The sequence below is a fragment of the Enoplosus armatus genome, chromosome 1, assembly GCF_043641665.1.
Source record: "Enoplosus armatus isolate fEnoArm2 chromosome 1, fEnoArm2.hap1, whole genome shotgun sequence".
Lineage (NCBI taxonomy): Eukaryota > Metazoa > Chordata > Actinopteri > Centrarchiformes > Enoplosidae > Enoplosus > Enoplosus armatus.
In genome coordinates, this window is record NC_092180.1 from 21,009,034 (window position 1) to 21,081,122 (window position 72,089).

Here is a 72,089-nt window from a genome sequence, read left to right on the forward strand (position 1 = left end):
AGCTGCAACTGTACAGACTTGCACCTGAGCAGCCACAGCTGAAGGTGAGCCCACTCGCACTGTGGTCACAACCTGCGGCGGTCTACTGCAGAATACACAATACTATATCATAATGCAGCTCAGATTACCCTGAAGCACTGTGCTGATCAGCTGTCTCCTCTTCAATCATCGTATCATCTTTCTCACGTCACTGGAGACGTGTCATGTGCAAGCCTGCTTCAAATCCTCCACCATCATCCCAGTCTCCCAAAAAACAAGGACCTCAGAATTTAACTATACAGACCCGTCGCCCTGAACTCTGTGGTAATAAAGTCACCTGAGCGCATTGTGTTGTCACACCTCAAATCCAGTACTGCCCCTCTTCTGGACCCCCTACAGTTTGCCTACAGAGCCAGCAGGTGTGTAGACAATGCAGTAAACATGCTCATCCGCCAGCACCTGGACTCCTTGAGAACCTATGCCAGGATCCTGTATGTGGACTTCAGCTCTGCTTTTAACACCATCATCCCGGCTCTCCTGCAGGACAAGCTCTCGCAGCTGAGTGTGCCTGGCTCCACCTACAGGTGGATCACAGACTTCCTGTCTGACAGGAGGCAGCATGTGAAGCTGGGGAAACACATCTCAGACTCGCACCGGTTCCCCACAAGGCTGCGTCCTTTCCCCTCTGCTGTGCTCCCTGTACACAGTCATCAGTCCTGCAGTACTTGTTTTGTGTTTGTTTATATTTTATTGTTATGCAACAATAGGGTTAGCAAATTTATTGTATGTGTAAACATGCATGCAATAAACCTTATTTCCGTCTTCTCTAATCTTCAAGTCAGTGGAGGTACTTTTAATATTTGCAGAGAGAAGGAGTGACGTTTCGGATATTTCATTTCTGAATAGCGGCAGAAATCACTTGTGTTTTGTTCCATTCATTATGTGACTGTGTGGAGATGTAGTGGTAGAACCGGAAACATGGTGGAAAAATAATAACACAAAGACACAGAAGCAGCGTTCAAGGTTGCTTTAGAAGATATATAGATATATATTTTTTTCAGATTTGAATATTAATGTCAAAAATACATACTATGATATACAGTTTGCACTACATCATCTTAGCATGACAGACGTCACAAGTAGTAACTGAAATATTAATTTAAATATTAAATAAACTGATGGTTAAGTAAACTGAAAGTGAATGTGTAAACACTAAACTAAGGTTACTCTTCCTATTGCAACACTTCCAATAAAGTGGTTCTGTAACAGTACAAAAGTATTAGAATATTACTATTTTCTGTTTCATTTCCAGTTATAATGAGAAAAACAAAAATCCACAGTGCACTTCTGATGTTCTGCTGTGATGCTTTCAGTTGAATCTAGCTTGATTGCTTGTTCGACTTCTTTAGTGGTCCATGGAAGTGTTTTTTTGGGGGGGGGGTGAGGGGATGGCGTTGCACCACAGTCTGCCACCCGCTTCCTCTTCCAAACCCACTCCCTCTGCTCCGAGCTCAGGAATCACAGGGTCAAAGCTGAGCTCACTTTCAGTTCAATCAATCTAATCTCCAAGGATTTAAATATTTTACTATTAAAAAGGGCCTTGTATTGCATTTACAAAAAAACTAATTGAGATTGAACACTTATTCATTATGCCAAGTAGAGGTCCAATTAACATTTTGATTTGAGTAAACAGAGTAAAGTAGTCTAGACTCTTGCGAAATAATTTAGGTGTCTAATGGCTTCTGTAGACAATCACTGGTCTCTACTCTCCTGCCAGACGCTGGAGGGGATACACACATGAGCAGGGAAAAGAATTACCTATCATATCTGGTAAGGCCTTCTTAACCAGGAGCCCAGGATCTGAGAAATACTATAACTGTAACCTTTGACCCAACCGCTCTGATCCAAGGTCGTGCACTTAACAGAGAACAAGTTTTCAATTCTGATGAGTCTCCTGGGCTCTTAGCACCCCCTTTTGTCAGTTCTTGGTGACAGAGGGGATGAAACTTGGGTACAGGCCAGGTGAGTCTTTCAGAGCTTTTGCAACTAGCCATGGGCTGAGTAAGAGTCTATCGCTGGCATCGAGGTGTGACTGAACTTCGGTGTTGGCCTGCCGGGTGGAGGAGGGAGGGAGTCAGGCCTCAGCAGCGGGGTGAGAAAGGTGGGTCAATGGGGGACTCTGTGAAGGACTGGAGCTCATAGGCAGCACCGCTGTCCACCTCCATGGACTTCCTGGAAAACAGCAGACGGATGTCTCTATGGAGGTAGATCTTCCCAGACTTAGAACTCTGGAACCTGGTTGGGATTGGAGAGCGAGATGAAAGACATGGAGGATGAACAAGAGAGGAGAAACGTCACCAATGCTGGATGTATTCCACTTTTCCTGTCCAGTAGAGACGAAATGACATACAACTCACCTCAGATGAACGAGGTAGCGCAAGGTGCGTCCATGGCCAAGGGCCTTCCTGCTGGTCTGATTGTTTGTGTCACGGCGGACGGGAACAGAGAAGGTCCTCTGGCGTAGGAAGGTCTGGTGTCCAGCTGGCATGGCTCGTAGGTCGTACATCACAACAAACATCTTCACCACTGTCTTGTTGGGGTTGAATAAGGTCTGCGTGGTACAACCAGAGAGCATGTTAACTGTTTGTGACCTGAATTCATCGATCTATACAGACACAACAGAACCTTACATGCTGTGAAAGATACATAAAATGAACATCACCCTGTACATATCATCCTAATAATGTCATTTAAGTATATAGAGGAAAATGCCTTTCAAATTCAGAAGTATAAGCTCCATAAATGTATAAAAACACGCCCTTGAATCTGTATGTTACACGATTAATTTTCCTCTATAACCACTAGGGGTCTCCCTTTCCTTTTGTTACTTGACAGAATTTGTTCTTTGTTCTCAGCCATGAGTACACCTTGATGCAGATATCTAAATAATTTTTCTACATTGGAGAGAAAGTTTCCTCACCACTTGAATGGTTCCTGATGGAGGTACACGGTAGCCCCTTTTCCCCAGGGACTCTAGGTTTATCACACCCTGTGAGAAAACACACACGACAACCACTGTGTCACAAAAAGGCATACAAAGGAAATACACACAGGAGCTCACACACATGTAAGGCTAGTCGCAGGTACAGCTGTCAGCTCAAATGCCCTGTCATACAGGCAGGGAAATTTTTTTAATTATTGATAAAAGTAATCTCACCATATATGGTGAGGGAGCGTTGTCATCGGAGACACTGTAGAATGACACTTCCACAGGTAAGGTCAGGTGACTGGGGCAGAAGGACCCGCTGGCCCCAACCTCTGCTGTGAAACCCTCCACTAACCCTAAAGGCTCCAGGCGGTAGTTCAGCACACACTCCTAGGGAAACACAGTTCCACTTGTTTATTTTCTTCTTTTATTTTACTCACACGTCACATGTAAACACATTGATTTTGACTTTGACCTTGGACTTTTTCAACTAGGACAGAAACAACATTTTTCATCTAGTGAGCAACGTTATTAAGTAATCTTTTGAAAAAGGAAAACACAAACTTAGCCACCAAAATGTACAAGCTGCTATTTGATGGCTAGTCCAGATTTTGCACTTTAAAGAAGTCTGGCAGCTGAATCGATTCCTTTTGTGAGCATTCTGCTTTATTTGAATTGTCTGGGGATGAATGTGGCATGAAAGTACAGTGAAGAGCACACTATTCTCAAAAGAAAATGAAAAAGACTAGATTCTGAGTGTGTTTGTGTTATACCTCAAAGTTTCCCAGCAGACTGAGACTGGCAGGTGGAGCGCTGGCACTGAACAGCTGCTGTGACTCATCTGCGTACCCCTCTCTCTTTGGACACACCCTGAAGGGTTAAAACACACACACTCGATCAACTTGTTTTCAATGTGTGATGTGAGAAACAGAATCTCAAGATCTTTACGTGACAAGCATTCCTGGGATGTCAGAATAGACCTGTGTCCAGGGTGAGATAAACGATATCAGCCATCTCGAAATGTTTGCTACTCTGACATCTTAATTTACTGAGATGATGTCATTTGTGTCCACTGGTCACACATACAAATCTTTAATCACATATATATTTTTTTAAATCAAGAAAATCTTCTAGAATAAAAAAGAAAATCATGTATGGAAGCTTGACAACGGCTTTTACCAGCCACGAGTGAATTGACTAGAACTTGTCCGGTGGCTAAAATGAACTTTCCACCCTGAGGGCCAAAGTCTTTATCAAAAGCAGCACTGAGCTACCACCCACATCTACTGTGTGTAGGCATGAAACTCTGTGTATATAAAGCCAGCTCAGCTCTGTCTGCCATTTTGAGCAGGATGCGTGAGATTGTAGATGTAGTCACAGTACAGCAGAGCTTCAGCAGGTGGCAGCGTGAGAGGAATAGTCAGCAGAACAGGGCTGACCTAACCTTACCACTCAGAACAACACTCTTATTGTCTGATCTCACAACACACACACACAGACAATACTTCTAAAACCTGTTGCTGATCCGAGGCTATGTTAGTGTGTGAGGGTTTAAATATGGTAGCTGTAGCAAGTCTCTCTAATACAGATCCCTTAATAGCTCAGTTAATATTAGTGGCAAATAAAAACATTAACAATAATAACAATTCAACTTTAAACACATATAAAAGCTATAAAAAAAAATATAAAAAACAGAGTTTGGCTTGCTGGCACTTCATTGTAACAGCTGAAATGTTGCAAAGTGAGAAAAACAAGCAAGTTTGATGATGCAAAGTATGAGTAACTTGATCCAGATGGTACTATAATAAACACATCATGTGGGTGGCAACTGCACAACAAAAAAAGTCTTTGTCCTTTAACTGTTATTAAGGCTGCATTAAACCTGTGAGGGTGTCCTGACCTTATCCTCGTGGACAAATTGAGCTGGAGTCTGGTAGCTACAGTAACAAAAAGATCCCAGGTGAGAAAATGCGTACCTTTTCCCAGAGGCCCAAGGCAAACCCTTACAGCCAGCCAGAGAGGTGTCCAGGTCAAAGTAGCCTGTTTGATTTTTCCTCTGAGGAACCTGAAGCGGACACACAGGACATGATTAACACAGAGCAACTGTCATAGCGTCCCAGGTTAGAGGATGCGAGATCTGTTTCTTCATTGAAAATCTAGGACTCTCTAAATTTTGTGCAATGTGCATCATGATGTGTATGTGAAAATGTAAGATTTTCTGTGTGTTCACTTCAGTAGACAGGAAACTGTGATGATCAAGGAGTGTGGTGATCTGACAATCTCAGAGAAACAATTTACTGTGGCTGATGAGGCACACACGAGTCACGTGCCTCACCCGCCTGTGTGTGTGTGTTTATGTGTACATTAACCTTGGCTAACAACTCAGTGGCTCAGCAGCAGTAAAAACACCTGCCATATATTTCAAAAGTCTCTTTATGACAAACATTCACAGGCCCAATGATGAAAGTAATGTGAGTAATGTCTCAGATGGCTCGAAATAAAGGGTAGTGTGTGAGGTGTTATGACAAACACAACTGCATGGACAGCGATGACTGAGTCAGTAAGTGTTTGAGTGTGCCTGTGAGCCTGCATGTGAAAGTGTTATCTTAACAAATGCACAGACCAGAAGCTGACAATGACTGTGTATATGAGTGTGAGTGTGTGTGTGTGTTTCTTACAGGGCTGGAGAGCAGAGGCAGGCCAGTACAGGGGTGGAAGGCCTTGGTCGCTGTGGCGTCTAATGAGTGGCGATTCTGTTTCTTCCAGCTGTTGCACGGACGCAGAGGAGAGGGGCTGTGAGCTCTCTGGAGCACAGAGATGGAGAGAGAGATTGAGGCAGCTTGCAAGCAAACTGAAATCATCGGTATCAAATCATGTTCTCATAAAATCATATGATTACCACTCACTCCAGTCCCACCTGCTCTCAACATAACACTCATTTAAACTGAGTTTGATTTAACTAAACAGCATTTATAAATGAGGAGGTTCCATCCAGTTTGAGATGTTAAATTTGAAAAATGTGATGCCTGTTGTTACCTATTCACTTACTAATTTCTAAAATGAAGTGTCAGTACTTTAGTAGATAACTTACTGACAACATTTTCATGGAATGAGTAATTTGTTTGATTAAATATTTAATAAATAATAAACAATAATAGCTAAATGTATATACATTTTTTAGAATGTAACTTAAAAGAATAGCTCAACAGTGGCGAGGTTACTTTTGGACAGAACCAGGCTAGCTGCTTCCAGTCTTTGTGCTAAACTAAGCTAACTAGCTGCTGGCTGTAGTTTCATGTTTTTTTTGTACAGACATGAAAGTGGTATCGATCTTCTCATCTAAGTCAGCAAGAAAGGGAATTTGCTTATTTCCCAAAATGTTGAACAGTTCAGGGCATGACTACTGGAATAACTGCAGATTGCTAAATGGGCTCAAAATCACTTGCATATGGACAAATGATGCCCGTTAAAATGAGGAGTCCCTTACCAGGACTGTGGAAGGGGGAGTCATGTCTGGACTGGGGGTGCTGGAGCATCCAGACTCCGAGGGCGCCTGGTTCTCATCCTGCGGGGCAGAGGCCTGGGCTGCACAGATCTGCATCTGCAGCTGGGACTGAGGCTGAGGCTTGCTGTGGTTGTGGCTTATGTTACAGTTCATGGCTGGGCTGGCATCATTGCAAGTCCAACTAAAGATATGGGTATTCCTTGGGCTGTTCTCAAGGACAGAGGAGGCAGAGGGGGTTTCGTGGCTGCTGGGTGTCCTGACTCTGAGCTTTTCCTGCGAGGGAGTTCGTAAACGCTGACCAGCCTGGGCGTGGGACTGGCCTTTGAATGAGGGTTCTTCAAGTGTAAAGTGAGCACCGTTTTGGGCCCGGGGAGAATGGCATTCGGTCCTCGGATTGACTCTGGACTTGTCTGTGCAAATGGGCGCGCGTGAGGGAGCGGTGTGTGCGCTGCCTCTGTGAGGTTCGTGGCTGGGTATGTGGCCGTTGGCGTAGCCGTTGGTGGCAGTGTGTGAGGCTTGTGGGACATGTGTGGTGTGCAAGTATGTGCGGACCGTGTGTGTGACTGTTGTTGTGTGTGTGTGGTGCAGAGGGCTGCCGCTCCTGCTGTGCCTGGGGGACAGAGAGGGAACAGACAGTCTCTCCTGGATGAGTCTAGTAATGTCTTGTACTGCCTGGGCGATCAGGGAGTTTTCTCTCCCCTTCTCCTTGTCTTTCTCTCTCTCCCTCTCTCCGTTCCTCTCCTCCTCCCCGTCTCTTGTCTCAGTCATTTTCAGCTTCCTGCAGGCTGCAGGTTTAGGGGAGGAGCTCTCCCGCTTACTAAAAGAAGTGTCAGTCATGGGTGTGTTGAAGGGGCCGGGCCACACACGTCCCACAGACTCATAGGGTGGTGCCTCGGGCTCTTTGGTCTTACTGGCAGTTATGTCGTCATGGTTACTGCCCCACATGGCTTTGGGAGGGTTGTCCGAAGCAAAAAGGCCAGGAGGGAGCGGCGGTGCTGTGGGGTCGCAGAAGTTGAGCCTCTGTGCGATGCGGGCGATAACTTCCTGTCTCTCCTGCAGCAGGGAGCCAATCAGGGGGTTTGTCTCGGTTGCAGCAGGCCTTGGGGAGGGGCAGCGGGGTGGTTCAGCCAAGGAGAAATTCTTAAAAGCTCTCAGTGGCTCAGGGATGGGCCCCTTTGACCTCTCAGTGCTGTTTGTGCAAGACCCATAGTCCTCTACTTGTGTGGGGTCAGACGAACCATTGAAAGCCGAGTACAGCCACTTCCCCGCTTTACTTGTGGGAAGTGGAGAGGGGGAGTGGGAGCGGGAGGGTGTGGGGGAGTGAGAGGACCTGTGGAAGAGTGGGGAGCCCTGACGTTGGGGGATGCTGACCTGCGGAAGCTCTCCATTCTGACATGTGTGGTCCTCACCAGGCTCCTGGCTCTTCTTGCTGTAAGGAGGCGGCACAGGAGTGTGGGGGAGGCTATTGATGGGGATGTTGTTGATGGGGAGATTAGGAATGGGTAATCCATTGAGGAGAAGGCCCGACATGGAGTTAGAGCTCTTGCTGTACATATTAGAGTTGTGAAGGAGGCTGTCTTTGCTGGGGTCCTGGCTCTTTTTGAGGGTGGGCAGGCCACCATGGCTGTTGAGGTTTGGGTTGAGGCTGGGGGTCTTACTGTAAAGCGGAGGCAGGCCGGTATGGATGCTGCAGGCCAGGGTGGGGTAGGTGGGTTGGCGGGGGAGTGACTGGACGCGAACCTGCAGTGCAACACTCTGGGACACATTGGGGACGGGGAAAATGTGCTCTGAAGGCGGCTGGGAGAACTGCCACACCAAGTCCTCATCAGCAGCACTGATCCTGTTTGACAGAGAGAGAGGGGGAGAGATTTAATGAACACGCCATTGTTAACTCGTACATCTTAAAATATCCAGGAATTGTCAGAGCCTGCAGGGATTCAGTTTAACGTCCTCTAATTCAATTTTCAAAAACAGCACAGTACACAATATTTACACTTACAAATTTACTATACAAATTTGAAAAGAACATAACTTTGGATCAAGTTTGCTGTCGCTTTAATAATCTGGTCCAACAGCCTCAGTGAAAAGCCTCCAGCCCACCAGTGTCAAAGTCTTCAGTGAGTGTTATGTCTGACCTGTACAGGATGTTTCTGGGGACGATGCCATGGGAGGCGCTGAGCCAGGCACTGAGCTGGGAGAAGAAGACGTAGGAGCGAACAGCCAACAGCAATGTCTTCTCCTCAATGAAGCGATCGCCGCTTCTATCAAAAACAGTCAAAAAAGAGGTGGAAATGTGCCAGTATGTCAGGTTAATGAGAAACCAGTTCAAGGATATGTGTGTGTTTCAAACACAGTGTTCACTGTTCCTGCATGTCAGTAGGAAAGTGGGGCAATTTCTGAGGCTAATTAACCCTCTGAGTGCCAAGCCAACTATCTATTATATTTTGGCTTTACTATTATTTTATTTCATACAGCATTTAGCATTTTTATAGTGTTTTTAGCCTTCAATTGGATGGAAGATGAAACTTATGCATCTCTATTATGTCAATTTACAATTCTACAACATTGTAGAAACACTTAAACCTGCACTGTTTTTTTTCTTAGAATGTATCAAACACACAAAAAGGGGTATTTCACAGCTCTTGGGAAGGTTTATGCACTTTCTTGGGGGCTAAATTTTCTCTAGATACAGCCATTTAGCCACAGAAAAATGGAGAAAATCATCTGCCACCAGGACACAGGGTCTCTATAGGCGGCAGCATCATGTCACTCAGAAAAGTGATTAATCTAAAACTGTGTGACACACCCATCCTTGTCTTTGCATTTCAATTCAGTTATTTCAAAGGACTGTAGTATAATTTCTTTTCCCCATCCCCCTTTTAACCCCTTTTAACACATTACAATAATTTGGCATATTTGTAAAAATAAAACAAGCAGCTGTTGAGAGGTTGAGAGCGGTCATACTAGCACGACCGTTATGGCCCATGTTCAGTGCAATAGGCCTGCTGGCGAAACCTGTAAAAGCTAGTACATGTACCTGCACACACCACGTATATTAAGGTATACCTCTATTTTTATTTATTTTGTAGTACTTTTTCATTTATTTTAACTCATGTCAAAGTTAGCGGTGTATGTGAAAGAAATAGTTGTAAAGATAACCAAGTACAGCAAGTGATGATGGGAGGAGGCAGTATCCTTGGAAATACAACATACTGTAATTCTCCTGTAATCAATAGACTTAAACAAAATGTTGGTGAGCATACTCCCTTTGTGTGAATAAAGTACAACATCTCCTATGAAAACTGACACACGTGCACTTTTTTAACATTGTCCATGTTTAAAGAGTAAGATCATGAGTGTGTGCCTTACTGTCTTGGAACTGGCTGCAGGGTCCATCTCTCCAGCAGCAGAGCATCTTGTTTGATGACCGGGTCGCTGATGGGGTCACTCGGGGGGCACTCGTCACCATAGCAACAGTCTGGCAGGAGCATGACCTCAATCATGATGGGGATGCTGTTCCTCCAAAGCAGGATCACCTCCGAACGGGTTCGCCTTGCCTGCCGACACTGGACAAACACGCAGACAAAGGTGGAGGGTTAGTGTTCATTAGTGAATGCCAACACCAGGACCTTGAAAGTTAGGGGCAAGGCAGATGGGACCCAGAAAGAGCCTCACTTAGAGCTGAATTTCTCAGTGATTTTATTTAGGTCACATCTCAGATCAGAAACCTTTCCACCTTGGACACTTACTGTATATATTTTATTCTGTATAGCTGTTGAAGTCATTAGGTACACCAAATTAAAACTAATGCAGTCTAATACGATACAACCCTGCAAAAAATCTAATCAAATAAAATTATATAATGTCCAGTTTTTGTTACAACTGTTTTAAGAGGTGCTGATTCAACTTTATGGTCATTTCAGAGGCTGTAGTTTGTGCTGCTGTTGAAATGTATTGCATTTTACTGTTTCTAATACATCTATATCAATGAGGGTTTGGTGCTGAGTTCCAGCTGTGTTGGTAAAATTACAGAAAATGTCTCATAAACAATATGTCAAATGTGCATCCCATTTGGTAAGTGGGCTTCACTTAACGCTTGTGACTTGAATGGAGCAGCAACAACCTCTAGTAAAATGAGAAGAGACTGCCTTCTGTTTGCACTTCAGGAAAAAGACGTGTACATAAATGTGTGTGCACGTGTGCTACCTGGGGCAGTTTGTCGCTGCATTCATGCTTGTGAAGAGGCGGCATGGCCGACTGGGCCGGTGGACAGTGCAGCCCCTCGGTTCTGCCTTTCACAGAATATTCTGGTGTCCTTCCCTCTGTGATGAGCAAGGTCAGGAACACCAGGAACTCCTCCGCATCGTATTCGAAGAACTCCTCCGTTGCATCTAGACAAGGTAGAGAAGATCAGAGGGTCAGCAGCATGTCTTTTCACATCTAAACAGAAAGCGAGGAAGCAATCGGACGAAAGTAGCAGGTAAAGTAGTAATTTGCCTCTCCCGTCACAGATGCTGAGGGAAAATAGAAAGCTGCCATATTTTCTCCTCCTCTCAATAAAAAAGGCAATCAGAAAGCCACCTTTATTGACATGATGAGCACATGAATGCCTGAAAGTCTTTGTTTTGGTGTGGATATGGCTATTTAAGCTTGGCTGAAAAGACTTGTTTAGAGAAGGGGTGTGGGGGAAGGCAGCAGATGACACGACTTTTCCAGTTTGGCTGCTTCAAAGGAATATATTTAGACCTTCCATGTCAGCTGAGCTGAGGGGTGAAGCCAAACACTGTCTGCTCCCTCTCTAAGTACAGTACCCACACACATACAAGTATATTCAATAATGACAGTGACGTCATTCACACTCATCAAGCATTAACAAACAAAAACTCAAAGACAGTAAAGAACAGAAATAATAGTTATGCTACACCATCCGGTGCCCCACCAATTTTGCCAAGGTGGGGTTGGGCGGGACTGTCTGACCAGGACCTGGCAGGACAGAGAGCTGAATCACCCTTTCACCATTCAGGACTAGGCAAATTACTCTCTGAATCAACTGCAAGACTCTGTTCAAATGAACTATGTAGAAGCAGAAAGACTATTGAGGAATACTCAGCTGGCTGTCACATTCAAATCATGGCTCATGCTGAACCACATTTATAGCAGTTTTTACAAGGGCAAGATGGGGGCTGTTGTGTAATAAGTCACCACTCAAATGCTACTAAATTGTAGCTGTGGCTCATCGGTTTGTCTCCTGCCACAACAAAATTAACAAAATCCTGCTCTGTTTGTGTTGTAATTGAAGCTTAGATCTAAAGTAGGAGTATTTTTAGCAGAAGGTTGAAGAGCCCATCTTAGCTCTCTATCTCTTATACTCCTCCAGAGAAAACTCCCAGAATCCCGCAGGAGGTCAGCTGATAACACAGCAGCTCTGAGAATCCCAGCTTTCTTTCTTCACAGCACACAAGCAAAAAAAACCCCAAAAAACAGAAGCTGCCTGCCCTACAATCTCGAGCCCTCCTCCTGCCTGTATTTCAATTGGAGCCAAACAAATATTAGGTCACAATTATGTGGATATTTTTTATGTTTTTAATCATTTTAGAGGATGTCAGGACTGCATAAGGCTAGAAGTACAAATACACACACTTACACACAGCCTGTCCTCCTCCCACCAGAGCCAGGCTGGTTAGAACAGAGTCCCTCTCAGCTGGCTCTGCAGAAGTGTGAGATACGAGCTGCTGCTGTATGTGTGTGTGTGTATGTGTGTGTGTCTGTGTACGTATTGCAGTCAGCTAGCCAGTCACGCACATTCCTCTCAGGGAACTCCTCCTACATGCCTTTAAGCTGCTGCTGCTGCACGTGGGGAGAGGCGCAGTCCAACACAAAACATGAGGAGGGAGGGGAGTGGAGGGGGGTCTGTTAGCCAGCTGTAGGCTGAATAAGCGCAGGGTGAAAGAGATGGAGAGGGAGGCTACATTCAGGGACAATCTCCTTTTCTTTAAGGGCTGCAATCGGAAAGGCTCAAACCATGGGAGCAGGAGACCAACAGTGAGAGAGCACAAGGGAACAAGAGACAGACCAGAAGGAGTAATATAGGACAATGGTTAAGATTCAAGGTCACAGAGTCCACCACCTTTACATGACGGTTGGCTTGAATGTACTGGATATAGAGCAGTGAGCTGTAGTTAAGGTGCATTCCCAGTCCGCACTGGGAAAGGCTGCAGTTCCTGGTTCCTATCAGGGGATTTGGACTAAAGGTGACACTCCATGAACGAGGTGAGGAGCAAAAGAGAAAGGAAGCATGGACAGATGAAAAGAGTGATTGAGGAACAGCCTCTGAGAAGTGGTGTGCTACACATAGGCTACCCCCCTTGAAAACACACACACACACACACACACACACACACACACACACACACACACACACACACACACACACACACACACACACACACACAAATGTATTCACACAGAGCCCCAATCGCATGTGTGCACAGTGGGTGTCAGATTGCTGCTTTCTAGGAAAGGCAAACCCAGGAACACATATACACACACCCCTAAAGCACATAACAAAAACACACATGAACAACAACAAACACAGACACAGTGATAGATGATACACTGTCACCAAACACATGAACCCACTGAAAACATACAAACACGTACAGTCGCACACAGCAACACACACACACACACACAGCAACACACACACACACACAGCAACACACACACACACACACACACACACACACACACACACACACACACACACACACACACACACACACACACACACACACACACACACAGTGCAGGACAAAGGACTAGTGATGGAGGCTTTGGTTAAGGGGCCCAGCCTATGTACGCATAGATGAGAGCTGTCATTCTTCAGGGCGTTGTGCCTGAATAGAACATTCCTATGAAGCCTACACACACACACACACACACACACACACACACACACACACACACACACACACACACACACACACACACACATACCAACACAAAGAAACACAGCCTAAATGGGAGCTGGGAGGTGATCAAAATGCAAGACAACACAAAAAAGGCAGAGATGTAGGAAACCTCTCCATGGAAATGAGAAGAGAGAGCTGCGTTCAACATACAGCAGAAGCACCTCTGAAATCTTAAAGAGTCACATCACTTCCTTCTGTATGCTTTTCATCCTTGGTATCGTTGGTACAAATGGTTCAAACTATTTGGGAATTCATGTAACAATCCACGTTGTTTACCAATCATTAAGCCTTACAAGGAGAGCTCAATGTTCAATCTTGCCTTTTGCTTCCCCTCCTCCTCCTCCTCTCTGTCCCACCGGACTGTGACCAATTCATTCCTGCCTCTCCATCACTTTAAAATGTGAACTCTGTCGCTCACCAATTTATATTTGTACTTTTTGAATTAATGACCGTCTGTAAGATGTTTTTGAGCTGTTTTTTGTTCAGATCTGTGTGTAAACTCCACTGGTCCCACTTGCATTCAGTTAGAGAACTACCATAGCAACTACTAGCACTGCTTGAGAAATGCAAACAGAAAACATCTCAATCAGGAAAACATAATGAGGTTTAGGTCCACCATTTAAATAAGAGGCTGTGCTGATACATCCTGCATTTTATGGACCCAAACACACACACACACACACACACACACACACACACACACACACAATGGAACACTGATCGTTCTCTTTTCCGTGTGCGTGTGACCTCTCCTCCATCTCCCGATAATGTGTGATGTGAATTATGTAACAGGTCGGATTTAGATTCAGGCGTCTTATTATTAGACCTGTGACCGCCTGCCACCAAGTGCAGCTGGAGTTCCGCCTACAGATCGGCTGGTTCGGCCACACACACACACACACCTCTTAGCTGTCTCCGTGTCCTCGGGCCACCAGATCAGTATAGAGTCATGTGGGATGGAAAAGGGCCTCCAGGACAAGAGCAGAGGGGTCAGCCTCAGTAGCCAACACAGTGTTCAGAGTAAATGTACCGTGGTACACACTGACACACACTTTGGAGTGATTCATCATTACCTAAGACCTGTCAGAGAGGCAAATGAGCATGTCAAAATGGTTAAGATTCTGAATGTTTTTGAAGCTTGTACATTTGAATACATGTTGCTGGAATCAATTTTCACATTTGGTACGCAGTAGTGTGTCTGTTTTAACAGAGAGACAGATGGGAAGATGGACAGAAGGAGAGAGAAACACACACATTCAGATAAGCGGACCCATTAATCTGTGCACTGTGGCCACACAATCACTGAGCGGTTGGCCCTCTTTCTATAGCAAAAGCTGCTCCGTTCTCTACACACACACTTGTTCACACACATACACTCGCAGCTAATTTGAATGCTGTGCGAGTACCCATATGGCAAAAACCACTCCCATGCTCCTCTGCTCAGCCAGTGTGGTTCTCTGTATGTGCCATTTGTTTATGACCATGTTTCATTTAAATGAAGCACAGAGCACTGCGAGACTCTTGTTGGTCTTTCCTCATTAGCAATGCGTCTGTGTTAGGGGACTGGAGACAAAAGCCAGAGTCACGGATCAAAGTCTCAGCAGCAACACAAAGCTGATGAGCTCACCTATAGCTGGGCTACTGGTTATCAAAGACAATATGAGATAATATACTGCAGGGCAGCAACCAGGGAGAGACGAAACACAGTTCAGAAGGAGAGAGGCAGAAGGTCTACGCAGATATTTGAAGAGACACACGAGCAGTCTGAAGGGCAGATAGGAAACACGCACAGTTAGCTCAAAAGGCAAACAGGAAGTCACATTAACGATGTTTCCAGTTAACTGTCTGTCAAGTGAATTTCATGCAAGCGTTTGAAACCTTGCAAAAAAAAAAAAAAATTAAGTGGCATTTGCATCAGCTGAGTTGATGTAAATCTAAGCTGAATGTCTCACACATCCACAAGAAAAATAGTCAACAAATTACAAGTTGTTACTGTTTTTAAGTGGCTGATCATAAAAATGAAAACAGAAAAATCAAACTTGGCATTACTAAGGCCATACATGACCTATCTGGCAGATTACAGGGGACAAATATATTACAGAGAATATTTTAATGTCTGAGTGTCCAGAGCCACCTTTGAACTGTTGTACTACACAACTGAAGAAATCGTGACTTGGCTGTGGGGGTTTTCTTGAATTAAAAATATAAATAAATAACTTCACTTCAAGTGAGTGTAACACATATTTTGCTATACTGAGTTTGCGTTACAAGACAGAAAAGGATGAATAGACTGAGTTTATGGAGATCAGATTACCAACCAGAGGGGGTTAAAATTGCACTTACTGGTTGTATAAAATACCCAAGTCTACCATTCAAATTAATTCAAATGTGTGAACAGAAATAAATCAAATGGTGAGACTAGCTGTGGAAGTAAATAAACAAATGTCTGCAGCTGCTGTTTCCCTGAGCCAGACACTACAGCTACTGCTCCAGTGGGGCTGAGTCAATTTTCTCAAGATGAATAAATAATAAAACTAGGAGACCAAAGTGGACCAATTTCTTAATGAAAAACAATGCACGATTTCTGAGACTTGAAATGCTCTTTTGAGGTCTTAAGTTTATATGATTTAAGACATTTGGATTTTTTCCATCTGACCCAAGAGTCTAGATCCTAGCCTGCCGGGAGGCTGTGTGTTAAAGGCATCTCCAGGCAGCTTCAGTGCAGCAGTGGCAGCAGTCTGCTGAGCTCACTGAGGTGTGTCGGCTTAGCAAACAATGATATCTAGCTCTTTCTGAATGGAATCAAATGCTGACGGCCTTCCCAACTGCACATTCATCATTCTGATCAGGTGCAGCACCATATGTCTTGATAGGAAACAACTCAAAGGAAAAGCTTTTTTTCTGAACTTGCACGTCTTAGTAAGAGTGCTGAATGCATGAAATATAAATACAAAAAGGAAATTGTGATGTTGTAACCTTGGACATGCATATGTAGATGGGCCAGTACATATTTGGTACATATACACAACAGGGCTGCGTGATGTTGGAATTGCAATTTTAATTCATACCTCTATGCAAAATCCTTGCATATGATTGCATTAGCATGAATCTCAGCTACATCAAACAAAGAACTTCTATTTTCTCCCCAAGTTGTTCAACAAATGACAAGACTGTGTCTCATCTCTTGAACTGTGCATAGGCACACACAGAAACAAATCTAAATTTAACACCAGTTCTGTTGTGTTCATACTGAAAAAAGGGTCATATTCTGTTCTGTGTGGGACTGTTGGATGAAAAGAGTAAAAAAGCATGTTTATACCATTTTGCCATAGTTGGAGCAATATTTATGCGTTCAAATGGTTACCCTAAGAATAGTTAGACAAAATCACACTCGATTCTGAGTGAGGAATTTGAGATTCTCATTTTATCATGCATTGTGCAGCCCAAACACACACACACACACACATATATATGTACATATATGTACATATACATAGCTGCACATCTATAATGAATATACAGAGGCAGAATGGGAGATTATACTGACAGTTCTTCCATGCTAAATCTCCTTACTGCTGCCCCCGGTGAGATAAATATAGACACAACTTGGTAGCTCTCATTTTCTGTTTATCTCTCTCTCTCTCTCTCTCTCTGATTTCAAAGTGTAGGTTCCTACAATCAACTATTTGATGACTTTGTGATGGTGTCTGCCAGTAGCGCCCATGTTAAAAGGGGCTAATGCGGTGAATGCCTGAAGCTATACACTATAGAAAGATTGCATGACTGAGAAAAGTTCCAACAGCCACAAGTTATGCCCTACTGTGCTACTTTGATGTATATGTACATTAGATAGTAGGCTAAGCTAACCCTTTAATGCACCACCCTCATCTCAAATCACAGACCACTCATGGATTATTTGAAAATTACAAAGGGGCTCCCCTAAAATCCATCACTGGGCTGTGCTTTTGAAGGCTGTCTGATGTCCACTCTGTGGCTGTCCCAATGCTATGAGAGCACGTAGCAAGCTTCAACGTATTTAAATGCACTGGTAGCAAAGCAGGTGGCAGATTTGAAGTGTCAGCAGCCTCTGGCAACTGCATTTCACCACCATGGGAATTGTTTGCAATGCTGTATTTTCTGTTTCATGGCCAGTTTTGCAGTCTGACCGACTATATTTGGAGACCAGCTGGTCTGCAGGACCAACTAAACTGTATCTCCTTTCTCTATGAATCCGAGGGATTACAACTGCTTGCTTATATTTTTCTTAAAGAATGTCTTCCTTATGAACTCTACATTTTTATAAGCACTTTACAACAAGAGTGTGCAAGAACTTAGAGGCCTAAAGAGAAATTACATCAGAGCGAGCAGTCTCACCCTCAGTATGTACTGTATGCATCCATGCACTCTATGTACATATGAATGTGTGTATGTAAGTAGTATCCTGTGACATAATCTGGTATAGAGCAGCCAACTCTATAACATCATGAGTATTCATTGACATAACTTAAACTGCTATTCAGGACCTGTTATGCTTACCTAACACTGTTTAAAGAAATTCTGTCTGGCATTTTGTACTTCAATCATAACCCTTGTGGTACCTACAGATTCCCACATTACACTAGGTTCTTGAGTGCTTGTGCTTTTCAGATTTCAGGCTAAATCCAGTGATGCTCCAGATTGACATGGTGTTTATAACTTCATAAATGCAAATTGTGCTAATTCTGAGGTAAGCTGGCGTTTTTCAAAAAACACCGCTATTGTCTAGTCTTTTTGTTCCTCATAATGGTGTTGAAAGGCAGAAAACAACAGAATCAGTCACCATTTTGACAGCAGACCACAGAGAAGTCTTGTGGTGTCTATTTTTGTAGTCAGCTGTCTAGCAATGGTATTGTCAAGACTTCAAGCATATTGTGTACTCAACTTCCCATGTCGAAACATGTAGACAACATGTGGGCTAAATGCCCATAGGTTTGGACAACTGAATTTAAATGTTAAATAGGTACAGCTGATACATTTCCAGCAGGCAGATGGTCATCAGCTAATAATAACAAGCTTAATATTATATTTGATCTCAATACTTCAGTAGCTATAGTTATTCTTATTTCAAAATAAAAACTGAGAATTTCTAAGAAAATCTGAGGAAAAACGTATTAACCCCCACAAGATAAGATTGTGTAGATAAGACACAATTAACTGAGCAGCCCTGTGGCAATGCACAACAGCAATTTAAAAAGGAGGTGTTACAGTAAAGCAAAGGGGATGCATGAAAGCTGTCATTTCTCTCCTGGCTGACTGACTTGGGACTGCTTGAGACCAGTGATCAACGATCACAACTGTTGACCAGGAAAGAAAGGGGAGGAAAAAAAGGTGTTACCAAGGCAACAGAGACCTTGTGTTAAACATTCCCGTCACGGTGATTGAAGAGTGTCTGTGTGTAGGAATGAGCTGCACCAATATGCGTCTTTGTATGTGACAGTGAGCTGTAGCTTGACAAGAAAAGTGTTTGAAGACAATTAATGCTCCTGTTGTGCTCTGTGTGTGTGTGTGTGTGTGACGTGCACTGGGTATATACAGCATATGATTGTTTTGTGTTAGAGCATGTCTGTTGTGCTCTAACTGTATACCCTATCCTTGCATTTTACACTGGGACCACATGTCTGTTAAGCTGTTTATGTGATCATACTTGCTTTGTGTGTGTAGGTGTGTATGTAAACCTGAGTGTGTCTTGAGTGTATATGGCATTCTTGTATCTTTTTGTCTCTCTGTGACAAAGTAGCACAGGACTGCTGCTAAATTTCAACTGTAATAACAACAGGGTCGGCTGTGTTTCCATAGCGCTTTATAACATGAATCACATGTCACTGCCAGCTCACTTTTCCTGTTTTTGTCTGCCTTTTGTTACAACATTAAAACAAAAAAAAACTGGAAGTAGTGGCGCAGCCTGCCAAGGAACTGGCATGTTTTTGCCAGAAGACTGTAAAGAATGGTAAGAATCACTTGTAAAGAAGAGCCGATCTTGATTCAGTTTGATGCTTTGAAATTAAACACATCACATTTGTTTTAAATTACTGCGAACAGACTGGGCGACCCTGATGCTTTATATTCTACTAATAAGTTGGCTGTCAGCAAATCTCACCAATAAACTTTGGACTGTCAACACTACTTAGTACCAGAAAGTTTTGTTATAGCCAGGGTGTCCAGTTTTTTGTTTTAGTCTAAGAGTAAGAGTTTCCTCCCACTTGATTAACTGACACGTTTCTTCAAAACTATGGACTTTGGATCTATGACATGTGTGTGTGTCCCTCTGGCCCACTCTGCAACACAAAGGGGCAGATTCACAGCACACATAGCAACATGCCCTGATTGGCTGAGAGGCGTCAGTACAGTTCCAGTTGAGGAGAACCCTTCTTCTGTTTAGTGAACTCAGCAGCTATTATTCTCCCACTGCCAACACACAAACACACTCTTGACCCAGACTGACACACCACCTTGCCCTCTCTCTCACACCCGTTGTTGTCAGCCATGAACAGGGCTGTTGTTTAGAAGCTGAGCAACTCGCATACAAGTGAAGTCAGATGGTAAACAAGCTCTGAGCTTGTGGAAAAAACTTTTCATCATGAGGCATAAAGCACTTAACAGACAAAACTCATCTCAGCTGATGTGGGAAAAAACAGGACCTAATTTCAGAGAGCAGCTATGTACTATGTCTATCAACAAGTACTTCTTTCAATTTGTTGTTGACATGTCATCTTCTCCCTTTCACCTTTCTGGTAGATCAAGTTGTACAAGACAAATTCCTGTACATTTTTTGTACATGACTATTGAGGGAAAAAAATATATTTTTTGTACATGTAGCATTAGTAGGCCATCTAAACCTGCTTAAGTGCAGTAAACTTTTGTTGAGTTCATGCAAATCACAAATACCCTTTTGCTGTTCCGCCTTCTTACAGTTTTAGGTCAGTACTGTATGATGAAAGCACCAGTAACAATGGTGGCCTATCACGGTTAGGTAACCATGTTTGAAGGAGTGCCAAGAGTCTGCCTGATTTCATTGCAACCACAAACTATGCCAGCTGATCTCAGTGAGTAGCACACCTTTAACCAAACAGGATTGGTAGAATCAGCTGGTATAGTGTTTGAAACTGATGAAAATCTGCGTACTCTCTGCCAGCTGCTGACCACAATGGTGTCAATTCAAATCCCAAACCTGCTGGAACGTTCTAGGTTAGGAATGAGATACAGTATGCTCTCTTCATCTTCGACAACCATAGCAACTGAAGTCCTTGAGTAAGGTACTTAAAGCCCCTATTATTCAGATGAGTTGCTCTGTGGCTAAAAGAAGGAGACTGGCTGGCTGCACTGGGCAGCTTCCAGGTGTAAATGCATTAGGCTAAGTAAATGCAGACGGAAGCAGGAAAACATTTTATGTGCTGTAAACTTTCCTGAGATTAAAAAAAAGACCCATGAATACTAAGATGCAACACCAAAACAATGATGTAGGCATACTAATGGCTAAAGGGGACTAAAGTGTATGCCATTTACCTGTTCGTAACAATTCATCACACCTCCCTCTCCTAACATCCCTCTCCTCTTTCCTGAAATGCCAGAAAAATTATCATTGGATGCAGTGACCAAAGATTTGTTGTGCCGTCCACAGTGCCCTTTTTGACCTTACTTGCACAGACTGGAGATGGGCCCCCTAAGCCCATGTTATTTAGGCAAGAGTGGTCCTTTGCAAACTCATTGTCTAACTAATACCTGTTATGTAACATGGAGTGAGTAAAGCAGTACTGGACAAGGTGGGCAAAAGTGGGAATTACTAAGCCCCAGCACAGCCAACAATCGTGCAGTCCTGCCTAATCTAGCCTTGACAATGTACAGTGTAGGTACAAACTTTAATTTAGATGCCACAAAGTAGTGAGTGCACATCCCAATATTATATGCACTGGCAAGAAGGTGAAAACAATCCTCCAAAATAACCACTTCATTTAACATAGATGAGGTCTCCTTCACCAAGTCGTATCTCCTCTAATAGCAACATATGACTCTAAATCTTTACTAGAGCTGACTGCTGGTAGCTACACGACACTAGGGCAGTAGGACAAACCAGCCTCTCTCTGTAACCAGAGCCACCCAGTCCAACATGAATGCACAGGCCTCTGACCTCTCCTCTGCTGCCGATGCCAATTTCTAGAGAGGGGAGTCTGAATTGAGAAACCCGAGCAATTTAGCTCCAAGGCCCACATGAAAAGTGTGTCAGTTGTGACACAGGCAGATCGAGGTGGTTGGTGACTGGAATTAACCGCCTGAGACAAAGAAGCACAAGGCCAAAGTCTGGACGTAGCTAGAAAAAAAATTACCTGGTAAAACTGTACTGAATGATTAATCTGCCACAAAAGGCCAACAAACAGCTCTAGTTCAAAGTCTCTCCTTTTGGGTGCTTCCCACCTTTCATTATTATACTGGTCTTCATGTATTTATCATTTAGAACCTTCTTTTGTTAGGACTTGTGAAACTCGAAGTTAGAGCTCCTTGACCCACAAATCCAACAACAGCATTCATTAACAACATGTGACCACTTCAAAAACAAAAACCTAACCACTAAAAATCAGTTGATTGTCAGGGGTTAAACAGGATAGACTGTCAGCTGGTTTGTTGTGAGCAATGCGAGGGGTGAGGCGCTCAACATTGACGCTGGTTGTTGGCCTGAAAACGATGAGATGAGACAATGGAGAAAAGGAAAGGGGATAGATGAGTCTCAAATTAACTTAACCTCACACTGTGGTTAATAAACAATGTGCTCAACGCCTCCACAATGAGCCCCTGAGGTACTCTCCGTTAACAGAGACTCTGTTACCATGATTCTATTACTTTAAAGGAATGCTTCACGGTAGAGATAGATCAATTATCACTTTGTGCATATTAACTGGTTGATACTAGATGTCTCTTCAGTCAATCAGTATTAGTGATACCCCCCAGTATGAATACACAGATTTAAGTCATAGAAAACAAATTTCTTAGATTCCTCAAGCTAACTTTTTTCTTGTTCTCTCTACTGTTTTCAGACATTTAAATTCTTAATAATCTATTGTGGTCTTTTAGTACTATAGCACAACAGCACATTGCCAGCATGGGAACACAGACACAGATGAGATGTGTGTGTTGTGCGTCAGCCTGGTGTATGAACCTGATTAAAGTGCTGGCTTGCATAACACTGTGTGGTGTCTGGTAACAGACCTTAAAAGCTGAAGAGGGTGGAAGCCACTTCAGCTTTTCAGTCAATCTAGACTGTCTGTCACATTAACCAGTAGTAGGAAATAAGTGACATTTGACAAGGCTCTAGTTTCTTTATTTCCTCATTAATTTAAAAGGAATTCTGTTGCTGTTGTGCTCTGTGAACACAACAGAGAGCTTGTTGTTTTTAATGCTTCAACGTTTCAACAAAAACTGCATCAAAGAAGTAAACAGGCGACTCAGCCTTATACAAATGGCCGTGTCACATGTACTTTACTCAGACCTGATTCACTGACTCACACAATTGCAAAAACTGAAGCATATTTCTTTTTAAGACAGATGACTTAAAACACTCCGGTCACGCTAAGAAAACAGGCCTTACACTACAGCTTCCTTTAATCAAAGTACTGTCACAAATGCACTCCAATATATCTGCAAAATGTCTTTATCGAGCACTCAATACAAGTATACTGATACATCTGTCAGGCCATACTGTCACCTATTTCATTCTTGTGTTTATAGTAAATCAGCCTAGCTCTATTTCTGTCAATATGCTTTTTGTCTAGATATTATCAGCAGATGGCAGTGGAGGTGGAGGTGTTAAGTGCTGAGGTGTTACAGTAGCTGAAGCCTACGTGATGTGACAGGTGAGAAAAAGACAGGAGGGGAGAAGAGGACATGATAGGTAAAAGAAAACCAGTGGAGCGAGTAGTGGAACAGTTGATTCACTACAAGGTCAGAGAGAGACAGAATTGCCTGTGCAAGGTCTTCCCTCCCTACAAATAGCAGAATAACAATAATCACACATCCCCTAACGTACTCCTGTGCAAACACTGCTGAGATTAACAAGAAGCTGTCATTTTGGTTCCTCAGTTACAAAAATACCAGACACTGAGGAAGCATGAGAAAAAAGTACTCGAAACATTTGTGGCAGGCATGAGTGCTTGTGTTTTTCTTTAGTATGTGGTTTCTGAGCGAGGCATGCTAGTCCCACAGAGCTTGCAGCAGATCTACTTATGTCACACCAGGGATTAATACTAGACTGGAAGGAACTCATTGTTCATGGAGATGAAGTCCTTATACAACAAGTTATTGAGTTTTGGAAACTTTGTTTACATAAAACACTTTTTCAAGGCCCACAGATACCTTGATGAAGAGACACAAACGTATAATCGAAGACAAACTGAATATGCCAGAGACAAACAGAAATAAAGAAACTACCCCTACCAGGAGAAAACCACCAGGTCCAGATGGCTCTTCCTGTTCCTGCAGAGCTGGCTGCTGGTTGGCTATGAGGAGCCACAGGGGCGGGAGGATGTGACGAACACAAAAGCAATGACGTCACTGGCTCAGTGGCACCCTGGCAGCAGAAATACAACCCACGCTGCTACCTTCAGCTTCAGCCAGTCCGGCACTAAGTCTGGATGATGTATTTTTGTGTGTCTGTATTTTTTAACACTGAGCCTCTATAGGGTGTAGCTGTGTGTGTGTGTGTATGACTTTAAGTATATACATATATATATACACATATATATACACACACGTATATATATATATGTATATATATATATATATACACATACACATACACACACACACATCCATACATCACATACACACAGCTACACTCTATAGATGCAGCGGCTAGGCAAGGTTAGGCTACTTACATTCAAAGCTGTCACAACAGCATTGATTTAGGTTGATTACTCCGGGGGCCAGGATAGTAACTCACAGCTGAATGCCTACCCAGTATTGGTATTCATTGCGAAAGGCAGCTCTGAATCTCGCTGTACAATGGGGAGTCCAATATCCATGTTCAGCGCAGCTGGGTCAGCAAATAGCAGTGGTGTTGTATTGAAGAGGCAATACGGCGAAACACTTATGTTGACTTAAACTAGTACTACCTACTGTAAGATTGTGTATGTAAACAGGAATATCTTTAGATAAGAGAAGAAACCAATTGGACCTTTTAAATAAATGTCAATGAAATATAAAACGATGGTTTTCAACGTATCTGTTTCTGTTGTGCTTGGTTTCCAAGTGTCATACATGTAATAAGTCATGGCAAATGACAGGATGCGTTTTGGAATTTAAAAAAAGTCAGTACTACCAACCAGCATTAGTTTTGATGCAGCTAAAAACCCTGAGAACAGAGACCCATTAAATAAATGAGTCAATCAAGTAAGAGAAAAAAACATATACTGATGGACTCCAACTGTGTGAGAGGAGTTAAACAGAAGAGAGCATTTGCTGCCTCCTGCTATGGGGTAAATCACTGCTGAGGAGGAGGAGGAGGAGGAGGCAAAGACAACACAGGACTAGACAGGTGCTGTACAGGACAACAGTGTAGGTCGCTCTGCGTTATCTGGGTCTCTCGTCAGTGAGAGTGTACACTCTGATCCGCTGGCATGTGGCTGGGACGTCTCAGGGCAGCTGTAATCTGGCTGAGCGAACAGCAGAAGGCCGGCAGCGTAGTGTAAGCTGGGTGGGTGGACTTGCATTCAACTCCTCCTTAAAGGACTAATGGCTCCAAACAGGAAGCACCACCAAACAAACACACCAAATAACATTACAGAGAGCAGGAAGCACAGCACTGAGGCTTGCCAGCTGACTGAGCCTCTCCACCATGACTAGCTCTGAGGTCATCTCTGTGTATGTTGTTTAATGTGCATCTGAAAGGGGGAGAGAATGAGAGCTGTGGTTAAGGGCATAAAGGAGGCACTCAGTCACCATTCTTAGCTCTTTGCTCATACATTTCACCGCATGACCTCATATAACCATCGAACGCAAAGTCTTTTTTAAGTGTAATGTCCCTTCAGTGACTTGGTTGTGAAGAGGACCACAGTTGAGCAAAAACAGACTATTTTTATAGTGTAAACAATTCCAATGTGGTTTTTGAATCAAACTTTTCCCTTCTACATGTGGAGACAAACAAAATTATTCCTTTAAGGATGCAAATAAAACCCAGCTTAATCACACTTAACCAACTGAAACAGTTTGAAACCCGATATGACAAGCCATGTTCTCCCCGACTGGTGTGAACAGGTCCCGAGTTTTCCATAGCTGCTCTTTATGGGACCTGTAAAAGCTGGCAGTTCAGCCACGTGGTTCAACAGTACAGCGCTTATTAGGGCCAAAAGCAATCTGTTGCGTACTCTCTGGTACACTCACTCTCTCCTCACACCCGCATGTACACACACACATACACGCTATCCTGACTCACAGCTCAGCTCACAGAAAAACAAGGGGGTCAGATGACTCTAGTTAGGCCCCTGAGCAGAACATAAGTGCTCCTCTTCTCCCTTTTTAACAAAAGCATGGTTCACAAAGAGTCACAAAGAGAGAACAAAATTCTTCTCATCTGAAGTCTAAATTCTTATTATTATTATCATCATCAGGAGCTGAGGTCTTTATGGACCTAGAAGGATGCTAGATTACACTTTTTAATTTTTCTAAATTATGTTCTAAAAGCTTTATAAATTGTGTTGTTACAGCAGTGACTAACAAAAGGCATTTAATTTGGATTGGTCACATCAGCCTGATATGTAATCTGTTTATTAAGACGAACATCAGCACAGATACTAATTTGATATGTTGGATTGGAGCATCACTAGTTCCCATATAGTGCCCTATTGAGGTGCTAAAGGTGGAGCAAGAGCCAAGGTATGGCAGTATACAGCTTGATTCTAGCACCTCGTCACCCACCCAAAGCCTTGGCTTGACTTTTCACACCTCCCTTATCAGGAGGTCACAACCTGTGAAACTTGTTGCAGCATTAGTGTTAGATGTACATGTCTGGACTTGTTCAGCTCTCCCCTTCAAACTAAATACAGCTAGGCTCTCCTAGGAACCCTCAGTCCAGCATCAGAGCAGTGAAACGACCTGCTCTGTGCTCAATCTGACCTTGCTGTGGTCCAGGCTTCTGAGTAAACAGCTTCTCTCAACACTGCAGTCCCTTTCTCTGAGAGCTGGGAGAGTAGCGAGGCAAAAGAAGGAAGGCTACTGGGCTATAAGCAATCTGGTATCTCCACCACAGGAACGGCACAGTATGTTCCAAATAACAATAGCCCCACAGTGTCTGCCAATCAAACAGGGAACTACTGCTGTGGAGCAGCTTCTACTGGCACAAGCTTTCATAATTAGAACATGACAATGAGAGAGCCAACCTGACATGGCAACAACATGGCGAAGAACAGACTTGCTGTAGTAATGTGCCTTAGGCCAACAGTTCTCATCTTTTTGGCTGATACAAGGCAGGCATACGCACACTGAGTAACCTATTTGGTTGTACATCATCTCAATATCCCCCATATAAGAGCCATTATCCCAACCAATACTACAACCTACAGCAGCAGTGTTGCTGTTCACAGTTGACCCAGCATGCTGTGCTGCATTATTAGGCTATAATTACACTGTACAGTGCCAGGCAGTGTGCCCTTTACTCTGGCCAGTCACATCACACAGATGTCTGGGTCAGTGCTTCTATATAAAGGCTTAGGATCCTACAGTCAAAGAAAGACAAGGCAAGGTGGGAGTTAAAAGTCTAGGCCCATATAGGGCACATGTTTGCTGCTGTTGTGGAGTCCCATTACCAGCATATTGTGCTCTAAGGGAGATCCCACTCAGGCCAGTCAGCAGCCAGACTGCAGTTTCATAACCTATGCAAACACACAAGTGTCCCTGATTGACTGCAGCTAATCTCATCATGACTGAGAACAGTGGCCCTTCACTGCTTCCAAGTATGGTGTTATTGTGTTGTTGACAACGGATCAAGTCACCAGCTACCCTGGATCACAATCAACTGTGCCCAATCAATCACAAAGTGAATCCTTCAGCTTACACAATAAAAGGAGCTTATACAACACCTAATGTTGATTGTGTCAGGGCAGAGATTAAGGTACTGAGAGACCCTTTACAAATTAATGCAATGATAAAATTAGCATAATCACATTGAAACAAACAAGGGTGTCCCCTCTGTCCCTGTTTTACCTCTTGCTGCAGATACAGCGGCATGTAAACAGGTTGCAGAGCATACGGCAGGAGCCTTATTTTCCACAACAGGGTGGGTGTCAAGTACATTTTGCAGCAGCCCTGTGCAAGAGACTGTCAAAACAAGAGCTACTGGAAAAGGGAATAGCATTTGGCGTGAGAGGATCTTGCAGGTTATGCGTTGATGCAAAAATGGGGAAAAGACACAGCTGACTTTCATGTTCACATCCAGAACTAGGGCACCAAATGCGTGTTGTATGTACACGTCCTCATTGACTCCGGTCAGGCTTTGTTAATTCACATAACCAGTGACCAGGCTGACCAGCTGTTACATAATTCCCCTGGCCTGAATCTTCTCTCAGAGGAAAAGGGTACAGTCGGTCCACTAAAGCTGGAAATGCACAGCTTGCCCACGCACTGACCATCATGTCCACTCCACATGTGTCTGTGTGTTTTCTGGTGCTCCACATACCTCGCTCTGGCTTCATGTTGTCCAGTGTCATCAGGTTGCCTTCAGGGTCTCTTGCAGAGTCTTCTCTTGTCTTGACAGCAACACAACGGTTTCTGGACCAGCCCCCCCCCCAAACCCTCAGTGACTGAGACCTGCTCTGTTAGCTAAGCAATAATATCAGCTGTGAAGCCTGCGTGTTGGTGCCAGCTGCTCCCTATCCAACAACAAAGCATTGCTTTGTTAGCATGCTACTGTACGCTTCCATCGAGTCGCACTGTATTGTCCAACTGACTAACACAAAGACAGCTGATCGCGAATGCCAGTTACAGGCAGCGTTAGGTAATGGAGTTGTCAATCTGCTTGCTAGCGAGCAACCAATCTGACTACTAGTAATTTAACTAGCGAGCTGGCTACTCTTACAGTCCGTCTCAAATTCCACCACCTGAACCATAGTTACGTCGCGATGCATTTCTGTGTCTCATCTCCTGTAACATCGGCTCCTCACAGCGGCACTCTGCCAGGACTGGGGGTTGCTAACTCAGCACTGTTAGCAAGATAGCCAACACAACTAACTAACTTTAGCGTTACTGTTTAGTTAAGCGTCTAGTGGTGACGACGACCTCCCAAACATCCCAACCCCCACTGTAGCGCAGGTAGCCACAGCTCGGCTACAAACACCGATTCCGATGACGGACGGTCTCGGTATTTTTTTTTTCTTTTTTTGCTACGACAACATATTCAGCGTCTCATTCTTCTCACGGCGATATCAGACGGCTATGGAGCGCTTTCTATCCATCCACAGCGCTCGAGCCGTCGCCATCTACTTAATGTTGGAAACGCCACCTGTACGGACTTCCGTTGCGATCTTCATTAAAACTTTTCAAACCAACAACAAATAGCTCGACACCGCTCGAACGCTTCGGCAACGTTTTCCGCGTGCGTCAACTGAGTAGCAGTTGCTGTTATACCGCTGACAGGCAAGCTGACTGCTGAAACTAGAAGACTAGGTCGATACTAATATTATTCAGGCGAAATGCAGATGAAAGGAACAGTGAGTCCTCCTAGTCGTGATGCTTACAGTCTGCCTCCCCTCCTCACTTCCCTCCCCACCGCTTGTCAAAACAGATCAGTGCAGCTCCAGTCACGTGTCCCAACAACAGCCTCAGTCGTCACTTCCCTCTCTGCCAGCCTCGCATGAACTCGCAGCCATAGCAACCGCCAAGTTAGAAGTGGTACCAAAAGTTGTGAGGAAGACGCGCTGTGTCTGATGAAAACAGAAGAAAAACTAAAGCCGGCTTGCTTTATTTCACAGTTCTGTAGCATCAATGACAATGGATGGATGAGTACGGGGAGCGGGACAAACAAGAGGAGGGTTTCTCTCCGTACTGATTGGTCAGTGGAAATACGGTGCGCGCTCACGTGCGCACGTGAGGGTTCGTTTTTTTCCGTCGTGAACATTTTGTTCTGGTTTACGTGGTTTACTTGGCTTGTATGAAGCCAAAGATCGTGTGTTTAAGGTAATGCTGTTATAAGTTGTGGTTCAAAGTCCCGACTGGCTGAGAGACTTGTAAAGCCATTGAGGAGTTCCTGGCTAATGCACAACATAATGCTTATTAAGTTAGATATTGACTTTTGAATGGTTTCATACAAATAAACTGCTCTACACGTTCCTCGTCATGTCGTTACACAAAAGGGAGCAGTAATTTATATCTTGTAATTTTCAATAATAATAGTGTAATAATAAACAGAAAAAGATAAAGGTTGTAAATTACAAAATAAGAAAATTCACACCGTGACAGAAAAGTTATACATGAGCTCTGTAGGCTATTCAACCCCAAAGCGATGTTATGGCAAAGCAATGTCAGATATATGTACAGCATCAAATGAGAATGAAAACCCAAAATATTCACAAGGCTAACTATCATCCAGCAGTGGCCAATCATTGTAATGAGGAGTGCCCTTTGACCTAAAAAAAAATATATATATATATATATATATATATATATATATATATATAAAAACAAAACAGAAGTATAGTTAAGTTAAAAGTAAACTTTAACATGTGAAGTTAAAGTGGAAAATAGACCCAGAACCTAATAAATGCAGGATGTAGTCCACTGTTATTTTGGTACAAATGAAAAAGGACAGAGGGAGAGCTCTTTGTTTTAATCTCTTCTCTGCTAAAACCTCTTGGAACAAAGGCAAAGGCCAAAATGAGGACACTAGAATCTGCTTCACAAATCTGTTTGGCAGCTGCAGTTGCACTCTGTGTGTTATTGTTGATAGCTACACACAGTTAGACTCTACAGATTGGACATGAGCTTGGTTAAAAATTACTAGTATTGCTGTAAAAGTTTGGATAGACTACTGAAAAAGAAAAAGAAATTCTAGAACCTATTGTTGTCCCAGGGGCCAGACATTCTTTTGTATAGAATCAGTGCCTAACTGAGTTGGCCTGCATTTCTGATACCAGAGACAAGTGACCAAGAGACTGCAGGGTCATAAAGTCCACAATAACAATGCAAACATCTACCAGTTGATTATGGGCATTTGTCTGGCGAGGGAGCAAAGTTTACAATGTTAGTCTACTGTCACTGATAAACACCAATATTATGTTTAAGTGAAAACACAACAGTTGCTTAACATTGTGGTCCCTACACTTTGTGATATCTATCTACCTATTTATCAGCCAGTCTGGGATCCTGCACATGACAAACATAAAAGACCATGTGGTGTCCTAACAAGGTTTTATTTCAGAAACAGCTGTGTGAGGGGTGCTGTTTGGGGGATTGTTGGTGGCGATCAGGGGTTAAAGATATTGTGTCAGAGCTATTGTTCAGTTGTTGTCAAAGGGCTCATAACATCCTAAATGTGTTCCTGAATAGTTAACAACAGTACAGTAGTCCAACATGGCATGCCAATAATTTTATCTACATGGTAAAATGGGAATTCTATGATAAAACAGATTTCACATACACTTTTATGTAGATAAGAAGTAGCGATATATTGTACAGTGAATGCAGACCTCTGTGGCTGAAATGCCTTGCAAACCTTGTGGTAGGAAGAATCCGCCATCACCAACTTTCCAATTTTAAAAATGACATGCTTGGTGTATAGCAGCTTTGTGAAGATCAGCCACTTTGAGGTGCACTGGTGCTCAAACTGTAATTTTTTTCTGTAGTCCTGCAACAAGCCAGAACAAAGTGGTGTGTTATTTTTGATGAGTGTGAAGGGGAAGCTGACATTGTAAGCTGTGGTTTGCAATGAGCTGCAAATGCCTTCAACACAGTTAGGGCTGTAGTTAGTGTGATGGTGTAATTTAGAGATAGATCTCTCTTAAAGAGATATGGGGACATTTCCCCATTCACAGCTGGAAGATCATCCATGTAAAGTTTATTGGGATTTAATATCTGAGTCCATAGTGCACAATGCTCAGTGTAAATCAACCAAACATCATTTCAAGTATTGATGCTGTCATTTCCAATGTGGTGAGACAGTTGTTGATTTTACTGTCCAAAAGTATCAGAATAGTGGGTTTAAATGATGTGAATTTTCCCTTTAAGAATGTTGGTAAATGAAAAAATAAAAACAAAGAAGTTCTTGTGTTTTGAAAAATCAATGTCATAGCCCCATCTAGTGGCAGTATACAAGTGATGCAGCAAGTAAAGATTACACTGGGGAACACAATTTTTGTTGAGTTAGGTCTGACAGCTGTTTTTAACTAATTTTTGGGTGCGGAATCCAAAACTGATCTCAGTTTTTCTCTATCACGTCAAGTTTTTGAACTATAGGATCCCCGTTTTCTTAAAAAATATGAAAAATACTGTACTTAACAGATATGTGTGTGATAGTACTGACCTATTGGGAGCTGCACACACCTCTCACCGCACTGTCTCAATTGTGACTGCACAAACAAGTTGCCACATAGCTGTAGATGAGTCCAATCGTAATCAGCTGGCAAGTCTTACTACAGCTAATCAGTGGAATTTTGCTTATCTGGAGGGTAAGCTGTGGAGAAAAAACTTGACGTGCTAGAAAAAAACTGACTGCAATTTTGGAATCAGCTTGCCAATTTTAGTTTTAATCAGCATAAAAATCTAACTCAACAGGATTTTTTTTTCAAATTGTTCCCCAGTGTGGGAAGGACTACAACTCCAGAGACTGAAAGACAATACAAATAAGAGAGCACCTGAGATGAAACTGTGCGGACATGTTGCCAGGTGTTGGGACTCCCCTGAGTCACTATCCTGTGACTCCTTAATCCTAAATCCATAAATAAGAGATCGTCCTTCATCTGAATCATTCATCTTATGCCCCATATATTTTTTTCTTCAGACAATATTCACCATGCTAATTGTCTTCACCCATAGTTTAGCTGACACATCTTACATTGTTCCTCTGGTATCATTGCGTCCTAAAGGGAAAAGTATTTCCAGACATGGGTCTAGTTAGGCTTCTTTGACAAGTTCGACAAAGTGTTGGCTCAACTGTGGGCCCAATTAGAGGCAAGATCTGCAGTCCAGTGGCTCAGTTTGATCAGGATCAGTGATTTGCCACTGACTCAATGTTTAACTGAGAAATGTAACTTGGTATATGACCATCAAGAATTTGAATTCATCTTCCTATGTTTGCAAATTTAGCCTGAAGACAAACAATATATATAACCAATATATTTTAGCTTCCCCTATTTACACACAAGAGTTTGCCTTCAGGCCTTGAATCAGTGCAATCAGAGTACAACACATCGCCTTTGGGTGATGGATTAGTAACAGATGGATTTGTGGGGTTTAGTAACACAAACAGAGGAAACCAATTGAAAAACCTATTTGCTGACTTTTTTTTATTTTTTATTATTGTGTTTGTATTTGTGTATCGTTGAGTTCAATCAATTCAATTACTGATGGGTTGAAGTGTGCAGCTTGGCTCGATTCATTTGTGATTCAGTGAAGGTAAAATATATTAAAACTAAAACGAAGATCCATATGATTTTACTGATCTCATGACTTTATAAATTATGATTGTGATTTCCGGATTATTTAAAGGGCCACAATACCTTGGTTTTCTGCCCTTTGGAATACTAATCTGGCTGACTCTATTACTATTTTCAGCAACATCAGATCTTCGAAGGAAATGAGATGGTTAAATATACCTACTCCAACATTACTATAAGGCAGTGTTCTGTCACAGTGGGTGGTTCCAACGGTGCTATCCATATTCTATTGGTTGACATGTGCATACATTGCACTGTGAAAGGTTAAGGTGAAAATTACATGACACAGCAGTATATAAAGAGATGGCTAAGTTAAGAATAACTGATTCAATTAGTAAATACTAAAATTAGTAATACTTGTTGTGATACATTTTGTTGCGGGGCTGTGGTTCATTGCAAAATTGTGTTCCAAAATTATCAATTTACTATTTGAATAAAACTAATCTCCCATCCCACATTTTTTTTAAAGTTAAGAATTTGATGATGATCTTTATAAAAACACTTAATGATTGATTGGTTCAGCAACCAATGCATTTTTAAGTTAAGACATGTGACAGGAATACACTGATTCAATTTATTTCTGAAGATGCTCCCAGTGCAAATGAACCTTCTGACTGTGACAGCATGTATGACATAAACTATCCACTGATCTTCTGAAGCTACTTGCCATGAAGGTTCCCATCCAAGACAGACTCACATGCCCACTTGTCTTGTCCTCTACTTCCTTGTCTGATTTGATGTTTTATTGATTCAATTTGCCTGTCTGAGCAAAACAAAAGAAACAACACACACCCACCAAAAATAAAATAATAATAACAAGAGCCAGAATTCAGAAGCTGGAAATACCAACCGTTTATTTTCTACTTTTTGTGACTACAGAAATGTTGAAACATTTGAACACTGAAAAAAGCTGGATGACATCATCACTTGCTTCTCAATTTTCTTTTTTTTTTTCATTTGCTTAGCAATCACAACAGATGATATTGCACGGCACTGAGAAAGCAGTAGCAAAGCCTGGGAAACAGCAATGACAAATCAAGTCATGAGACATGGAGTTATAACATCTGAGAGTAACACCGACAGTATTGCCTCTCTGGCACACGCACGCACTCACACACACACACACACACGCACGCACGCACGCACGCACGCACGCACGCACGCACGCACGCACGCACGCACGCACACACACACACACACACACACACACACATCCTGAAAACTGAAGAAGCATTGTGAGCTGTGAAGGAGGTCAAAAGAAAGAGATCAAGTTTGACAAGAGCACAAGGCGGGCGAGAGCAATGAGATCTCATTTTGAAATGCAAGTGCAAGATGAATTACTACTGTAATCTACTCCTAAATGTCTATGAAAACAAATATGCTTGTTTATCAAAACCCTTCAAGCATCTTTGTATATGAATAGCTGGAGGACACCCCTCTGTGGGTGAGAAACTAGTTCCCCAGCGTTAAGAGATCCAGATGATTGTCTTAGGCGCCGCAGTATTGTTATGAGACTTGTAGCCAAGCTACCCATCACATGGGAACTCCTTATGGACAAAATAAATAAGAGACAATGTGAAAATGGGGGAAAAAATAGATCCACACTGCAGCATCCATTCCCTCGTTAACAGAGGCCTTTATAACTGTTCTGCAAGCACCTGGACTTTGCTGAAAAATGTTCACATTCTCCATTCTGTCACAAAATGAATGCATGACATGCTGATGTGATCTGTCGTGGACATTTTGGTGATGACCTTCAGTCCTTGCTGTGCTGTCTGCATGACAGAGAGGAAGCAGTACTAATAGTAAGGCCTATGACAACCAGAGAGAGTCAAACTTACTGTTGCGACCTGCACCAATCAGCCACACGCATGCAGACACACCAGCTGTGCATACAGATTTTAACAATGGACACAATAAAGAAATACACGCAAATGTGCACACACACAAACTGGTATACCTCAGCAGTAGCAGACATTTGAGTTGCACACACACACGCACTCATCCACACAGACAAAGGAATGAGCAATCCAGGTGATCGTCCCCACACACACACTCACACACTGATTCCTTGGTAAGGTTCTTTGCAGTTTTATTAGACTTTGCTCATAGTCATTACACGAGTACGTACCAAAAGAACAGATACTAGATGGAGCGAGGCGGCAGTGCCACGGCAATAAAAACAGACCCAGCTCCGCGGCACAGCCCCTGGCAGACCGGCTGCCCAGCCTCCACTCCACCTCACTCTGTGCATGAGACAGCAAAGTGAGCGGGACTTGCAGCCCTCGTTTCAAATGCTTCAGATTGTACATTGAACAGGAGATTCCCCACATGGTAGAGTAAGCTTGTCTACATAGCCCTACGCCTTCTACATTCTATACCCGTGCGAATGGCAAATCAAAACTCAACAAGTCTACCTCACAAATGCCAGTGCTTTTCAACATTATACATATTTTTTTTTCCAATTTTTGGTTTGTTTTAAAAATCTTTGGATGTGCAGTAATACCCATAAAATAACAGTTTTTTTAAAAAGTCAAAAGAATAGAAAAAACACACACACACACACACGTACACACTGCTTTTTGCCAGCTGTTCAACAAAGTAGCTCCTGTATAACTTTGTCTGCGTTGGCAAATCAACTGTCTGGGTTTCTGGCAGTGTTTAAAACACACGTTGAAATGCCGGCTAGGATTTAGCTGAAGAAGAATACAAACTACTCCTTTGTTATATCTAAGCGTGGGAAATAAGGCTGTAACATAAAACTGTCTTTTTTGTTTGTTTTTTTCAAAAACCTACTATATACAAATCTAGAGTTTCTACAAATGCATAAATTAAAGCAGTGGTTAACCATTACAAAAATGCAATTAAATTAAAATCACAACACAGAAGTAGAGAAAAGGGAAAATATGAACACAATATCACAGCAGTTGGTTTTACCCTGTAAAAGCAATAGTCTACCATCATAGTATTGGCATAACCCAATGTCTGATAAAAAATACGCTTCTCCCTCCTTCCCTTAAGTTTCATACATCAACCCTGAAACTTGTCCTTTCGTGACTTGAAACAGAGCACTTCTGCCAAAAAAAAACAACAACTTCAAAATAGATAATCATACAGCTTTTTGAAGTAACAATAACAGTTACCACATGAGTGGAGTTCTGCCTTACTCACAGATAGACATCTCAATGCAGAACTCAAAAGAATTATTACTATGAGGTATTCAGAGACATTGGTAAAGACATGCACGGCCAGAGTGCTGGACCTTCCTACACACAGTAGAGAGACAAGGAAGGTTGGGGGAAGGAGGGATAGAGGGGCAAAAGGGGGGCAGGGGAGAAGAGAAACAAAGACCTTTGGTTTAATCTGTAGAAGTGGACAACAGAAATTCCTTTGGTATGTTTTCATTGCATGGTTGCGCTGGCGAAAGCACCACGGTGTGATTTAAAAAAAAACCCTTTTCCTTGTTTCTTCAGTAGTGGCCCTTCTACAGGCTGAGGTATTCACAGAGTCAAAGGTGAGAGGTCAACAGCGGTTTAACACTTTGGTTCAAGCAAGGCACTCGTCCTGGGAGTTTTTTTTAGAAAGATTGCAACACGTCTGCTTCTACTTTCAGGAACATGTCTGCCTATAGTTGAGTCAACAATTCTGCCCATGGCTATGTCAGCTTGTCTGCCTATTGTCATGTAAAGATGTCTGACCTATTTGGTGGATCAATATTATCAACCTATAGATACACACAAAGAGGCAGGGCCAAGTAGAGATGAAGCTAAAGACACTCCGGCGGGGTACGCCATCAAATTCACATAGATTATTTTGAAATTGATCATGAACCAAACTAAAACTAGTTTTTTAATATTGCCACAATGTCAGCTTTTCTTTTCTGCCAATAAAGTGGTAGAAATGAACACTTTGTTGCTGCTAACAAGCACAGAGAAAGACTGATCACATTGCTACAGTAGAGAGTGCGCTGTACTCCGCAGGCTCCTGCGTGGCCGCTTGTGTGTATCTATGGCTAGATCAGCATATCTGCCTATAGCTACATCAGCATGACTATCTATGGAGCTGTAATCAGAGCACAGATGAAGCAAGAGCACACATAGCAGGGGTGCATGGGTTGAGTGCAGATGGGAGGGGGAGAAAAGGGAGAAGAGAGGAAGAGAGGGGAAGAGAGAGGAGGAGATGGGGGGAGGGGGAGACATACAACATCTTTTAACACCACTCATAGAGGCCGTGCAATGAGAAAAAATCTTTGGTTATCTTTGGTATCATCAAAGTGATAGAAATCACGTATGGAACTTGAGTGAGGTAGCATCTTTGGTTCACACTATAAAACATCAGCAGGTCTTGACACATTTTTTTTGTTTCTTGTCGTCTTTTTGGTTTTTTCTTTCAGAGATGAAAAAGCAGCTCTCTCTCTCGCCACTCCGTTCAAGCGCTTGTTCTGATGAATGTAGAGCTGCTAACCCTGGCCCATGAGGAGGATGACGGCAAGGGGCCAGCTCAATATATTTAATGATAGGCTGCCCTGGGCCGGCCCTGTGTAGTGCTTTCCTCCTAGTGCTGAAATGCATAGCTTACCAGGAGAGCGGAGGCAGGATTGGGGTGGGGGGAGGGATTGGCCACAGGCTGGGTGGTGGGTGCTTTCGTATTCAGGTGATGAGCTGACATTGCAGTGTAAGCGCCTGAAAGTGATTTGATCATTGATATCATCTCCTCCACCCAACATCTATGATGAGGAGATAAAATCGAATACGCATGAAGCCCACGGGGACGACGGAGAGACGCTGAATGCTTATTATTAGAGTGGTGACACAGTTTGTCCTCAAAAAAAACCTCATCAGAGGCCGTCTGTCTCCCTTACAGGGTCAAGACCGCACATCTTCAGAGCCAGCATCTTCTGTTTTCACCTTTGCAGACAAAACACACTACTGAATGGATCAGTCTTTGTTTGCCAGCTGCTGGTATTTGAACATGCCGACTTGAGCTAAATCTGTAGATTTATAGGAAAGGATGTATCTGTAATGATAAAACTTCCCCATGAGTATTTACAGGAACATTCACTACTGCTTGTGAAGATACAACTGGAATATCTAGTTTCATTCAAGAAGGCATCTATAAGGCAGATATCAATAGTTAACTTTCAGGGTTGTGTCATTTGCAGGGAACACACATTTAAGTATGACTCAAAATGTTGTATGAACATAAGCAGTGACATTGTCTTCTTTGTGGCGCCTGACTAACAGTCTGTCTCAGTAGGAAGGGGAGGAAATGAGGTAAAAATACTTAGATTATCAACTACAAAACATACTCTTTGGTCAAATTACTTCATAGCAGGTTCTTAAGTGGTTTGTATTTCTAAGCTGCATGAGAGGCTTCAGGGTGTAGAAGGCTTTGGTTTCTCTTGTTTAAATTATTCAACGCTTCAGCATGTTGGAAGAAAGCACTACCACGTGGGTCGAGGTTAGGTTTTTTTTTTGGTTTGGTTTAGGGTTAGCAGTCTACGCATGTCTGTCTGGAATGCTTGATAGAAAGACAGACAGCTGGACAGACAGACAGATAGACAGACAGTCCACCGCCACCGATCCAAACTAGGTTGCACAACAATCCAGTCGCTCCTGTAGGATTTCTTTTCTTTTTTTTGTCTTTAAAGTTGATTGGCCAATCCCACCGGAGCTCCACATTCTGGCTGTTTTTCAAGGGTGTGGACAGCTGCAGATCAGACTGCCAATAGGCTGATTAAACCTCCTTTTAGGGACCCATCATTAAAACCAACCAATCAGATTAAAGATAAGGATGGCAAATGATAGATTGATACTGGGTGGGGAGGTGCGGGGGGGGGGGGGGGGGGGGGGGGGGGGTGTAGTAAAGCTATAGACCAGTGACAGTGAGTGTGTGTGTGAGACGGGGGTAAAACTATAGTCTTTTTGCAGTATGTTACACATAAACGTGTTGCTGAAACAAACATTTCAAAGCAGGTCAAACAAGAAGTCTTTGGTTTGTTTTTTCATCTTTGGATACTATAAATATCAATATAGTACAGGTTTAAGGGCAAAATGTTGCTTCAAGGTCTTTTTAAGTTTCTCTTTGTTTCTCTTAAGTTTTAAAGCTTTTCCACCGAGGTTGAGTCAGTCCATGAGTTGGTCAAATCAGTCTGTCTTCAGGCTTTGGTGCAGGCGTTGGGGCCAGAGTTGACTGAGTGACCGGAGCCGTCGTCCACCCACTTATCTAGGCTCCGGCGGCGTGCGTTCATAAAGAAGTTGCTGACTGTGGCCAGCTCCAGGCCCAGCTGCTGGGCAATGGTGATCTGCAGCTCTTTGGATGGACGCTTGTTCTCCTTGAAGATGGCGTGGAGTGTCCGCCGCTGCACATCTGTGAACACCAGCCGGGGCTTCTTGGTCATGTTCCCCCGCTCGCTTCTGCCGTGGTCCTGTTCCTTACGCTTACATGCTGTGGAGGATTCAGGGAAGAGACAGACAGAAAGGGAGAGCGTGTCGGTGAGAGAGGGCAGGATGTAACAAGAATTATGGCAGAAAACTAATGTGAGAATCTTCTCTCCATCACAACTTGACCTTGGATTTAAAAAAAGTCCTGAATAAATCCATGGACTGACCCCTAAATTATCTCAGTGTTCTCCCCCATACCATCTTAACATAGAAAAGTCTGCAAGTTTTCATTCTGGGACACGCTGATATAATTATTCACATTTATCTGATATTTTCCAATCAATTTTGACCCAAAGTAATTCAAATATAGATTGTTTTGGTGCACAAATGCATGTCCAAGACAGGTTAGGCTTTTCATAGATGTTCATGTCAAGATAATTGAGGGAGTTTTACTTTTGAGAACACGACACTTCAATTTATATAGTTAATATGACAATTATATCAAGTAATATTATCTTAGAAACAAAGAAGACAAAATGGTTAGTCCACAATCCTCCAAAAATATCAGCAGTAAAGGCATTTGACTGATGCAGTATTGCTTTTAAATTGTCCCTTTGTACTAATTGGAAACAAGCATTTTTAACTTTAATGTCAAAATAATAATAGAAATTATATAATAATAATAATAATAATAATAATAATAATAGAAATTGCATTAGCTGATTTGAATGAGAGGTCTTCTTCTCTGGTTGAACTTGTGTTAATTAGTAAAACCAGCTACTGCAGTTAGAGTTAGGTAAAATCAAGCACACCACAGTATATACACTGGATTAAGCAGTTCACATTTAGTTCACAGTATGTGCTCTGGTGTTGTAGTGGTGGAAAGTGTACTGAAAATCTATCATTCACTCATAAAAGACTAGAAATGCTGATAAGACTTTTTCCTCTTGTAGAGACACCTCTCTTATAACATTTGAGATGGAACTTTGTTCAGAATCATGCTACAGTCTGCAGGTTGGAAACAGCGGTACAAACACCAAGACACTCTTTCATTGGGCAAACCGCTGGGGTACATGGGAAATATTAGCGGAATTTAACTTCTGTCAGGTACCCCATGGAGTGCCATGGACCTCTGTTGGGACCAGAACAGGAGCCCCGCTAGCTCTGGCGGAGAGCGGACAGACAGGAGGCCTGTCAGCCGGGGAACAATGAGCGCTGTCCGCGGTGCTGAAAACATCGGTAATATACTACAGCTCTGCAACAATGAACTGCACATCATCTAGTATTGGAAAGACGAACTTGGGAATCCGTTTGACAGCAAATCAAACCTCCCTTCAACTGATCTCGCCGCTTTTTCATTTCATTTTTTTCTTTTCTTTTCAAGCCCTTTTACAGCCACACAAATGTTCACCAGTGAGCAGAGACCAGGAGGGGGCAGACGTGGGCTGCTGGAGAGAGGCCCAACATGGACTCACTGGGGGAACTAATGAACGGCATATTCTCACCACAAAGCAATTCTTAAACCAGAAGAGCTGATTCATTTTGCTAAATGCACCGGGTGTATAAAAACATTTAATTACAGAATACCTCGAAACACAGCAACGTACGAAGGAAACCAATTCAATAAACCACTGAAACCCATAGACTTCCGAAAAAAATATGGAGACAGATTTGCCAGAAGAATCATTCTGTCACTGCACTATAAAAACAACTAGCAATTCTGTATTACATAATGCATTTGTATAGTGAATAGTGGCTTATTACTTCACGTCACTGTGGTGTTCGTATCATGTTTTGGATCATTAATTTTGGTGAAACATCGGTGTCATTTCCTTCCAAATCCAAGTGTAGTAAAGTAGCAATGAAGAGTAAGCTTCCTCAGGGAGAGATTAAATTAAACACAATTATTAAATCAGTCCAAGGTGATTTTGCTGATCCCACCTTGTGAGCTCACTTTAACACACCCTCTCTCAGGTGTGTGGTAAAGTACAGTGCAGCGACCTATCCGCATGGCCATAAACTGGAGTATAATTGTGCGTTTGAGCAGCCCGGTGTCTCCAGTGCTGGTAAATATTAACAGAGAGCCGCAGCTCCTCATGCAAGGGCTGCTATAAATCAGCAGGAGTGAAGGCCACTCAGACAGCAGGAGCCACCACAGAGCGGCCCGGCCCCGGCATAGGAGGCCCGGCCAGAGAGGCAGCTTTCCCATGGACCAGGGGGACGTAACGTAACTCGTTATCACGCTAATCACACACACACACACACACACACACACACACACACTGCTGCTACTCCCGGCTAATCATTACAAACACACAGATAACTCCACACACTCAAACAGACTGCACACACTGGGCCTACTGACACGGTGGGACGATAGTCCTGCGTTGCATAATCTCACAGAGCCAGAGAACAACAAACAGACCTCTGTGCTGAAAAATGCTCAACTGGAAGAGAAGACCCTCTAACTATTCTAGCGAGAACATGTAGCCATCATAATTAATAGGTAATATTCAATTTCATGTTTTAAAAAAACACCAGAAAAAAACAACCAACACTGAACATTGTCTCTGCAATCACAGTTGATTTACTGAATCTAAAGTGATCTCTCATTTCTGAATTCACTAATTCTGTCCTGTGCCAAATCACACCTGCCTCTTCTATTTTATTCTGTTCTACTCTGTTCTGTTAGATTCAAGCAAATTCAGATGGGTAATTGAATACGTGGGAAAAGGAGAAAAGGCCCGAGATTAATTTCAGAAGCCTGAAATCAATAAGTCTATATCTACTTCAGCACACGATCACATATCTAGTTCACCCAGGAACGAACGGATCAATAAAATGGCGCTCAGCCTATTCTCTCCAAATTAATTTAGTTTTTAACTGTAAAATTTTCTCCTCTCCCAACTCCCTTTTTGTGTGGCTTTTTCCAACAAATTATATTATATTTTAAGTCTTTGCTCAAGAGAACCTTTTGGATTTTCTTTTATTTTTGTTGATTTAATTTTTATTTAGCATATAAAAAGTTGAGATAAAACACAACTGAGGCAGGCCTGAGATATTTATTTTCCCAGTATAGCCAGTATGAATTTCTCTTTCTTCAAAAAAAAAAATGAAACCATCATCAATGCTAATCAGGCCACTGGTCTGATTTTTGTTTTAATTTTAGGGCCGATCACACTAATGATCAAATACAAAACTTTTAAAAGAGATTTTTTAAAACTCATTTGCAAAAGTCAGTGATAAAACCTCATCTTCAACCCCCCCCCCCCCCCAACACACACTCACACAGCAGCAGCAGATGGAAAAACTGAAAAATAATCTATTAAGATTACACTCAAGTGCACACGCGCGAGCATGCACGTAAACACACACATAAGCAAAATGCACGCACTTTCCACAAAGTGATCGCAGCCTCACTTTTCCAAAAACCAAAAATCCAATTTGTAGGTCATTGATTAGGCCTATAAACGTAACAAAAAAATCCATTGGGTGTCTGTGAACGCGCACGTGCGAATCGGGCCTCATTGCGCGCCCTAATTGACTCGTGCGTACCTCAGGGACAAATTAATACAGAGGTCTATCAGTTAATTAGAGAAACCTCAGTCAAGTCGGGGTGAGTTTACGACCAAAACATTCTGTAGTGTTCTACAGTGAAATGAAGGCCTGCAGTTAAACCAAAGCCAGAGACAAAGCCCACTCCACTGACTAAATAATGCACCCCTACAATTTAGTATGTCACAGATTCTCAAGAACACGTGCGCTCACACTTTTCCCTCTCTCTCTGTTTACACCAAAAAGGCTGATCAGTTGCATTTACACCAAAATAAACACATTCCTAACGATTTCTGGGCGAAGGATCAGCTTACGCACACAGTCCAGCGGTCGATATTTTGAGGTAAACTGACATGAGCACTTGTTTCACACAACCCCCCAAAAGTCCGTGTAGAGACAGAAAAGGTTGATGCGTGTTGATATCAGGGCGCTCGTGTGGTGCACGAGCATCAGCTTGGTGAAACTTCTCGTGTTGTTTACCACGCTGCATAATGTGGGATTTGACCATCCAGCAGAAAAGAGGCATACATCTCATGTGGAGGCCATATCTAAAGAAACCATGGGTCGTCAGTTCACCAAACCCTGAGGCAGGCTTCATTCCTGGAGACATGATGTTAAATGTTATTTTGATAAAGAACTATCAGCCTAGAGGGAACATTTGTCCGGAATGCTACTCTGGTGTGGTTTTACATTACACTCAGATTGCTGGAAAAGGTTTCTTTTTTTATATCTGTTATGATAAAAACTAAATCAGTTGTGGTTCCCAACCCACTTGACCCATTGCTCAATAAGGTAGCATTCAGGGCTAATGATCCCGTTTGAGCTTCTGTTCAGAGGATGAAAACAAAAAGGGGGCTTTACCGAGGCTTCGCTCACCTGCGAGCCTGAGCGCACTCATGCGTTGGAACTCAGGCTCCTGCAGCCACTTCCACATGCGGCGGAAGGTCTCTCTACCGGACTTGAGCTTGGACCAGGGTTTGGGGTTTCTCAGCAGGTCGGACAGGGTCCCCTGGGACCTGCACAGGACCCGCTGGGCAAAGATGGCCTGAGGGATGCTGTATCTCTTCAGCTCCGTGGTGATCCTCTGCGCCACCTCTTTGGTATTCACCTCCTCCATCTGGCCCCCAGAAACACCACCCCCTCCACCGCCGCCCCCTTGCTGCCCGGGCCCTGAGGCCTGCTCCCGGCTGTTCCCCAGCCCCTGGCCGTGCCCCTGCGCGCCAAGGTGGGCGTGCGGGTGGTGGTGGAGGCCGTTGATTTGTACCATGCCCGCCGAGGAGCTCATGTGCTGCTCAGTGTGTCTGCCGAGCATGGCCGGGTGGTGAGCCTCAAACCCGCTGGGGGTGAGCATCTTCTCACCAGGCATGGCGGCACCGGGGTGAGCGTAGGGAGGGATGCCTGCCTGGGTCGTGTGTATGCTGGCCAGACCAGAACCAGACAACGGGGAGAGGCTCTGGCCCATGCAGGGATCCTTGTGATGATATGCGGGATACAGACTGTTCATAGGCGCCAGACTCCGGTCCTCTCGCATCAACGTGAAGCTGCCGGTGACATTTCCGGGGATCCTCTGGTGGGGATGAGGGTGAGGGTGATGGGGATGGTGGTGGTGGTGGTGGTGGTGATGATGGGGAGGAAACTTGTCGGACACGGTGGAGATGGGGGGTAAGGGTTGCAGGGGGGTTAGGGTGGTGTAAGTGCTGCTCGCATTCATGCCAGGGGGGGCTTCGCACATGCTGATGGCTGGATGCAGGTGTCCGTGGTGGCTGGGGTGATAGTCTCCGCTGTCCAGCAGGGTCGCCATGCCCATAGCGCGGTGGCTCAAACCCCGGGGGCTCGGACGGGAATGTGGACTGTGGCCACTCAGCAGCTCTCCGTGACCGGCCACGGACTCATGGCTCACTCCGTGCAGGTCGCCAATATTCTCCATCGACAGCTGTGCGTTCATGATCCGGGCAGCGCTGTGGACAAACCATCTATCTGACCTACCGCAGTTAGCTTCTGTCCAGAAGTCCACACGTCCAGTAAAGTTCAATTTTCTTTTGTTGCTTCTTTTCTTCTTGCAGCAGCCTCCTTCGCTATTGCCTCCTCTCTGTCCTTTATTAGGGTTTTCTCCTGCCTCTGACGCTGTTTTGCAGAATGGAAACTCCTTTTCCGAATCCTTTTTTTTTGTTCTTGATATTTTTTTTGTTTTTTGTTTTTAATTATTATTTTCTGATTCTCTTTATGATTCAAGCCCCCCCACCGCCAACCAGCTGTCCTTGCGCTCCGGTCGGGTGCCGCGCCATCTCTCTATGTTGTGTGTCTCCCAGCCCCTCTTCCACCGCAGCACAGACCACTGTCTACACATGCGCACTGTGGAGACCCATCTCCTCCCATACTCTCTCTCTTTCTCTCTCTCTCTCTCTCTCTCTCAAACACTCGCGCGCACACACCGCCCCATTGCTCTGACGTCAACTACCTTGTTAAGGAAGGGAGGTATCAAACCACCTGCTAAAAGCTATTCTCCCCATGAGCCATATTCAGCATCCTTTATCCTACTGACATGTTAAAAATGCAAATAGACGCGTCTCTATTAATATCGACCGATGGAAATGGACTGAACGCAGTTTGATTGCCGATTGCTATTTAGAAAAATGTTAAATTCATTAGGGCTGTAATGAGGCTTTATCTTCAGTCCTCCTTAAATTATTAAGTGCAAATGAAGTAAACTTCCGGGTTCATTTGGAGTTGATTTTTAACTAGTGAGGTCTGGGATTCAAAACCTCCAAACCTCCACTGAAAACACATTTAATTCTTGTCAAGAAAACAGATAAGGAGGCTTCAGAAGTTGCAACAAAGCATGATGCTTTCATTAGCGGCTAAAGGGCTGCAACTAAAGCTATATCCTATGTATTCATGTACATACACCCATTCTTTCATTATTATTAGGCTACTTCAGCTGCACCCACCCCACCCCCACCCCCCTGCCAAATATGTGGCGGTTTAACCAAACGAAGAAGACTGTAGTACCTTCTCTTTTGATAGAAAAAGATGAGCAGATGTGTCTATTGTTCAGCCATTAGGCTTAACGAACCAAGCCCAGCAGTATGTGCGAGTGTGAGGGTGTGTGTGCTTGTCCTATTTGGAGATGGACACATGCACATTTAATCCTCAAGTTTGAGTGTCATTGAGGTATAAAGATTGACCTACAGACTACACAGTGACATTAAAAATAAAACGCCAACATGTTATTTTATTGGAAATAAGAGAAGATTTATTTTTGTCGACAGAAACCTCCAAACAATACAAATTCACACAAACACATTCAAATCCAAGGCCGTGGAGGAAATGACATGCTGACACATAACATGACTGGCATCCCCGTGTTGTTGTAATGCATTATGCTGCATGAGTGTCAACCTCCTCAAACCTGCAGCCGGATAAAAGCCTGTCCCTGCTTACATGTCAGGGGCCGTTTAGCCTAATAGAGCGGTAGCGCAGGGCGTCCTCAGCCGGCCGAGGTGACAGCTTGCAGCGGTCAGTGTCCTGCTGGACCCCCTGCTGAATGAGGGACATGTCAAAGGTGACGCTTCAAGACTCCCAAAGCCAACATCTGCGGGGGGACAGATTAACCTTTCAGACTTTTCCCTGTCCTGGACCTGCTATGGGGCCCCGCATCTGTCAGGGTCCCCACAATAGACCCAGCGCTCGGTTGAACGAGTTAAATAAAAGAAAAGAAAAAAAGAAGAAGAGAAGAAGTTAAACTGTCTCTGATGTGAAGTCAATGTCAACGGCGTGTGTGTGACGTGTGTCGAGACAAAGGGACACTAATTCCCCGAAGTGTGGCTGTCCAACCGTGTAGTCCTGTGGACATAATAGACTTTAGAGGCAGGCAAATAGGGCTGACAACAGGGAAACAAAAACACTGTGAATATACTGACATATTCATTTTAAAATAAATCTATCATGCCCCATATTCAGGCACATACACTTTCATTTCATTCGAATTAAATCCGATTGTTTTATTCTCTAATATACAGACTATTTACTTATTCTATAAAATTAAATAACTTGTATTTTTCTGATGATATAACTTTTGTTTTTACACAGTATGTCAATGTATTCTGTTTTTATTTTTGCTGCACAAACGAGATGTAGAAAGACAGGAGTATGAAAGGCCAAGGTTTGGCCTTACATGGCAGCAAACCTCATCTACACATTCTCATACGGATCGATAAGCTCCTGCCATGTCTGCACTACCCGAGCTGTGTGTTTATGTGTGTGGGCTCTCCGTGGCCATTGTGCCGGGATATAGACCCGGCCCTTCCAGCCGATGACATTTGCTTTGCAGAGAATATAAGGGACACGCTTTTCTGAGCACTTCTGAGAGAAGGATATCCACATTTCAATTCAATCAGTAGGCTAGTAAGGAAACGGAGGCTCAGACCGACAAGTAGTGCCTCGCAGATCCATACACGCGCGGATGTGGATATGCAGACGAGTTTGAAAAAAACATACAGCCTATTCTTTCGTTTCCTCTACAGTCCAACCTTTTATGAAAATAAAATGAAGTCAGTGCCAGAGCAAAGTGGGGCCACACAATGGGTACCTGAAGGCACCGTGTCAATTACTTACAGGTTTCACACTGATTATTAATCAGGGGCTTCGTTCCCGTGAAGCCCACAGCAGCATATCCGAGCAGAAACAATATAATGCCTAGCAGAGAGGACCGTGGATCAATATTTCGGCAGCTCTGCAAAGTGGCACAGCGTTGCAAGCGTTATAGATGTTGAAAATGACAATTACAGCTTGTTTAGGCATAAGCCTTTGCTAAATGGCATCTGGCGAAACTAAACTTTTATAAATGAGGCTACTTGAGTTTGGCCTATATGGTCATATGTGGCGGATGGACCCATGTGATATAAGGGCGCGTACATGGGGGAAACTGAATTAGCCTTTTGAAAATAAATCACATGGCTCTTGTTTTATCCTTTTGAACCCATGAACGAATTTATTGGTTCACCCTTTAAGCCTCGAGATCCATAAATATTGTTTCTCTTGCAAATCTATTCCAGGATTTCTCCTCGAATCCTGCCCAAAATCAGAAATGTCTGAGGGAAATACATGTTTCACGTTAAACTATTTGAGAAAGGTATGCAATTATTCCTCTCCGCGCTCTTTTCTATAAAATGTGCATTGCAGTGTTTGTGGCTGGCCTTTACAGCATATTTGAAGTATAGGCCTTGAAAACACACCACACCGCGCCAATCAATACTGAATAAAATTATAATTCCTGGAGGAACTCGGGCGAAGGCCTTTGATTTGTTAGAATAAACAAACCTAAAAATATACCTTTTCTTTCTCTGTGGCATTTTAGGCGTATATGTATGTCCTACAATGTTTTATTTTATTTAGATAAGGCGATTATTTAAATTAGCATGTTATTTCTTGAAGGAAAACATTCAAGAGTACTTCTACAAATTAAAACAGTATCAAAGCTGTGCAGAGGGCGTTGTTTTAATGTGTTTTTGCTTTATTCTGACGCTGAAAAGGCAGGTCAAAAATAAGCAACATGAATTAAAACAAATACCATTTCGACCTCACTGACACGCCGTTAGTAGGCGACATGGTGGATTACATTAAGACCTAAAGAGAGATCATCTTCTTTTTAAGCCTCTGCTGTTTTAAATCCCATAATAGAGCATTTAAGACGAACTGGTCTAAGTTGTCTAACCTCAGAGCTATAAGAATAAAAATACTTGAATTTCCTCCCCATTGATTAAGGAATTTACTTTTTTCCCCTCTTTCCCCCTAATTAATAAAAATGCCATCATGGCCGAGCAGCAGATGCCGGACCTGCTGCCTTGCTCAGGGGTAAATCAACTGCCTCTTCCCTTGTGTTATTCCGCGTCACTTGCTCTGATTCGTGCACTCATGTGAAATTAATAAGGCATCACTTTACATTAAGGTGTCCATATGCCGCCCAATTACTCCCTGTAACTTTGGTGAGACTCCAATTATGACAACAAAACCGTGTCAACGATAGCCAAACCAGCCCCACCGTGATGCTCCAAATGCGCACTTCAAATCCAAATGACTTCTCGCTCAGACAGACTGTGGCTTCATGAACATCAGTGATCCACATTTCTGGTGAGATGGCTAAATAATTGAGTTTGATGCTTTATTTTACTTCCTTTTTTAAAAACGATTTTTTTATATGGTTTTGGCAAAATAATTCATCATACTTTTATATGACAGTAGTAGTAATAGTAATAGTAACTTGCCAGTGACAAATATACATTTTTGTGAATTTACAAGTATAACTGGGCTGTCTACAATCACTACTGTGGTAACTGACGAAAGAACAATTTCCACACTATGTTCTCTGGGATTTACGTATTTTTTTTAATATCTACCTATATTGAATATGAATATTTCCTAATTTAAACAGGAATTTTGGGCCTGATAATTATGGATTCTTTTTTTTTTTTAGCATTGTGTCGAATGATATTAACATTTTAACAACAAGAAGGTGGGGCTGGTTTCTAACAAGACACTTGACAACATGTTTTCCTGCATAATCGAGACCGGTGTCTTTTCATCTAAATGAACCACATGCTCATCACTCAAGAGAAACTTTACTGTTTCAGATAAATGCCTTTACAATGAGTTTATTTTTATTTTACAAAACAGCTAAGTCTAAAGGTGTGTGTGTGTGTGTGTGTGTGTGTGTGTGTGTGTGTGTGTGTGTGTGAGCGCGCGCGTATGGACAGCTATAGTTGATCATGTACTCCATTAATCAGCTGTTATCAGCAATGGATCACGTTAATACTTATGTCTTAGTTTAAATGCAACTGGGAGTAAACTAAGCTCACATTTAAAATACCACAACTTGACTCTGCACATACACAGAACTCCATTATGCAGACAATCAGTAATTCGCTATAAGCTTGGCACTGCATTATTATAACTGCATTTTAATGAAGCCGAATCTTTGCTGAAAAGAAAGCTCTCCTCCAGACAACCTGTTTGGAAAGTAACTGATGCCAGGGTGCAGATATTACAGGTTGCAATGTGTCGCAGCTGCTGGAAGTTTGTGTGCAGATGCATCAGCGTGCAGAGGAACAGTCTGATGCTGTGCGTCAGACTTGGACGGCACTCTTTTGTCCACATCTCTTCTCAACAGGGTGCCAGGGTGCAAAATGCCTGCATTTAAACTCTCCTCTCCTTCTTCTGCGCCACACATAAACACACACACACACACACACACACATGCACGAGCAACGCACACTCACACGGTAGTCCCCGAGTTTACCGCAGGATCCTATTCTGGCACGTTGAACAGCCTCCCAGCTCACTCCCATTCAGCAGCGCACACAACGACAGAACATCAATGTACAAACTCTTTAACTCCAACATACGAGTTGCAAAAACCAGAGGATGCGCTCGCATCCTCGCGTCTCCTCCGTGTGTATGTTTTCCCGTCCCACCCTCTCCCTCGTCCTCCTCCTCCGGCGTCCAGCTCTTCTCCAGACCTGCCAGAGTCCCATATCCTGACCGGGGTAAACATCCTTAGTCGCCGCATGCGGCTCCGTTTCCAATCGCAAATGATCCGTCCGGTAAAAAGCCTCTCTTTTCCTGCTCCAGTGTCGTTGCTTCTCTCCGTGCTTTTCTCGATGCAGGCGCATTTGAATAGCTGGCCGGTGTTGTTATGGATCCGTGCGCACTGAAAGAGAATCAGTATGCAAATTGTTTCAGTATCAATCGAAAGGTTCGATCCGCCTGAGCGTCAGCCCCTTTAGCACGAGAGGCTCCTTTGCTGCATAAATGTTTATAATGATCCCATATATTAACACACACACACAGATGAGAGGAAACACTGGACTGTTATTTAGATGTAACTAAAATATTATTTTGCAGGATAAATGAAATGGAAATGTGGGGCTGCAGGAGGATGAAGAAGGTGCCTCAGTGACTCAGGCTTAAGACTTAAATACATATTAATCAGTGAAGTAAACCCACACACACAAACACAGGGCATAGCACTAAACTATTTATATCCTACAATTAATATTTAATCTTTAATTGATTTATTCTTTCTGTAATCACTTAAGGTTATGTGTCTATGTCTGTGTGAAAGTATAATTGCACATTTGAATTTTGCTCAAAACTGAAGCCTGAAATGATTCTTTATTTTAGCATTACACCACACATTCTGTATCTGCAGACACAAGTGTCACCTCTTGTCTTGTTTTGAAATGAGTCTTTGGGTGTTGGATAATGTGAAATAACCACAGTTTGACAGTTGACTTCTATCAGTCAAATGATTTGATTCACAGTAATGTCACATTTTCAATCATGGTTCTTCTGTCTGTTTGTCATATTCTGATAATCTCACTAAAGCCCAAAATCTATCCCAGAAGAGTGTAACAGTGCTGATAAACACCCTGCAGATAAGAAGCACCTGGGTAAGGAAGGATAGAGAGAGGAAATGAAAAAGGGAAAAGATGAAATAAGTGAGGGGGTGAAATACTGTATGTGAGGGAAGTAGTACAGGGGAGGAGTAATGGCGAAACACACAGAAAGTGGAGCACACAGGTGACGACAGGAGTGGATCTGAGAGTTTAGGCAATCAAGAGCAGGACAGGGAAGATGAAGGAAAAGAGAGGAAGGGCAACACGAGGTGAAAGGAAAGGCCGAAGCAAGGGCAGGGAGAAGGAGAGTGTGGCCAGGAGGAGATAAAGCATAGAGTCCGTTATCCATCTGTTCCAGGGTTAGAGTTTGACCAGCTGAGGGGGTCAGGGGTGAAGGGTTGGCGACCCCTTGGCCCGAGGGCTTCGTGGTCAGTGCGCTTGCAGGTACACACTGGGGACAGGATTATAAGGTAGCCTGAATAAAAAAAAGGATGCTTTCTCTCCAAGGTCCTTCCTTTGCACAGACAGACCATCTAGCTCACAGAAATATAGATTTTATTCTTGATCGAAATGAATGATCATTAATTCTATTTAGTGTCAACAAGCAAGCTGAAATGGGGAGTGCGTTTTGTTTATTTATTTTACACAAGATGATTTGCTGCACTCCAAACGTTATGTCTTATGTTTTTAATGTAAAATGTAATTTGTTTCCATGTACTGAACAAGAACATAAAAATGTAGGCATTGCTCACTATGTCCAGTGTTGTTGACAACACACATCACTTGACCTTCATTAGCAGATGGAGTTTGCCCATTTGTTATGTAATTGTAGATGTTTAAATTTCAAATTTGAGCACTTTAAGGACTTCTCGGCCATATTTGCCTGTGCATGTACAGTATGTATAATGTCAGGAGATATTACAGATTTCTTAAGATATATTTTAAAAAAACGGTCATTTTGAACATTTTATGAGTTTTATGAGCTTTTATTTTAGTGATTTGACAAGTACATGACATTTATTGTCTTTTTGGTGTTGACAGATGAATTTGATGTGTATCTACATGTATCTACTAACTAAAGACCTCTTTCTAGTCGGTCAAATTCAAAAGGAAATGATAAGGTGCGATGCTCTCCTGGCTGTTTATATATATGTCTAGTTGCTAGAACGGTATAAATGAATCGGAGTCTGTATTTGTAGTTATTTTTAAGTTTATGTAATGAAGATACAAAGAGTAGTGGAAGTTTATGAATGCTGCAATAAATGAAGGAAGTTTCTCTGATCTTACACACGTACAGCAGGAGTGTCCCATGAAACGGAAATGCTCAACAGTGGATATCCCTGTTTAAACTTTAATAATGCTTTGAACAGGAGTGTCCCTCTTGATCAGTTAAGATCCTCTCAGACACTTACACTATAGGAGGTGCCATATTTAATAACTACGTTCCACCTGTTAAAAGTGATCTGTGCGCAGTGCACAGTGTGTGCCGATTTAACAAGGTGCTCAGTGGTTAGGTCAAGGATTGCTGTCCTTTACTTGTGCCTGAAAATCTATATCTCAGAAAGGGGAAGGATTATATATCTTATGTCAACAAGAGACTGTCCTCTCCTTTGTGTGTCTGTGTGTGTATGGCTGTGAGCGGCTTACCATTGTGCGCAAAAAGTCGCTGCTTGCGTGTATGTGTGTGTTAGACTACGAGTGTTGGTGTGTATGTCTGTGTGTGAAGGAAAGAGACTTCATTGATGATAAGGAGTGGGGATCAGTTTTTCTAAACCTTTATATACGCAGTTAAATGTCTTCATGCCAACTGTGGCTGTACGCTCATATACCATTTTATTTATTCACAGCTGAAGATTTCCTTTTATCCGTCTTTATTCAACGTGGGCGTTACATTTTCTAGACATACACTTTTTAAGGGATTCATTTTTGCCAAATTTTGCTGACAAACAGAAATACTTTCTTGACAAAGTCAATGATTAAATTGAAATTTTGCCAAACTTCATCAGAGAAATGATAAGATTTCAACATTAGCCAATCAGAGACAAGATAACTGATAGGTTTATGTATTACCAATATATTTATAAAATAATAGCCCATAGTGGAAGTGGCATGACGACAGCAAGGTCATTCTTTCTACAAACTAACAGTTGGATGACAGTGGAATATTTGTGTTTCTGTCTGTTTGTACATGAGCCTGTAATAAACACAATGAGGTTTCATTTAATCATCTTGACAAAACAAAAGTTAAATAGAACATTTTTCAGCATGAAATTGGAGGCCAAGATTACACTGATGGCAGCAGTATCTCTTATTTCATCAATTTCTATTTCTCCAACTGTCCAATTTGTCATTCAGCGTTCAATTCAATTCAATTTCAATTCAATTTTATTTATATAGCACCAAATAACAACAAAAATCATCTCAACACACTTTACAAATAGAGCAGGTCTAGACCGACTCTTTATGATATTATTACAAAAACCCAACAGTTCCCACCACGAGCGAGCACTTGGTGACAGTGCCAAGGAAAAACTCCCTTTTAAGAGGCAGAAACCTCGAGCAGATCCAGACTCTAGGTGGGTGGTCATCTGCTTTGACCGGTTGGGTCGGAGAGAGAGAGAGAAAGATAGAGAGATAGAGAGAGAGACCAGCGTTGCCTGGTCTCTTTGGCTGGTAATGTATTTGTATTGGCCCTAAATGTGCCTGTGTGTGTCATCACCTCAGCATGAAGTTTCTGATGAAATATTGGATATTTCAGTTCTTATCATCCAAATTAATCATTCTAATACATTTTTGCGTAGAGAAATTAAGTGAATTGATCGCTGTCTAATTGCTTGCAGGCGTGTGGCTACAGCACATGTGTGCTGATGAGAACATGTGCTGTTGTGCGTGTTGACAAAATGTGGAAATAGACGATCAGTGCATTTAGTTTTGTGCATTTATCTTGTGCAATATATAACTATCCATTAATCACAATTAGTCATGCATGACATGTTGAGTACAGTATACACAAGTGTGTTTCTGCGTGTGTGTTTGGGGGTGGTGGGGGGGCAGGTGGAGGAGGGATTAGTAGGGAAAGTGGCTGGGGTAAGGACAATGATAGCTGCATCTAAAAGAGGATTACACGGCTTCCCCCTGTCATCATGTACCTGCCATTATGGGATTACGGACGCCACTTCCACCTTCTCCATTCAACACTGCAGTGCACGGCAAAGCCTTCAAAATACCTTCGCACTCATATGGGCTCAGAGCCTCAACAAGGGCGGGAATGAGGGTGGTCCTGTTTAGGTCAACAGGTATAGTGCAGTACTAAAGCTGCCGGTTGGAGTTTGGGGGTTATTACGCATCTGGAGCCCACTGTTTTAATCTTTAATCCGAGATAAGGCTGTATGCACGTATGTGGATAAAAACTCTTCTTCATACGGCATGTTTCTAGTAGTGAACATCTTGTGTAGACGTGGATGCAACACCCAATGATAGACAGAAGAAACTAAAACCATGTAAATACATACACAAGGCACATACTGTAGATCCAGGCTCTCATTTTATGAGGGGAAAAAAATGAATGGAGCTATGATTGCCCCTCACACACATACACACACCCTCTCGGCAACAGTGAATACTGATTTGGCACAGTCTCTCATGATATCTATTGTTCATTAGTCATTGTTATCCTGCTTTGATGTAGCTGTAATGGGCTTTAGATGTGTGGACCGGCTCCATAAAGACCCCTGTTTAGTAACGGCTACAGTTTAAAGGCTCTTAATGTGCTGCCAAGGTGTGGGGAGGGGCCAGGAGCTGTAAATCACAGAGAAACGGGGGGGGGGGGGGGTTTGGAGGTGAAGAAAGGAGCGATTGGAGAAGAAAGAAGTGGAGCGGGGAGACGAAAGGAGAAGGGGGGAGGGAGGGGTGGAGGTTCAGGGACGAGGGAATGGAATCTGTGTGTGTGCATTCTGACGAGGCAGCGAGAGCCTCCCTCCGAAACTGCAGACGTGTTTACACAGCACAGGTTCACACAGTCGCTCGGGCTACTGCAAACACACACGCACACACGAGTTGAACCCTCACTCTAGTTAAGGTGCTCCTGTGGCGTGTGCACGCTTACATTGAGTTTAGCATTGAGCTCTGTGTCAGGGGATTGAACTAACGTAACTGTGTGTGTGTGTGTGATCTGCCTTGTTCCCAGTGGGGACAGAGCAAACAGACAGAGGCAGCTATCAACCTCTCCATTGTATTCATCTGATCACTAATCTTAAATGGTTAAATCATTATCCATCCACCACCTCAGCAAAGGGCCGGTCAAACACTACTGGGCTGTCACTAAGCAGCACTAGTCTTTAATATGTTACTGACACACGCACGTGCGCACACACACACACACACACACACACACACACACACACACACACACACACACACACACACACACATACACACACACACACACAAACAAAGGCTCATATAGTTCATACAGCCACTCAAACCAAAGTGTTACGTTACGTTTATTCCTCTGCACACACAGGCAAAAATACGCAAATACTAGCATTGCATACATGTTATACAAGTACATATGTATGAAATACACACACACATGCACACACAAAGAGCGAGAGTTGTTGCCATCTCTGGGTCTGAGGGGCCTCCATCACTCCCAGCAGGATACTCGGGCAAATCTAATTGCAGGTAAATGTACAGTGCAGCTCTCTGTGGCTCCTGTGTGGAGAAGATGGGAGGAGAGGCCCAGCGACATGGTTAGTATTGGTCGGGATGACTGATCGGCCTTGCCCTAACTACATTAGACTGTGGAGAAGTGGCTGGCTCCCTTTCCCTCCCCCATACACACCACTGCTGCTACTCCGCTCCCTCCCAGCCGATCCGCTCCTTCAGAGATGGCAAAGGTAGTCGGTGGGGCTATGGTGGGGCTACTGCGTGGGGGCGCTGGGCGTGACCCGTCCCCGCCACGGATCCCTGTGTATCAACCTCCAATAGAGAAGCCCACGGTTGATTGGAGCGTATTAGCAGAGCTGTTGGGCTGGAGGTAGTCCAGGCCCAGCGGAGGGCCCTGCCATCTAAGATCTGATCAGAGGTTATTAGCAGTAAAGAGCCACTGTGGATGAGGGGAGGAGAGACATCATTTACAGGGTCAGAGCCTGGCCGCACAGAGTCGGCTGGGCAGTGCACACACACACACACACACAGAAAAAACACACACGAGGCTACATGCACACACACTGGACAGTAAAGGGCGGCTCATTACTCAGTGAGAGCTCAGGTTTCCAGCGTAGACCTCTCCATTAGACCCCCAGTTAGGGAGAAATGAATGGCTGTAGCTTCTCCGCACTCATAAACCATCCAACCATCCACAGCAGGAGAAAATGAGATACAAGTAAAAGGAGGGAGGGGATCTTAGAGGTAGTGTGTGTGTGTGTGTGTGTGTGTGTGTGTGTGTGTAGGTGTTTGTGTGGTGTGTGTGTGCACAAGAGAGAGCTGAGGGGTCCTTGGGGTCTTTGAGATGGAAATGTCCAGCTGGCTGGCCGTCTGCTGCCTGACCCCTGAGCTCAAGGTCAAAAGCCAGGGCCCCCCAACCAACCGGCCACTGACCAACACACACACACAACCACACAGTATACACACACAAACACAGCCACACACACACACTCTCAATATTCACACATGTTCACATCCCGCTTGTGTTTGTTTGTGTGTGTTTATGTGAGTGCTTTCAGAGAGAGAGGGAGAGGGAGCATGCACTCTGCTGTGTGTGTGTGTAATTGATCATTTAATCTGGCTGACATCATAATCCCTGACGCGTGTTTAACTAACTGGCTGGCCAGCGGAGGAGCAGAAGGGCTGAGTAATTATCTCATTTGGATACATTAATAACGAAGCATCACTCACCGTTACCACGGCTCCACCGATCCTGGATCAATCACCGTGCGCAGCCAAGTGTGAGCGAAAGAGGGGAAGAGGGTACGCGCGTTTATGTGTTCACATGCGTTGTTCGAGGAAGCTGCATCGATGCGTTGCACCTCGAAGCAGAGTGTCGGCCATCACACAGCCCCAACCTGCAGCAGGAGCGAGCTAAAATGGAGACCGGTGCATGTGTGTGTTGACGTCTGTGCATCTGCAACGTTACATTGGTGTATGGATTTGTAGGAAAGCCAAAACGCTCAAAAATGAACCACAAATCAACAATATTGGAGGGGAAACAATCAAAGAATTGAATGAAGAGATGAGAATATGAGAAGGATATGCGGTGCGCATCAAGGAACGAGCATGTCGTCTGGTTTCAAACTGAAGTGCACATTCAAGGCCAATTGCTCAAAGGACGGAGAGCCACACAAACGGCAATCAAATTAAATGGCAGCTGAAACAAAGAGAAGCGGACCTACGCATGTGTCCTTGTATTTGTGTGTGTGAGTGTGTGTGTGTGTGTGTGCGTGCGCATCAGGGTCTTAAGAAAATTATTGCTATTGATTTAAGGCGGAGAAACGTGGAAATGTTACCAGATGGGACATTTAGCTGTGAGTGGCTTCAGATGAGACGAGTCATCCTCGAAAAGGCCAGGGCAGAGAGATGCAGCGAATGCACATCAAAACACCAAACGCTGTCCAAACCTTCCCTCAGGATGAATCCACAATTCACCATCAAATTCTGAGGTATATTACTTCTTGTGCATGGTGATTTTAGCTTGTATATTGGATTCCAGGTGTCTGAATTTGCTGAAACATACAAGTTAAAATGGATTCCTGTTTAGATTCATAGTTTTCCGCACTTTTTATCGGTCAATTTGTAGCGTTAAAATGCATATAAAATACACTTGGACAGTAGGTGCCATGTGCAATCAGCAGTGAATCCGAAATCAAAATGGTTGCTTGAATCAGTCATGATCCTGGTCTTTTCTGAAAGACTACTACAACGTCTAAAGTCTAAGTAATACTCTTTGGCCTTTTTCTTTTACCGTTTTATTTTTATTGTTACAAAATAAGCAGTAGTCGCCGTGATATTTAGATCTTAAAATGGTTTACTCACATAGAATTGCACCATGTTTTATTTTGTCAACCTCATGCCATGCCAAATAAGCTAACAAACTCCCACATTCGGCCCTCGGCCTGTGGGCTGAATAGTTAATGGTTATTGGTTGTGAATGGAATTCTATTCACAACCAATAACTGAAGGTACATCATCACGCAACAAACTGTACGGCTGCACAACTGATTTAGAAAGAATGAATGTGAATTTGTAATCAAGGATAAATAATCTTTGAAAATTACAATCATAATGATCCCAAAAATTAGATCCTCTGTTTAGTTTTACTGTTGTGCAAATCCCAAATCCCTTTGTTTAGAAGCTTTTATTCATCCAAGGAGAGTTTGCAAAGCATTTGAGTCACACACACAGCCCTTCAGTCATGCAGGGCAGTTGTTTGAATTCACTCCTGACAGCAGCTCCCACCAGCTAGTGCGATCACCACTGAGCTGGAGTAACGGGGAGCTCAAAGGCTTTTTCTCAAGAGGCAGCCTGATGGTGGAGGCACCTTCTAACCAATGAGCTTACAGCTTCTGTAACCTCTGCAGGGTGAGTTATGTTTTTAGAGCAGATTGTCCCTTTAACTGTCTGTTCTCAGTGACCACTGACCGCTGTCCGTCTGTTCTGGTTCAGGTTAGGAGCCTCTCGGTAGAGCTGTTCAGATTACACCAACAGCTCAATAGAGACAAACTCAGCATGCTGCAGCACACACACACACACACACACACACACATCCACCCACCCACCCACCCACACACACACACACACAAATCCACACACTGCACAATCACAGTATATGAGGACACACATGCCTCCACATAGACATTAATTTAATTTAAGTGCACCTAAACACATCTGGAAGCATGTACACACACGCACACACACACACACACACACACACACACACACACACACACAAAGAAATCCTGGCAGTCTGGTGTTCTTCAAGTTAATTTGACACAGAATCGATTTGATCCCTCGTCATCTCAATAATGATAGAAAAGATGCTAAATGCAATAGAATCTCTGAAATCTAATATTTTGGGGTCAAATCGTTTAATGAAGAGCAATCTGACTCTGGACTTTCACTGTTTCTACTGCATGCTATCTATTAGGATGTTGTTTTTCCACATGCTTTGTTGGATTACGGTTAGTTTAAACCGATACTGCAAAAATGTATAAAGGACCCGTGACCAAACTGTTCTCAATAGCACAATCACATTTTAGGCAGATAGCTGATTGAGCTCTTACTTAGAGTGACTTAACGGCACAATCCGTCTTCTAAATTGAAAACAAAAGACTCTGAACAAAAATATAAATCAGCTATCACACTCATATTGTTTGACACAACTTTGACAGCAATACTGTTATGTTCATAAATACAGCAAGAAAACAGGCCTATATTTTCAGTTATGACCACAAAGCACAAAAAACAGGTTTCTTTTATTATTTATGTGACTAGATGCCTCTTTAGATGGACAAAATATGACAGATTTTGGGTTTAAAGTGTGTGGTGTGAGGAAAAACTTATAAAGTACAGTAATAGATTAAAAACATTAAGAGTGTATGACACTTTCTGCAGTTGTACTCATTATCAAATTAATATTACAGTTAAATAGGCTGAATTAAATACTGCAGCCGTTTAGGACGATGGCTGTGAGCTAAATGATTCAAAGTTTGCCTACAGAAAGGACATTTCATTTGTTAAATAAGATCTGTGTATCAAAAAACACTGGGTGTATGCATCTGTATTATTTGTGACACAGGGTAAGAAATAACCCTTCGACTGACATCTATTCCTGCAGGCTGATAATAACTGTGATTGTGTGTCTGAGCTGCAGCTTAGTGAAAAGGGACCTTTGAGTTGTTTATTTTCACAATCACGTGCAACAATCATACTTTAACCTATATGTGAGTGCTTTGTGGTTCCTTACGTGTGTGTATTTCTGCAAGTGTGTGCGTGTGTGTTTGTGTGTGTGATTACCCATGCTGTTATCAACGGCAAGCCGCCATTCACTCCGGCTGAAATGAAAGGTTTTCCTCTGTCACAAAGCAGTTTCTTTGTTTCCATGGTGCTATGATTCTGTCAAAATCCCAGAGAAAACAGAGGGGGGAGAAAACAAAATCAATGTCCTCCATCATCAACAGCAGTCTCAGCCTAGCACGCTGCTGCCATGCAAGTCCACACGCCAACCAATGCATACACAGACAGTGGGAGACACAAAAGCCCTTGTGACTTATATCTGTTTATCTGATTTTTACACAACTTTAGTGCACAACAGTATTATCTTGGATATTTTTAATAATGAATGCTTGAAAAGGTATATATATATATATATACATATATATATATATATATATATATATATATATATATATATATATATATATATATATATATATATATGTGATATGCTAGCTGCTTCATAGATAATAAGCCTTTTTTAATAAAACTGAGTCGATCCTGTTTGGAACTAAGAGGAAGTTGTCAAGGCAAACAGGTTGAAAATTGTGTGAAACAGAACTGAAATTGTATCTCTGTCATATTGGACCTCTTGTGAATCTGTTGTTACTAGAAGGTGTGGTCAGACAGAAAGCCTTAAACCAGTGTTCTTTCTAATGGCCAACAGGGGGCAACTCCACTGGTTGCAAAAAGAAGTCCGATTGAACAGAATCTATGAGAAAATGACCCTACTTCTGACTTGATTTATTACCTCAGTAAACATTTTCCTTATGAGTTTATGGTCTCAATCACGTTTCAGTTTCAAGTCTTCTTCAATACAGCATGATTAAATATTAATTTAATTAATTAAATTATGGTCCCATTTAGAGTAAAACTTGTACTAAAAGACACTTTCGGAGTTGGCTGTTGATTTTTTCCAGTATGTACATTTACAATCCAACTTTGTTAGCAGCAACATCGCACGGTGTAGCCAGGAGCCAGGTGGAGTCATGTTGCTGGTGTAGGTAGGCGTGCGTAGTGTCCTCATGTTCTCAGCTCTACCATCTCGTCCAAATACGATCACTTCTGGTTCCAAAAAGCCAAGATGGCAACGCCTATGCCAAACTCGAAGCTTCAAAACAGTAGTTCACAAATCAATGAGTGACGTCTGGTTGGCTACGTCCATTTCTTTTATACAGTCTGTGGTTTAATCGTGACTTGCCATTGACTTTGTATGAAATTGTACTGCCTCAAATATTCCCTTTGCATTCTGTCTGAACACACAGTAAGAGTTCCAGTAAACTTAAAGGTAAAGGTTTTTGACCTCTTTTAGTGCTACAGAACAGTGTTTATATGAGTGGGTCCTCACTTTGTTTGTCTCATGCATGTGCACAAGGACGCAGTCTCGCGACCCGTTAGCCAATCATGCATGATTAGCCTCTGGGGGAATGGCCAATGCCGCAGGGTGTGACAAAACGTACTGGTGCTCTCATATCTGTGCCAGCCGAGTCATTCTTGCACAATACAAAGCACAAACACTGATACCTTCTGTATTTTAGATTGGCCAAAATCTTTTGTCACTCACGCCACACAGATGCATTACAATGTTTTTTCACCCGTGTTGAATTGTATTTGAATGAATGCAGAAGTATGCCAAAGTATTCATTCATTTGTTTCTTTACCAAACTCAATACCAATTTCTAAAAAAAATAGTTGAAAGCATTCTTACTCAAGCCCTTGACTTTTTTGAGGGAAGAAATGGCTCATATTTGTTGCTCCGTATTTCAAGAAGTCACCAAAAGTGAAGTGTGATTTTTTGGAATTAAACCTTTCAAAAGTATTTGTCATAAAAAGTACCTTACTATATCCATCTGATCTCAACCATCCAGCGTGTACAGACTCATTCCAGAGCCACTGACATAAACGCTGCTGCCGTATTTAACACAAACAGATGCAGGGTTACTGTAAGGGCTTGCAGGGCCAGGGACACAATTTGAGATTTTTGACCTTACTTCCAAACATAACTACCAAGGATGTTTCTGTTTTGGAGCTGTTAGAGGTCCAAAAAACTGTTCTAACCTCTTGAAGATTGCCAAGAAGAAAGGACCCTGTGAAATGTGTGTGTGTGTGTGTGTGTATGTGTGTGTGTGTATCTGTCTGCCCTTCTACTGACGGCTAATGTGAGGCCATTAGTGTGTGTGCGTTTGTTTGTGTGTCCCTCTTAGAACCCCCTTCATGCTTTTAAGACACTCATGATTCTTCAAGGCTGCAGAAACACACAATAGACAGTCTGGAACATGGGTCTGTTGTGTGTGTGTTGAGTGTGTGTGTGTGTGTGTGGCTGTTTACTGTATTTGTATTTGTATTTATGAAAGGCCACTTGCTGGTCTTCAAGGAAACTCTCCATGAAGTTGGAAACAGGTAACCAAGACATCAAACCCATTCGGTGATTAAAGAGGCTTTCACAGAAACAAAGAGGCCAGGTGATGAAGATGATGATGATGATGAGTAATTAGGAGGAGATGAGAGGAAATGGATTCACTGCTTTTATCTCTTCAGCCCTTAAAGGCTGAAGTAAAATCACAAGAGTTTGTGAGCAAATAAGAGAAAAAAGGTTAAAAACAAGAAAAAAACAATAACAGAAGACACACAACATACAAGATTTAGATAGATAGACAGACAGACAGACAGGTGAACAGATAGACAGACAGACAGACAGACAGACAGATAGACAGATAGATAGATAGATAGATATTGTACAGTCACTCAATACTGTCCAAATACAGGATGTAATACCTGTCTCGGGCAGTCAGATGCTACTGTTCCTCCTATATTACATCACAGCTATAAATCTTGATTTCTCTCATTGATCACAAACAGGTTCTGCAAATACAATTTCAAATTTAAAAGCTAATGCACAAAAAAGCTTAAAAAAATCAATTTTTATTCCACTAAAGCGGGCCCATATTGCGAGAAAGTAGACAAAAATCAAAGCCGATATATACATTTTCCCGTGAAATCATTCCTTTCTGGCCCAGCGTAACGAAGTTCGAGAGAATATAAAGCTCATAGTTTTTTGGGAGAAAGGGCAATGAGATGTAGTAAAAGTTTGGACCATTAGATTTATTACCCAGGGGCCACGAGGAAAAAACGCATGATGGGAAAGTGAGGCATCCCATCTAAAAGAGATTAGAGACGCGTGAGCACTCCTCGGTGGGTGAGGTCATGCCCAAAAAAAACATCACAGACATAAAACTACACATAATAGCCCCCCAAAAACCCAGCCACACACACACACACACACACACACACACACACACACACACACACACACACATTCAAGCTCTCTCGTTTACATTTGACACTGACTTGACAGTGACTTTCTTTCATTGTGAGTTCAAAATAAAACACTAACATGGTTTATCCAATAAATTCTATGTGCAAGGGAGAAATGATAAAAACAGGAATAATAGTATTACTTGTTACAAAGAGGCTCTACAATCAAAGAAAACACAAATAAACCACATTTATGTAAACTTTAAATCTATTCTGAACACTGAATAAGCCTTTTTTCCACCAATAAGAATGAGTGAAAGTGTTAAAAGCTGTCTGATCCAATCCTCCACAACTCTCTTATATATCCCCTTTATATTTGTTAATATCCTCGTCCTCCTTTCATCCTTCAAAGCTCTGTTGAGGCAGATGTTGTTGATCTCAATGGGGCTACTTGCTTAAATGAAGATAGACACATTTACTTACATTAAAGACATTTAAGTTGTGCATGAGGAACATAAAGAATATAAAAGACACTTTTATCATTATGTGGACTGTTATTCCTGCTGAGCACCTGAGAGGATCAGTGTTGTATAGTGAGCTTTCACAGCATGGAGTCTGTTTTTTTTTGAGTGCCCTTTATGTCTTTCAGTGTGGTGAGCAGAACCATTTAAGTATATTTTCAGTTTGTTTATTTTCAAAGCTCTGCTGATGGAGCTTACAGTCAATATTATCACCTGTAATCAATTTGCATAGTGCAAGGTGCTTTGGCTCAGGCAAAAGGCCTTGAGGGTGTTTAATACACTCTCTTTCTCCCTCCCCTGCTCCTGCATGTGTGTGTGCATGAGGGAGAAAGAGTGATGAAGCTGTGGAGAAAGTGAGGGATGAGAGGTAGAGGAGGAAAGGTGTGTGGGTGGGGGGCGGGGTTACTACAGGGTGAGGGGTCCAGTGGTCGGTAGAGAGGATTGAGAGGGCAAATGAAAAGAGAAGGTGGGAAAGAGGAGGAAGGAAGAAAAGGATAATGAGGGAGGAAAGTAGATGAAGATCGAGGAAAAAGAGACAAAGAGAGAGAAGACGGGGAGGAGGAGAAGGAGAAAAAGAGAGAGAGGGAGAGAGAGTCAGCATATTGATCGATCAGACCTGTCGGCAGCCAGACAGCCAGGGAGACGTCTGTCCTTGTGCTGCCACTCTCTGGCCTGCAGACACCTAACCCCCCCTGCTCCTACCGGGGTGGTGGCGTCAGACTGGGGGATCGTGCATGTGTCTGCTCATATGTGCATGTTTACGTGTGTAGTAGTACATTTCTATTTGGTATTTAGCGTGTGTCCACAGTGTCCATGCATGTGTGTGTGTGTGTGTGTGTGTGTGTGTGTGTGTGTGTGTGTGTGTGTAGGTTGCCCTGCCCCTGCAGTCTGCCTGTCGGTGCCCTGTGTCTTCCAGGGCCTCAGGTGTGGAGCGTCTTATCCTCTGTGGAATTAACTAGGTTCCAGTCAGGAAACTAATCTCACGCTCCCTGTCGCACACAGACGCATCTCAGGAGTATGGATTTTATCAATACAGAGAGCGCCGTGCACTGAGGCAGTACCAGCGCTGTAGTCTTTTCTGGAAGAGTTACTGTCAGCCACCAACCACCACCCCCTCTTCCTCAAGCTCCCTCATCCCCATTTGGGATAGAATTCCTTTCTTGGACAAGAAACATAATTTCCAGTGAACCGTCTTTGGCAGCAGGAGCAAGAAGAGACAACTCTGGCAGCTGCAGCAGAGAGGGACAAAGTATTCAGATCCTTTACTTAGTAGTATTAGTACAAGTAAAGGACACATTAAGAAGAATGACACATTTTGAGACTGTTACATTATTGATTCAGTAGTGTTTAGCCGGCATTTTTATCCTCCAGCAGGTCCAGGTGAGGTTAATTCAATTGTGTTGTATTGTTGTGCAGTTTACACTGTAACAACTGAATGCATTTTATGATCTTATCTTATGTTTTGTGTGTAAAATCATTAAATGTAAAGTATCTACCATATGTGTCAAAAAAGGTATTGAAGTACAATATTTTCCAAAATGTATAAAATTGCACTTGAAAGTAGTACTTGAAGCATCGGTTCACCCAAATCATGAAAAACCTTTTATCCACAAAAACAAGCAAAACAAAACGTACTTCTCCTTGTATCGAGCCATACAGAAACTTTCATTATCTCCAAAATGTTACCAACGGATTTCAAAGGGACTTTTTCTTCAATGGAAAATAGTTCCAATCAAAACTGTTGACCATGAGGTAATCCAGAGTAACGGGGACATTGTTGTATACATATTGCTGTTGAATTCTTAAATGTCATATTTCAATGCTACGAGACCCACAAATGAAAATCCAATTACCTCGATTGTATTGAAGTGTAGGCAGAAATCTCTGGAAATCTGGGCGAAGAGGTAAGTGAGAAAATATGTTTTTTTTTTTGTAATTTAACTTACAGTGCCTGCCAGACCACATCTGATCACGGAAAGATGTGTGTATGTAGTATGTCATTCCTATGTGCGGGATCTGCTAAACACTTCAGCAGGCATTACAGGATAAATTTGATAGATTGAAGGTCCTGGTCTCTCTCTGTCAATCTGTCCGTCCATTCATTACAACTGATCCTATTGTTCCAAACCCTGAGAGCTGCGAGTTGACCCGAGAGGTCAGATAATCAGATGCTCTCCTCTGTGACCTGCACTAACCTGCAGTTCAGGGGACAGTTTGGTATAAGGCCGTGCCGAGACAAGCTCATATAAAACTGGGATGCTGTGGTGTTGTGAGATTGATAATTGAAGTTACAGCATTTCTTGGATTCAACACCACATGCTGGTAAAACTGAGTTGGACATTAAACAAAGATGCAGCAAGACAACACCAGTATGTCCGACATTGTTAAAAAAATAAACATGTATTGCACAAATATGGAACAAACAAACCTGACTCTGGGAATAAGAGGAATACAAAAACTCCATCTGGCCGAGTCAATATCCCTTTTGAGGATGTAACTGTCAATAATTTAAGGGATAATGGGATGTTTTGAATTTTATCTATCTTCTATCTGACCACCTGAATACCTGCAGCAATCCATAAAGTGGGTATTTAGCCAAGCAGGAGTGTTAATATAGACTTGTTTCAACTGAATTAAATGTGAAAGATTCCTAATTATGGTTTAAACATAACACAAAGCATTTTCAAACCGGCTTCTGGCGGTTGTCTTGGCATTAACGCTCATCTGTAACAGCATCAGAGGGAAAATGCAACAGACATGATGGGCTGACAAAAGCAAAAACACAGAAGAGACCCCAGAAAATGGAGGAGAAAGACAGGTATAAGTGGAAGAAAGCGAGGGAGAGAAAGAAGAAACAAGCGTAGGAGAAGGTGAATCTGATTTCTCCCGGTAAATTGGACTCCCCTGCTTTCTCTAATTCATGTTTCAGAGGTACTGCATCGATGGGGAGATGGAGAGGGCGAGGAGAGAGAGGGAGAAGAAAGGAGGGGAAAGGGAAGACAAATCCATGCAGGGGAGAGCAGAGGGAGAGAGGGAGACTGCGGCCGCTCTCCCACAGGCAGACAGCAATCAATAAATCAATAGGAAACTGTGGTTGGCTGGAGAACGGCTGGGGCTGGGAGGATGGAGGATGGAAAAGAGAGAGACCTGAATCAAAGTAGCTCCAAGATGGATGGAGCGAGGAGAGGAAGGGAGAAGAGGAGGAGGAGGAGGGAGGGAGGGAGCGAGGGCTCAATAGAGGTGGAGGCGTTGAGAAGGATGCAGGAAGAGGGGAGGAGTGCGTAGAGGAAAAGGTGGTTTTAGCAGGAACTGTGAGGGGAAAATGGGTGGAGGTCCAGCAGGCTTTTGGGGTCCCCTCCCCGTCCTGCCTCCAGCACATCCTGCATCAGTGGTGCAGTGATAGGGCTTGGCACTGTGCGATGCCCCGCTGTGGTCTGCCCAATGAGCCCAGTGAAGCGCGGCTGTATCTGGGGCCGGGAGAAAGCCGTAGGCCCCCTCTGCCCGCTGGGTGCAGCCTGGTTGACTGGCTGCCTGCCTGGCTGCCTGCCTGCTGGCTGCCTGGCTGGCTGGACATCGATCTCAGTGGGTTGGAGAGTACAGCTGGACGCACACTGAGAGCTGGGGCTAAATCTGGCTCAGGCTCAATCAACGTTTGCACCTGTCTTTTCCAAAGGGAATTAAACGTAGTAGATAGAGAGAAAGAAAGAGTAATGGTGTGTGTGAGCATGTGTGTGTGTGTTTACGTCCGAACGTGTGTGTTAAGGTTAAGTTTTGAAGGTACAGTAGGAGTGGGTAGTTTGTAAGGAACATGCTGGTGTTATCATTCGTCAACATGGTTTTACTGCAGCAGGTGAGATTATGGTTTGATGGGTGGTTGTGTGTGTTTGTGATAGACAAAGTGTGTGTGCATGCCTTATCTACAGCACACATGGCTTTGATGTGCAAATGACAAGGTGAATGGGAAGAAGATAGTTGCTGCGCTTCACACAGATTAGGCAATTTGTTCAAGTTAAACAACACAGATAATGAGATGTTGTTTCTCCAGAATGTCTCCCCCACATGTCTGGAGCATACAAAAAAGATAAAAAATGTATTCATCATTTTTTATTTATTTCATGAAATGCTGTATTGTTTCTCCACTATAGGTTCATACATTGCAGACCTTGACAGATGTGAATATGTGTGTATACAGCTGACTACAACCAGTAGCTGGTTAGCTTAGCTTGGCATGAACAAAATCCGCCTACGAACACCTCTGATGTTATCTGATGTTTGTTTGATCTGTCTTGTTGGGATGTCACAGCACCTGGCAAAGAAATAGTTCCACACATAACCTCTTGTAACACAACAAAATTATCATTTTTATGCTTACATTTTGTACACATTAAACAAACAAGATATAGGGTGTTAATTAGTGATCTTTAGAGGTGCTGGTAGGTGGATTTCTTTTGTCTTTGGACAGACTGAATCAAGCTGTTTCCAGTCTTTATGTTAATTTAAGCTAACCATCTCCAGGCTATAGCTTCATATTTAACATGGCACTGATCTTCTCATTTAACTCTCTGCAAGAAAACAAATAAGCGTACCTCTCAAAATGTCAAACTATTCCTTTAAATGTCTTTTAAATTGTAGCCAGGATTTTTTAGTTCCAGAGTCTCCGCCACCAAAGAAAATAATGGACTAGCCACCAACCAAACTGGTATTTTAAATGTCATTTTATTTATTCAGTTCATTATTCATTATTCTGTTGGAGACTATTAAATATATATTTTTTACAGTATACTCAATTTAGTTTTTGCTTGAAAACTAAATATTTAGTCTAAAATAACATCAGAATCAGTCTTAAAAACCCCCAACATGCATGATATGTGTGTAATCGTAGAGTGTAAACCCCTCATGAACCCCCCCTCAAATTCCCAGAAATATTACAGGACATGACCTCTGCGGTAACTACGGCCTTGCTCGAGAGCCCCTTAATAATAATTCCTGAGGGAGAGGAGTATTACATATTCACATTCACTGAAATTGCCGGATTCATTAACAATTCCCCCTTCTGCTGCTTGTGACTGGAAAGCCATCAAGAATAATTTATGGTAGAATCTCATGTCAGATTGCTTTTTGATCCACCAAGTGAAGTAACAAAATAAATAGTTAATGAAGGAGCAGTTGACTTATTTCACAATTTAAATAGCTTTGAACCATTCAGTACATTGATAGATAAACATTTCTTTAAATCAATATCAAGTTTCCAATTTCCTCAAAAACATCATACTGGTAAAAACAACATCCATGTGTGAGAAGCATGTTGGTGGTACGGACTAAAACTTCATTTGCACTCGCTGCATTTTATTCCTTGTATTTAGAAACAGATAAATGCAATTTAAGCATTAGAAGGTGGCAATCGGATCTCTATTAGCTCGCTCTGGCAAACTCTTGAGATGTTTATAGCCGATTGTCAATAGTCATTGTGCAATTAAGCTGTTTGCGTTGATAGCCGGTTTGGAGTCTTTATCAACCAAGGCTGCTGTGCAGACTTTCAGAGTCATTGCACATGCATATCTAACAATCACTGTCCAGCGGCTTATTAACCCTCTATAACAAGGAACTAGTCATCTCCTCTGTTTCCTTTTCTCTGTCCTCCCATCTACTATATTTTCTTAGCCTTTCTGCTTCCCCTTGTCTCCTCAATTTTCTTCTCTGTTTGACCTTTCCTCTCTTATTCTGTCTTTTCCTGTCTATTCTTTCCTCCTATTCTTTTTGCTCCTGTCCTCTCCTGCACTACTTTTCTCTCTCTTCTCCTCTCCTCTCTTCTCCTTCTCTCCTCTCCTCTCCTCCTTTCTCCTCTCCTCTCTTCTCTTCTCTTCTCTTCTCTCCTCTCTGGGGTCCCATCCTAGAGGGGCTGCTCCCACCCAGACACAGATGGCCCCCAGATCAGATTTATCAAGGCCAGTAGAGCCCTCTGCAAAAGGTCACTCTCTTAAAAGCTGACCGATCAATGGTCCACCTCCTAATACTAACAGCCATGCTTTTTCTTCTGTTCTCTTTTTTTTCTGTGTGTGTTTGACCATGAGAGTGTGTATCTACATGTGTAGGTGTGTATGCTTTTATCCATGGATGTACCTGTGTATGTGTGTGTGTGTGTGTGTGTGTGTGTGTGTATCTGAGGACCGACAGAGACGAGGGCCCTGGGTGTTACTAATCGAAGGGCCGTCCCTCAGCCAGTCCTCTAATGACCTCTCCCACCTCTAATAGTGCAACCTTATTGAGGCTCTACTAAATATTTCAGCAAGTCATTAGCTCATTACACGTCATTATCTACAGTGCGTTCAGCCCGCCAGGATTAGCTGCGAGACTTTTAGCAACTTCTCTGTGGGAAATCAATAATCGGCAGACACTTTCAATCACCGGGATCATCTGTGCATGGCTATCAGAAATTCACACAATTGTACATTTGTGTGCACACACACACACACACACACACACACACACACACACACACACACACACAGAGGCAGAAATTGCGTTGATTTCATCTCATATGTGTGTTGCACTTGCAAATACAGCGTGTCTGTGCTTCCTACAAATTTGCTGAATAAATGTGTAATTCCTTGTTGCATCTCCCTCTCCCTCATTTCTGTTATATAGTCATGAAAATACAAATTTATATTTATTTGTCCAGATGTTCCTCTAATCCTTGTTTTTTGTCTTGTGAATTACTGGATCATTTTACCTCTTCAAGCTTCTGAAAATGTCTAAGTTTTCTGTTAATTACTCATCACCCAAATACATTATTCAACTATTGACATCAGTTGCAAGTAAATATTGTAGACATTGCCTCATTTTAAAGGGTCATGAGCAGCAGAAACAGTTGTGAACCACTGACATAAACCGTCACACGTTTTTCCCGACAACCCAAACAATTCAGGATCTTGTGCTAAACTAGATCTGTAAATTACTGTTAGGATGTTTTTTTGTGGGTGGAACATTTTCATTTTATATATGCAAACACCTACTGTGGAGCTCATTTAGCCCACTGTCAATCTGTCACATTACTGGCTTTGGGAATTTGTGGTCACTAAAACACAGGCTGATTATGTTGAAACAATTAAAAGCTTAAGCCTCATGTTCTGTTTTTAAAAGGCTTTCAAGAGGTAGGATCCACATCTCCTGGAGCAGCCCTCAGTATTATGGTGCCAGTATCTGGAATCAGCTTGTCAGGTCTAAAAAAGGGAACAAACTAGTCTATAGACTTAAAAATAAATGGAAATCTTGACACATCGATAGACTGTGCAGACAATTAATACTGTTTGATATGCTTTAAAGGAGTACTCCAGTGATTTAGTATGGCACTTCCATAAGGTTGGGGGACTCACAAGAGACAGATAAAAAAAAAAGACCAGTCAAAATTGAAGCAGCAGAGGCCAAGATATGTTGACTTTTAGTCCCTTTTATGGCTCAAGCTCCAAAAAACACTGCATCCTACATTTCCCATAATGCAACTGGATAGCGTCTTTTATTAGACCCTCCCTTCCTGGTAAACACCTACGTCTTCCAAATTCCTAACCCCAAGTTCATAATTTAGGCTTTCTGTTAAAAATTCTCAAGTCTCAAGCCCAATCCGAGATAACCTTGATGACATCATCAGGGTTATTTTTTCAAACTTTGGAGAGAGCTCTGTCCTGCTCTCTCCGAAGCCTCCGAGAAGATATTGTACAACTGTTTATAATCTACTCCTCGTGATGAATAAACTGAACTTCATGTGTAAAATGCGTGGAGTGTCCCTTTAATTGTTTTATATAGTTCGTTTTACCTGGGAACCAGTAATATGTAATTTAAACTGAACTGGTTGGTGGTTGTGATTTAAATAAAGTGAAAATAGATTTCTG

At 42.8% G+C, this 72,089-nt stretch overlaps 2 protein-coding genes across 2 annotated transcripts; both read right to left on the reverse strand.

Moving 5' to 3' along the window:
* Positions 1-997: 997 nt before the first annotated feature.
* atosa (atos homolog A) lies at positions 998-28,257 on the reverse strand. Its single transcript, XM_070930191.1, has 12 exons — positions 28,137-28,257; positions 10,677-10,861; positions 9,840-10,036; positions 8,606-8,731; positions 6,453-8,310; positions 5,644-5,769; positions 4,942-5,030; positions 3,739-3,835; positions 3,197-3,355; positions 2,960-3,028; positions 2,397-2,590; positions 998-2,274 (listed from the first exon to the last, which is right to left on the reverse strand). Exons 1-12 carry the CDS (start codon positions 28,165-28,167, stop codon positions 2,121-2,123), a joined length of 3,285 nt encoding a protein of 1,094 aa, XP_070786292.1. The 5' UTR covers positions 28,168-28,257; the 3' UTR covers positions 998-2,120.
* An 11,005-nt stretch (positions 28,258-39,262) lies between these two features.
* Positions 39,263-44,988, reverse strand: onecut1 (one cut homeobox 1). Its single transcript, XM_070908121.1, has 2 exons — positions 43,920-44,988; positions 39,263-39,552 (listed from the first exon to the last, which is right to left on the reverse strand). Exons 1-2 carry the CDS (start codon positions 44,986-44,988, stop codon positions 39,263-39,265), a joined length of 1,359 nt encoding a protein of 452 aa, XP_070764222.1.
* Positions 44,989-72,089: the final 27,101 nt, after the last annotated feature.

What these genes read in the sequence shown, in the direction of transcription:
- onecut1 (XM_070908121.1), bottom strand. Translation starts at nt 44,988, where the DNA reads ATGAACGCACAGCTGTCGATGGAGAATATTGGCGACCTGCACGGAGTG. An exon ending in GAGTGCGCTCAGGCTCGCAG is followed by an intron (nt 39,553 to 43,919) that starts GTGAGCGAAGCC and finishes AATCCTCCACAG; the next exon opens with CATGTAAGCGTAAGGAACAG.
- atosa (XM_070930191.1), bottom strand. Translation starts at nt 28,167, where the DNA reads ATGACACTGGACAACATGAAGCCAGAGCGAG. An exon ending in GTCTGCTGGGAAACTTTGAG is followed by an intron (nt 3,356 to 3,738) that starts GTATAACACAAA and finishes GTGTTTCCCTAG; the next exon opens with GAGTGTGTGCTGAACTACCG. An exon ending in ACGCTCCCTCACCATATATG is followed by an intron (nt 3,029 to 3,196) that starts GTGAGATTACTT and finishes GTTTTCTCACAG; the next exon opens with GGTGTGATAAACCTAGAGTC.